This window comes from Pomacea canaliculata, linkage group LG5 (assembly GCF_003073045.1).
Source record: "Pomacea canaliculata isolate SZHN2017 linkage group LG5, ASM307304v1, whole genome shotgun sequence".
NCBI lineage: Eukaryota > Metazoa > Mollusca > Gastropoda > Architaenioglossa > Ampullariidae > Pomacea > Pomacea canaliculata.
Window position 1 is genome coordinate 31,457,436 of NC_037594.1, and position 62,164 is coordinate 31,519,599.

At 38.2% G+C, this 62,164-nt stretch overlaps 6 protein-coding genes and 2 long non-coding RNA genes across 21 annotated transcripts; 4 read left to right on the plus strand and 4 right to left on the minus strand.

Moving 5' to 3' along the window:
* Positions 1–9,475: 9,475 nt before the first annotated feature.
* LOC112564550 (vitamin D3 receptor A-like) lies at positions 9,476–16,144 on the minus strand. Of its 7 annotated transcripts, XM_025239432.1 has the most exons (6): positions 16,014–16,122; positions 15,757–15,790; positions 15,522–15,585; positions 15,133–15,339; positions 13,856–13,976; positions 9,476–12,412 (listed from the first exon to the last, which is right to left on the minus strand). In XM_025239432.1, the coding sequence occupies exon 6, from the start codon at positions 12,119–12,121 to the stop codon at positions 11,093–11,095; it is 1,029 nt and encodes a 342-aa protein (XP_025095217.1). In that variant the 5' UTR covers positions 12,122–12,412; positions 13,856–13,976; positions 15,133–15,339; positions 15,522–15,585; positions 15,757–15,790; positions 16,014–16,122; the 3' UTR covers positions 9,476–11,092. The 7 variants fall into 6 exon arrangements, with proteins under 7 accessions (XP_025095217.1, XP_025095219.1, XP_025095224.1 ...); XM_025239433.1 differs by lacking the exon at positions 15,522–15,585 and having other exon boundaries at positions 16,014–16,121; XM_025239434.1 differs by lacking the exons at positions 15,522–15,585; positions 16,014–16,122 and adding an exon at positions 16,127–16,144.
* On the plus strand, positions 16,046–22,162 carry LOC112564548 (nuclear hormone receptor family member nhr-8-like). Of its 3 annotated transcripts, none has more exons than XM_025239430.1 (4): positions 16,046–16,179; positions 16,882–17,095; positions 17,601–17,721; positions 19,492–22,162. In XM_025239430.1, the coding sequence occupies exons 2-4, from the start codon at positions 16,913–16,915 to the stop codon at positions 20,769–20,771; spliced, it is 1,584 nt and encodes a 527-aa protein (XP_025095215.1). In that variant the 5' UTR covers positions 16,046–16,179; positions 16,882–16,912; the 3' UTR covers positions 20,772–22,162. The 3 variants fall into 3 exon arrangements, with proteins under 3 accessions (XP_025095215.1, XP_025095214.1, XP_025095216.1); XM_025239429.1 differs by having other exon boundaries at positions 16,076–16,187; positions 19,492–22,161; XM_025239431.1 differs by lacking the exon at positions 16,046–16,179 and adding an exon at positions 16,259–16,424.
* Positions 22,163–23,072: 910 nt separating this feature from the next.
* Positions 23,073–29,831, plus strand: LOC112565029 (nuclear hormone receptor family member nhr-48-like). Of its 3 annotated transcripts, none has more exons than XM_025240254.1 (4): positions 23,073–23,169; positions 23,887–24,236; positions 24,862–24,982; positions 25,288–29,831. In XM_025240254.1, exons 2-4 carry the CDS (start codon positions 23,994–23,996, stop codon positions 25,740–25,742), a joined length of 819 nt encoding a protein of 272 aa, XP_025096039.1. In that variant the 5' UTR covers positions 23,073–23,169; positions 23,887–23,993; the 3' UTR covers positions 25,743–29,831. The 3 variants fall into 3 exon arrangements, with proteins under 3 accessions (XP_025096039.1, XP_025096042.1, XP_025096041.1); XM_025240257.1 differs by having other exon boundaries at positions 23,157–23,197; XM_025240256.1 differs by lacking the exon at positions 23,073–23,169 and adding an exon at positions 23,239–23,372.
* Positions 25,930–26,643, plus strand: LOC112564825 (nuclear hormone receptor HR96-like). The gene has a single exon (XM_025239896.1). The coding sequence runs from the start codon at positions 25,930–25,932 to the stop codon at positions 26,641–26,643; it is 714 nt and encodes a 237-aa protein (XP_025095681.1).
* A 1,964-nt stretch (positions 29,832–31,795) lies between the features above and the next one.
* LOC112564463 lies at positions 31,796–33,567 on the minus strand. Of its 4 annotated transcripts, none has more exons than XR_003099218.1 (4): positions 33,498–33,567; positions 32,465–32,629; positions 31,956–32,076; positions 31,796–31,817 (listed from the first exon to the last, which is right to left on the minus strand). It is a non-coding gene; the product is annotated as an uncharacterized LOC112564463 (long non-coding RNA). The 4 variants fall into 4 exon arrangements; XR_003099216.1 differs by having other exon boundaries at positions 32,465–32,668; positions 33,498–33,530; XR_003099217.1 differs by having other exon boundaries at positions 32,465–32,671; positions 33,498–33,527.
* Positions 33,132–45,517, plus strand: LOC112564462 (phosphoacetylglucosamine mutase-like). The gene is made up of 18 exons (XM_025239305.1): positions 33,132–33,396; positions 33,513–33,667; positions 35,370–35,440; positions 35,778–35,907; positions 36,213–36,308; positions 36,654–36,727; positions 36,867–36,994; positions 37,458–37,610; positions 38,007–38,049; positions 38,604–38,728; positions 39,063–39,176; positions 39,476–39,577; positions 40,075–40,130; positions 40,686–40,749; positions 41,679–41,801; positions 42,048–42,169; positions 42,486–42,537; positions 43,286–45,517. Exons 2-18 carry the CDS (start codon positions 33,570–33,572, stop codon positions 43,370–43,372), a joined length of 1,638 nt encoding a protein of 545 aa, XP_025095090.1. The 5' UTR covers positions 33,132–33,396; positions 33,513–33,569; the 3' UTR covers positions 43,373–45,517.
* A 1,487-nt stretch (positions 45,518–47,004) lies between these two features.
* Positions 47,005–53,246, minus strand: LOC112564494 (peroxidase-like protein 3). Its single transcript, XM_025239341.1, has 14 exons — positions 53,065–53,246; positions 52,590–52,778; positions 51,685–51,766; positions 51,337–51,446; positions 51,026–51,139; positions 50,628–50,720; positions 50,323–50,441; positions 49,827–49,984; positions 49,303–49,489; positions 48,787–48,929; positions 48,333–48,422; positions 47,922–48,091; positions 47,511–47,658; positions 47,005–47,358 (listed from the first exon to the last, which is right to left on the minus strand). Exons 2-14 carry the CDS (start codon positions 52,759–52,761, stop codon positions 47,286–47,288), a joined length of 1,659 nt encoding a protein of 552 aa, XP_025095126.1. The 5' UTR covers positions 52,762–52,778; positions 53,065–53,246; the 3' UTR covers positions 47,005–47,285.
* Positions 53,247–53,730: 484 nt separating this feature from the next.
* On the minus strand, positions 53,731–56,029 carry LOC112565175. The gene is made up of 4 exons (XR_003099359.1): positions 55,960–56,029; positions 54,812–54,930; positions 54,177–54,290; positions 53,731–53,967 (listed from the first exon to the last, which is right to left on the minus strand). It is a non-coding gene; the product is annotated as an uncharacterized LOC112565175 (long non-coding RNA).
* Between the last annotated feature and the right edge of the window lie 6,135 nt (positions 56,030–62,164).

Below are 62,164 nucleotides of genomic sequence, written 5' to 3' on the forward strand. Positions count from 1 at the left end.
GACAGATCAACAAAATTTGATTACAGAATAGTTTGGATGGTGAGAAAACACACTTGACGGAAACGTACACTGTGTCAACAACCCTCCCAAACAGGGGGGTCCGCAGACTCCAGTATTCCAGCCTTTTTCCCTCGTAATTATGCAGAAACAGGTGTAAAGAAGCAGCCTGGCAGGAGGGTGTGGGTGAGTGTGGGGTAGATGGGACCTGTGGTATCAGATTTTGAGATCCTTGTGTACACTAACCCAGTGTCCAGGAGGGAGAGGGACGTAGGGGCTCAGATGCTTCAGTCCGCAATCTTCACTTCTGCTGGTGGACAGATTGAATAATTGGAAAAGAATAGGCTGTCAGAATATGTTGGCTCTTGTTTGTGTGACTTTGAGTTTGTGTTAGTGGCAGTTGTTCATGTGTGTCAAAAGAATTTTTTTGTTTTGTTTTTGTTTGGGAGTGGTGGGAGAAGGGTTTCGTGTGCGCGTGCGATTGAATTCCAAGCTTCTGACTTTCCTGAGACTGACTCGATCCAACTTTTAACTGTCTAGATATTTCATGTTGTCTCGGTATCTCAGTATGTCTCAGCATTTATATCTAGGTGTTTATAACTAGAGTTGGTATATCAGTATCTCTAGCTATCTCAGTATATTCATTTCGTCCTGTCTTCATGTCTCCGTATCTGTAACTTGAAGCAGTCGACTTTAGACGATGATTCTCGCAACAACCTCTAAAACTTTTCTTACTTTACCGGCGCCATCTTCTGGCCAATATATTTTACAATTTCTTGCTCATGTGGGAGCTGAATGCCGAGAGCACCAAACCCAAAGGCACGAGTCGCTTGTACTCTCGGGGCGGCGGTGGTGTGTGGGACTAAGAAAATGTTTGTGGTGAGAGATTGATTCTGACGGCCAAAGCTCTTCTGGCTTATTACATCCTTCAGCCTACAGCATCAGAGGATCGATCCTCTGTACATTGTGGATTGTGACCATTTCGTCTGGGTTGATGGCATTTCCCTCACGTAAGGACCAGGGAGTTGGTGGGATCAGCAACAGCTTATTGTCTGCCCTTCTCTTCAGTGAAGGTCTGCTCACACCCGTCCACCCTTCACACTACTCGCGTATAATGCAGCTGAGTGAAGTGCCTTGGTGGACAGTACTTTAGCCATATTTTGTACTGGAGTTGGAGTGGTCCCAAGTCCTGTAAGTGACAAAATCATCTTTAACATACTCAAGTTAATTCAAAACCTAATCTACCAAGCTATGTCAAACACAAACTTTGGTTTAAAATTTCATTCTATTGTCCCCTAAGATTCCTAATACCAGCTCTGATCGAATATAACCAACACTTCTGTCCTCCTCTGCCATCTGATTGGCTGTATCAAAGCTGGTGCTAGACTTTCTGTGTCCAGGGAATAGGGGAGGGGACTGGCGTGACACGTGACTTTTGCATATTTGTGTTTTGCATATTTGTGTTAAGCCCTTGGGGAAAACATTATTCTACCTCGTTTTTTTGTAAAACCATCTTCGTGAAACGAATCGGCGCTGCTTTCACCTGTATAACAATCAGCCGGGACATTCAAGGATATTAAAAATTAAAGTGTTTGGTGCCCACCACGAGCTTGATGTCATAAGTGCTGTCATTTGGCAGAAATAAAAATAGAGAAATAGTCAGGCCGCCTGATTGTAAGCGCATTGCTCCTATTATTAAAAGTACCATAATAATTTATAAAATAAATTAAAAAAAGGTTTTTTAAAAACAGCTTTGGCATCTTTAAGGAATGTAAATATAAAATAAACAAATGCATTTTTCCAATGAAATGGAAACTAAATTTTTTTGTAGAATCTTCCTTGTTTTCTTTTGCAGAAATCCTGTCGGCAGGGATATGATGGCACGGAACTGACTTTTGGCTTTGCAACGAGGTTTAAAACCTTTGCCCGAGAAGTCTTGAAAGAAAGATGTCGACAATTTGCAGGAGGCGGAGAAACATCTCTCGTGTCTTGATGAGGAGGCGAGTGGAACACAAGGTGGGGCGCCAAAGACGCCAACCGGAGAGCTTTTGATACGAAAACGTGGAGCTGTCTTTGTTTTCTTTCTCCCCAACCCGTCTGATTCTTCTTGAATTGCCAGCATTTCCTTCCCTTCCCTCTTGTGCTCGGGAGTCAGGTCTTTTTTTTTTTCTCCTTTTTTGTGGCCTGAGTTTTCTCGGAGTAGAACTGGGTGAGACAAGAAGGCGGCCTGCAAAACCTAAAAACTCCTGGAGTCATGTCGTGCCAAACACGATCGTCGAGCCGCTTTGATGACAAAACGCACATTTTAGAACTTTCAGCAGCTTTGGGGAGGGGAAAAAAAAGGCTCCACACAAAAGAGGAGCAACCCGCCAATTTTCGCCAGAACCCTGGGATGGATTAAACTCCTGGCCTTTTTAAACACTGCTCTTTTCTCATTATACCTTCTTTCAAACAGCTTTCTAATTATCTTCGCTGAATTTTCTTTTCCTTGCGGGGTACCTCTCTATAATGGACTGCAAGGATCTCGGCAACTTTAGCAGACACCAGTCTGTCCTTAGGGTGTCTTCCGGAGCACGTCGTGCGGATCTGTGTGTGCGTGTGTGCGCGCGTGAGTGCGTGCGTGTACATGCGTGTAACGGTGTATAAGTATGTAACTGTCGAAATAACTATTGACTTTCATATTTGTAGGACTTGCCCATGATGATATTGTTATAAGGACGATTCACCTGTGTTACATGTCTGTGTGTGTGAACGAGAGAATACAAGTTCAGGGTTGATAACCGGGGGGCAGCGAGCTGTGAGTGATTTACTATGTCTAGGGCACGAAAACTGAAAGTTAAAGCCCAGTCCTCTACTTACAGTCTTATTTTTCCTGATATATCTGTGATCTATTAGTCTGGGGGGCAGGAGTTCGGGGGAGCTTCTACCCGGTGATCTCAGAAATCGAGAGCAACAACTACTAGCAATAGTGACTCCTCTGTTTATATATTGCTAACATGACATCTTTAGTAAGGTGTAATAATAATTACTCTACTGCCACACAAACATTTGGTAAAGTGTAAATACCACTGATCTAAGAATATGTCTAAGATGCCATTATCACTGTGCAAACAGCATGGTTAAAGTGTAGTTACCACTGCTCTTAAGGTTGTTCTTACTCAGACAAATGTCAAATATTTCACTATGTTTAGCAAAGCTGTGTACAGGAAACAGGTGCAATTACCACTCTAACAGCATCGCTAAGGGGCAATTGCTCCCTCCTACACAGCATGCTTAGTTAAGGGTAATTACCACTGCTCCAGCAGCATGACACCAGACCCGCAGCTTCTGTGCCAAGAACCGTTTTTGAAAGTCAAGAAACATTCACCCTCGGGCAATCACTCGCTTGCATTAATTTCATTCTCATTACATAATCCACGTATGGCAGCAGCAGCTCCCTCGCCACCAGGATGCCAACACGAGTCCAAGAACACATCCCTGATGCTCTTCCTATGGGTTCGCTCCCCTCAGGCTCAAACCGATTTGCTTTGGAAGGAGAAAGAACTCGTCTCCTGGAAACCTTTCACAGAGCGACTAGCGCATCTCCGTGATTCTGTCCACGTCCACAATGAATCAGCAAAGCTGACAGTTTTACAACTCACTTCCATCTTGTTTTAGTTCTCTCGTTCTTCAGTCCACTTATCCCTTTTCAAAAGAAAACAAGCAGAAGCCTCGAGAAGGAGTAGAATGTCAAACTATGAATCGTAACAGTTTTCATGTTTATCCCTTAAGAAACAATAGTGTTGAGACACAAAGTCCATGAGATTGTGAAAGAGAAAAAGCAGGAGAGGGTAGGGATGGAGCAAGCGAACGAGGAGGAGGGGCAGAGAGGAAGGAAGGCCCACTTGTCACCATGAAAATATTGTATATGGGTACCCAAAGGATTTTTCTGTGGAAGCACCGAGACTCGCGATGTTTTCTTCCAAGGAAAAATACCCCACATGTTTCTTATGTGCAATTAAGAAAGAAAAATGTGAGCAAGGAAATATGAAACACATTTGTTGCGTGTAAATGTCAAGTTTATCGTTTGTAAATGGCTATTTGTCGAATGTAAACCCATATGTTTGCCTCTTTGCGTAAACCAACTTTTGGGACAGTAAAGAAATATTCCAAAAACTGACAGAGTGAAGAACAACGATCGACACTTCCTGAAGACTGGCGAACGCCTCTGACGATGACATCTGCACGGTTATCATTATTTGTCTCTGGAAGACTGTGCAGACGACCTGGTGCCGGCGATAGCATTCCATACACTTGATAATAAACATTCCTGCCTTGTCTATGAGTATGACTAGCTCGTCAACTTGTTTGTCTTGCATTCATTCTAGACATCAGCGCCGAGACTACGGCCTACAGCTTTTACTTGAATGGGTGATAGAGAGAAGAATGTGTGTGTGTGACGGGTGGGCTGTAGAAGAACAACTTACGTGGTTACATAATCAAGCGGACAAAATCTTGTATGAAAATGAATGTTACAAAACAATTTAAAGAAAAAAAGTCAAATTCAATGAATGAAGAAAAAAGGAAGATCAGAGAGAGAGAGAGAGAGAGAGAAGAGAAAGATAAGAAGTAGGTATTTAAGCAACTAACTAAACAGCTAAACCAACATTGAAGAAGGAACAGACAGACTTATGAATAAACTAATGAAATGCTGATCTCAGAATGGACAGCAGGGCATCTTTAGAGCTCAATGTTCATGGTAAGTAAGCAAGATGCCTCTCCATCCTTTCATTTGGGATCTTCCAGCTACGCCAGCCCGAGACAAAGCATTTTATGAATCGTGTTGTAAGAAACATCAGATTACCGTTAAATCCTACATCACAGCTGCAGCAGCCAGCGCCATGTTGTAGACTCAGTTACAATGAACGTTCACAGTCACCCAACGCTGTCCTTTGGGCAAGCTAAGCTTGGTAAAGCTCGGCCACGCACGGCCGCGTGTTTGCTTTTCATCGACGTGAACATGAGATGGCAAGAAGGCCCGGAAAATGCAAGGAGCAGGCATTTTTTATTCTTCTTTTTACGACGCACATGCCTGGTCGATACATTTCATCAACATTATGCTCGACATTTTTTTTTTTTTTTTTTTGCCTCAGCTTGATCGTTATGGAAATGTTTGGGCTGGAGTATAAATTCTTACTATGTACTGTGAGATATTACGATGAGCCGGGAATCCAGGCCTCCGATTAAGGGGCGATGATTGGTTAGAGTAGCCATTGATCGTTCAGCAGAAAGAGAGAAAGAACGAGGGGAAGAATAAAAGATGAACCAAAGGGATTGTCCTTCCACATCAACCTAAATCTCAGCGGTACTCTTTTCTTTCTTTAATGTGGTGCCAAGGCATTCAGCTATTCTGGCGAATAGTTTTAAACTGATTACTCAGTGTACGCATGCCTATAAATGCAAACATAGGAAGTAATCTCCAACACCAAACAACATCCGCCCACCCGCCCGCTTCACCCTTCCACAGACTTGCGCATGCGCAGACACAGGCACATTGTCTGCGTCTTACGTCCAAGAGAGTTCCAGAAGTAGTTTCAGGCGGCACGTCAAGTCAGCTAGCGCCACCTGAGCTGAGTAGGCGCGACAATCAAAATGTTTGTGCATCTGCCGCAATAAATCATCCTTGGTTACAGTCCGCAACTGTTGTGTCATCACAAGGGCACGTGGGGACCTCCAGCGCTCCCCCACACCCTGTTATCCCACTTTTGTATTCGTCTAAAGGCTTCGTCTTCAACTTCCTTTTGAGACCAGCTTCACAGCTTGTTTGGAAAAACATCATCTTCGACTTACAGCTGCTTGTTATTGTTGAAAGATATTTGCTTAGGGTTGCTTGTCTTTCAAAGTAACTATATAACACCTGTCCTTCCTGTCAGTCTTCGGAGTCTTCTGATGTTGGAACACATGAGTCAGGTGTAAATCAGAGTGGTGATACAAGAACTTTATTGGTAAACAATGCGGACACCATCTCAATCGTAAAATAACGCCGCGTAATTATGTAAAAAAAATGTTCTTGCTTGGCCAGATATTTTTTTTAATTTAAACACATAAACTTATTTTCTTTAATATGGGTTCATAATGTAAGTCTGCGCTTACGACTTTCAGAAATGTCATTTATTTATTTTCGTTGTTACGAGCACATGGAGAGCCGAGGCAGGTGACAGACCCGCAACACACCTGTCGAGGACGATGGTGAGCAAGTCCTGCACAGGTCGACCAGTCTACTCCTTCATGTTTGTAAACAGGTTCTTTGTCTCGACCACCGCGGTGTCGACCACCCTCCAGGGTAGTGTGAAGGACAGGGTGTTGTGTTGGTTCACATGGCTAAGCCTGACCAGTTTAATGTTGGACTGTTGCGAATAGGGGTTCCTCCTATTCTATTTTCGTTTATTTTTGATAGCCTCCAGAGTGCGCCATACAACACAGACTTCTAGTCGCAAAGGTTTGCCTGTCGGTCGGTCGATAGTAGAGAGCAGTAAGTATACGTTGCCATATGTGGTGTTTTTATACAAAACATCATTTATGTCAGAGAAGTCACAAAGTTGAAGATGGGGTAATATTTCAGTTTCAGACTCAGTTTACTCATCATCTCTCTGCTGTCACACCCATTTTCTAACGGTTCACAACAAACTAGAACCGTCAAGGCAAATAAAAAGAAGAAACATCTCGTATAGGAACTCATCTATCACAAAGCATCCAGGCTCGATAAATGTGTGTCGGGGAGACTCAGACAAAGTCTTTTAACTTCGGATTCCTTTGTCTCTAAATTGAAGAACTTTATGGCTTCCTTTGAAGCGGTCGATGAGCTCCCCCTCTGTGAAACCCAGTGAGATCACTTTAGTTAACAAGATCATCAGAAAACAGGGAAGTTAGGAGGCGTTATCATGGACAAATAATTCTTTTGCTCACTCACTCCAGCCGCATTTATTTATATATACACACACGTACGCAAGAATACACAGATAACTCGAAAGATGTGTAAATATCAGGCACAAGTTGGACGAATAAATTCAATGTACGAAACATGTAGACGACATGAAAAACCAGATCTTGTCTGGGGCTTCGAACGGTGACCACTTCGATCGCAGCTTTCAATGCTGGCCTTCGGGACTTCCTCCTTCATGAAGACGCCGAGAAGTGGATGGTCTTTGTCCAATTTCTCTGCCAACCTATTCTTCACCGCCCCCATTTTTTTTTTTTTTTTTTTGGGGGGGGGTACTTAGCAACAGAGCTGTTGTACTTGTTTTTGTGATGATAATGCTGATGCTGATGCTGATTTATGGCACTTTCACCGCTTCTCCCTCTGCTTAAAAACAACTTCCTCCCCCTCCACGTGTAATTAATTTGCGGTCCTGTAAAACCCACGAACACCAAAACCTGAAGGTAAGCAGGCTGGTCCATCGTCTCCGTATTTCCACTTCCTTAGATGGTAAAGTAATATGTACACAAAACAAAGTGGCCCGATGAGCTGACTCGATCATTCTGTAACTGTGGTTACAGTATCGATACGCACTCTCTTGCACACCGAGAAACCTCTGCCATCTTCTCAGCGAGAACTTCATCTAGCTGGCCTTGACATTTGGTGAACTGTTCGCTTTTTTTTTTCAAGTCCCGGATACTGCGTGGAAGGTCAAGTGTCATCATTGCGTGTTTTTGCGTTTGAAGGCGGACTTTGAACCCGATCGAGGTCGGATTCCACGTTTTTGAAGGGAGGGAGCGGATTTTCATTTCTACATTGAAATCTTTTTTTTACTCTTGTGGCTTTATAGTACAATTATTTCAATTGCCATTAAACTATATTTTATAAAAGTTCCTTCCCATTATGTGCGAGTTTTATTGTTTTTAATCTGCCAGTAGACTCCTAATAGGTTCGTTCAGAACAATCGACCCCGGCAAGAAAAAAAATATCCCCAGTATGAAAGTGTGATCTAATATCTTCTAAAAAAAAACAAACAAAAACTCCTTTGCTGGTGGGAAATGTTATCTCCCCCGTATCCAGGTGGCGAAAGGATATTTGGATTTTAGTACCAATGGATTATTGGCTCTAACTGTCTAACAGAACGGACGGAAGTTTAACGAGGTGCAGGCACTCATGGGAAATATCAGCACTCGGCCAAAAATCAGATAATGCTGAAAAATTTAGCGAGACTTTTCGATAGAAGGGAGATCATGTACAGACTACCGTCTGTACGAACACATTAGTCAATGAAGGCAAAAGCCGAAGTACTTATAAGAGCGAATGGTTTTATAATAAATATTTGCGTGTATGCCTACACGCGCGTCTTCTATAGAAAGATGGCACGTGTTTTAGAATTTAAAAAAATTAAGCTGTAATATAATGCTGTGATATGCCCTAGTTGTTGGCACGGCATTAAACACAAAGCTGTAAAATAATAGCAGTAATAAATCACGCGACGAGACTACACTGATAGGTATCGGAGCAAGGGAGGTAGTCAAGTATTTCGGGTTTTACAAACTGTACTTTGTTCTTTCCCTTGTCTCAAGAGAGGAGTCAGGACAGACTCGCTAAGTTGGGTTGCCATACAAAACTAAAATTACGACCTTTTCTCATAACAATTCATCTGACCATCATTTTCCACACTTCTTGTCACAGCTGGCCTGTAGAGAAGCAATGTTCCTTGTGACCACTTAGTTCAATGATTTCATGAAGTTTTCATTGGGGAAAGTCATTTTCAGTTTTTAAAACATAATAAACATTGACCTTAATCTTCCATGAGTACCTGTCAAACATAGTTTAATAAATTACTTTATAATAAAACAGCCTTAGGGACATCACTGATTTTGGAGATTCTGTTGTCACGGAAAGATGCTTAGTTCGTGCAATACAAATGTCACTGGTTTAAGGTTGCATGGGACTGTGGCTGAAATTTTTCTATGCTCACCCACACACCTCTGTTTTTATTATTCTTTATAGAATTCCCCGTATTCATAATATAAACTGTTCTCATGAAAATTTCTCAGGCAGTCAGGTCACACTTTGCGTGGTGTCGGTAGGGGAGGGAAAAAATAGGTGTTTTACGCTGAGCCAGCAGCTAAGGCTTTATCACAAAAAAGCAGCCGGCTCTGTAAAAATATGCCACATGCAGAGAAAGAACAGTGTGCCAGAGACGAGTTCTAAGCCCAGGGCAGCCAATCCTTAATGTACTGGTGACAGGCAGGTCACATTTTGACAATTTTTTTCAAAAATGTCCCATCAAAAAGGTTGGATTATATTCAGAATTAGCCTATAACTTGTATAAGAAATTTATGCATTACTGAATTTGTGTTATGTCTCATGCTTCTTCAAGAAGAGCACTGAGGTATAACTTTCATAGATCTTTGCTCAAATATCTTGAATTGCCCTCTGGGACAAATAAAGTATTTTCTTATCTCTTATCTTTATTGTAATCACACAATCACTAAAGATTTTCTTTCTTCAAAGGAGTTTAGAACAGCAAGTTTATTTATTTATAGACCAATACTACTTAGAACCAGTCAACAATCATCACTCCTTATTAAAACAAACTTTGTTTTACCAAACCAATAGACTTAAGGTACAAAATGCAACATTGGTAAACAATCTGGTTATTGGAATTGGAAATGAAAAATAGTCTTTAAGTTCATCTAAGTAACTCCTACAGCATAACAATCAAGAATTATAATTTGCCATAAAATAAAAAATAAGCAACATTAGTTATAAGACAACTACTACACTATATGCTATAGGTAACAATATGTATCTTGTAGAAATGGTGAATGTTATCTAAAAACCAAATTTATATAAAAAATGTCACATTCTTTTCTTTTCTGGTATATAAAGAAAAACATTTTTATATATAATTATACATGGAATGTTATCACTGACCTAGTCCCTGAGAATTTAAAGTCAACATCCTCGCAGTGTAGGTTCAGTAAATTGTAAATTCTGAAACAATCAGTGTTCAAAGTGTTCCCTTTGTCTAGTACCTTCGTCCGAGAATCTGAAAACTAGGAAGGGCAGATCTCTTCTCCGAGTCTAGACAGTGAAAATTAAAACAATGAGGATGCTCCTTAACACCCGTTTCAGCTATGCTGCCTGTTGAAAATAGCATGGATTGGTATGGTTTTTATATTGATTTATGCTTTAGAAGATGGAAGACATGACTGATTGTAAATTCCTCTAGCTGGTTTGTTGGACAAAGATATACACTGAATGTAACAGAGTTGCAAAAGAACCTTATTTCAAAGTTTTGCATATGTAAAGTATATATTTACAGATTGTTTACACTATTAAACAGCCTGATAATATTTTTTACTAAGCTCATAAATACCACATATTTCTGTAACTTTTCCTTATAAATTTTCCTAACAACATTCCTGGAACCAGTCACCAGTCTCTTCATTCTATGATGCAGGAAAGGAACAGTACATTATAGCCCCAAAGTAAAAGAGAAAATGTAATATAAGCTAAACAAAAAGAAAATATCACAGTTACAAACATTTGGGAAAAAAAATGAAGAGCATCAAAGGACCTTAGGAGGTGTACTGATGCAACTGATGACAGAATTTTACGAGAAGCATTCCCATAAAGCAAAGAATTGACAGCAGTCTACAACACATACAATCCCTTTGAAGTACTTTAAACGTGCTTCTTCCTTCATCTTCTGCTACATCGTTTGTTACAGTCCTGTGGTTTTGGAAGCTTTTCTTCCTGCACTTTGTGACCGATGTATCCATTTCATCACAATATTTTTTTCTTTTATAGCCTCAGCATCTCCAGGCACAATGAAATGAACACACCTGAGTGTTGATCCTTGACTTAGATGTTGACCTTAAATGAAACAATACTTGACAATGCATAAATTACAGGTTGAGATTAAAACACAACTCCTTTTAATCCTAAGTCTGATTTAGTCTTGTCCATAAATATTAGACATGTATTCGTACATTTGCAAAAAAAAGACTTTATTAAGCCTGTTCTCTCTTTATTATTTTCGTGGTGCTCACACTATGCAATGTATACAAAACATGTAGAAACTGCCCATTTTGTCAGCTACTGTGAAGTTCACACAACTGTTTACTATTCTGAATAAAGCTCAGCCAACAGCTCCTGAGTAAAACGGAGACGAGGAGAATCAACCACGATATTTCGATACTCATTTTGAGCCATTATTAGTTCTCGAATTTCAACCAATTTTTTCATCAGCAGCTGCATATAGAAGTCACTATACTTGTATGAGAATTCTGATTCAAGATAGTGACGCAGTAGGATTACATACTTATCTTGGATTGAACTCACCAGCTGTCTATCCTTAATCTTGCCACAGCTAGGATCAAAGAGGATAATGCAACTCATTACTGCATATAGAATGGTATCATTCTTGATAATGGATTTTAATGATTGATTCAGTTCTATCATACTATCAAGGTATGCATGAAATGAAAATACATTCCTCATCATCTCTACCGTAATTTCTCCAATATTTGAAAGCCATGTCTGTCGCTCTTCAACATATATGTATGCATTACGCACAGTAGTCACTGCTTGACAGGTAGCCTTGAAAATAGTTACTTGTTCATCAGAGGCAAGTCTTCTGAAATCCTCCAATCGACGAACAAAATTTATTGTTTGTCGTACCTGCACCTCGTACTCATCAAGATAGTCATTGATAGTTAAGACGCTTATGTTTTTCTTGTTTTTATCACACTTCAAGCTTGACAGCACTGTTTCTTCATACACACTAGAAAGCAAGGTCAGAAGCATACGTTCCTCTTCAGACAGACGCCAATACATTTGTGGGTCTGATGGCAGTTGGTTGTGAGAAATCAGCTGATATCCCTCTGGCTTTCTTTGCGAGACAGGTGTAAGGGTTCGTTTGTGAGGTACTGGCTGAGTCTGACACTGCACGGATGTAACTGAAAGTCCTGGCTTATCAGGAAAAGCAGCATGACTAGTGGCTTCAGCTGGACTTGAATGAAATGTGCTTTGATTGGAGCTAGGGACTACCTCCACCATCACTGTCATACCACTGAGGTTATCATGAGCACTGAAAGTTCTAGTCATCTCCTTGTCAAGTTCATGAATAGCCATCTTTTCAAGCTGTGGCATCACTAAGGACTGCTGGCTGCCACAGGCTGCTTTGGAGTTAAAGTGTCTCACACGTATCCCCAGCTGGAGTTCCTCCAGAAGAACTTGTATTATAAGGACTAGAAGAAGATGAAAATGACTGCAAGTCACTATTATTGGGGCTGAGACATGCACTGTATTGAATACTAGAAGAATGGGCTTTACAAGGACTATTGCTTAGCACCACATTCTCTGTCTTATCATCCTGGTACCTTGCCTGCTTGGCTTTGTTTTCTTTGATTTTCTTCATCAGTTCCTTTTTCTGACACTCATCTGTTACAAAGAAAAATATTTCTTTTAAATTCTCTTTGATACTTAATAGAAGACCTGACTATTTGACGCTTATATGCTATAATTGCTCTTTAACCTGCCAGTGGGGTTTGCAGATCAAGCCGTTAGAGGAAACAGTACCCAGGTGCATCCACCTACGACTACTTTATAAGGCTCTGTAAAAAGAATTTAACATGCTTTTCATTATGCAACCTGCCCCTTATGCAGACAAGGGGAATTCAGGAAGGGCATTTTTATCAGGTTTTCTAAACTCATGAGGAAAATTGTCATTTCTTCAGAACTTTACCAGATGACCCAACCATCAGAAAAATAAGTATCAGAAGTTGGGCTCTTTAATACTTCACTGGCTTCCTCTCCAAGATGCTGATTCATAACTGCCAGTCCTTGTCTGACCCCTGCAAAACAAAAGAGAGAACCCAGGAAGGCTCCCGAACCCATCCATCCACTCACTGCATACCATGAGGTGAGCTAAGAGAGAAGAACATCTTGTGAATCCAGGTAAGGTCTGTCCTAGGGGCCAAGGACTTCCCAGCAGAACATGATGATAACCTGCTATTGGATACCACTGGTGAAAGAGGGACATGTACAGAGATGTGAACCTATTCTTAACCTGTCTTCTGTTAAGACAAAAAGTAGGCTACAGCTTCCACTCAAATGGTGAGGCCCTGCTCCAAAAGAAGAGAACCAAAGTAGTATAAGGTCTGAAACCCATTCCTACAGATGAAGAAAGTCCTTAATGTTCAGCTTGTGAAAGCTGACAAGTCATCCGCAATCCATCAGCAACCACAGACATCTCTGTCTCATGAGAAGATGTCTGGATTTTGTTGTCAAGGGAGGCTGATGCCATACAAGAAGCAGTTGAATAGTTACTGAAAGTGTCATACATCTCTGTGGTAAAGGTCCAGAGTGTAACAGACTGGGGAAAGGGAGGCAGTGGAAACCAAAAAACCTATGACAGTCAGCTGTTTTCACTGCAGCAATGACAAGTGAGTGCTTTAACCACTAAACTATCAAGTGCTCCAAGGCTGGGGAATTATTTTCACAAAGCCTTATACAGAAGCTAAGAGTGTATACACCTGGGTACCACTGAGCTCCCAGTAGCCAAGGCTAGCTCAACTGACAAGGGCAATTATTTGTTTGGTTAATAATCACAGCCATGCTTCTTCATGCATGCGCGTTTATGCAAGTGTATTTGTGTGTCTATATTTTTGTACACATTCATGTATTTGTATTTATGAACCTGAATGTACGTACTCGTCACCTTATTACACAAAATAAGAACATAATTGCTGTCCAGTAAAACTCCTCAGCATTCAGCTGCTTCATCATGCATTCAGCCAGTGTTATCTGTCAAGAATTATTAGTTCTGTGGCACAATCCTGGAACCTGATAAGTCATTATTTATCTTGCAGAATAATAACTTACCAAAGATAAGCTCAGCCTTCATGCCCATATCAAAACACTTTTTTAATCGGCATGCGGCACAGTTTTTGCGTGTAGTTTTAGAGATGATGCACTTTCCTTCAAAAAGACACCTTGTCAATTCCTGAATACCCAAAAAAAAAGATAACATTAAAATACCAAAATAACAATTACAAAAAAGTATAAATTAAGAAAAAACGTATTTTCAAAAGCTTATGCTGCTGTCATCCTTTCTAAACCTAAACAGAAAGGTAAAGGTCCCATTCTATTGACCATAAAGGAAGTGAGCTTGTGGTGGTTCAATGTGCTTGGAAGACCTCTGGCTAACTCTGTCCTAATAATAATTTAAGTTTAACCTTCCCTAAAAGATTCAATACTTATAACTGCTGGATCTCTAAACTGATCTTTGAACCAGCAACATTTTTAAGATTCCTCACTGTGATTTTTATTGTTAACTTTTGATCTACCATTTGACTTAAGCTTATCTAATTTAATAATTGACATAAAAGTCAAAACAGTGAAATGTGTTGTTGCATTTATTGCACACTTGTTGTCCCCATGATAACTTGTTGAGGTTGACAGGTTATGTTCCACAACAGAGTCATTATGTTTTGAGTGAAGGGGGAGATAAAGACTATAGTGATGCCACCCACCAAATGACTATCTTGCTCACTCACTGGCTTCCCCTCTTTTTGTTCCTCTCACTCTTTCTAATAGGATACCCAAATTAAATTTACTCTGCATAGTAGGGATAGGTCAAACTTTTCTTTGTGTAGTAGATATCCTTTCATTTGGGGCCACCCTAAAATTTAATACAGGGTAATATCAAAGTGAACATATTTCAGAACAAAGTATGCCAGCCAGATGTAGCCTATGGCATTACTGCAGATGAAAGGAGGAATGGAAAGTGTTGATTTGCATCTGTATCACCCAAGAGTCTCTCCATCTCTCTCTCACACACACACACACATATTCTATTTATAAATTAAGTATATAACCTCTTGTGTTAAAAGCCAAACTTCTCCTGACCCACAGGAAAGAATAGTTTAAATTAGGGCAGGGAGTTGATAGGATTTATTGAGCAAAAGAAAACAATTAGCAAAGCATGAATATCAGAGTAGTTATCGCCGCATGTGTTATTCACCTCCTTCACTTGAATCGAACTAAATGACCATCATTTTCATCACTGGAACTGTTGTTGACAAAACATGCTATTGATAATAATGTATTATTCTTATTATTGAGATAAATTGTAGTAAAGTGCAAGCAATAGTACTCACTGACTTCTTTAAAGCATTGCGTCGAAAGAAAGCCTTGCAAGACTCACAGGACAATACATTAAAGTGATGAGCAAGTGCTTTGTCTTCACATATCTTGCACACCTTTTCTCCAGGTACGCGAAAACGCTTACGAACATCTTTAGCACCTGGTAAGCCTGATTGTTTTGGGTTTTCGTGCACTTTGAGGGATGTCATGTCTATTTGCTCCTGCCAAAAGTTATCATCAAATAACATTGTGAACTTATTTCGACAAAAGTTTCACATTTTGTTCCTTTTTGGCACAAATTGCTTTGATAATGAAAGTTGAACAAATTAAACAAAAATTATGACAGATTTATCTACAATCATAGATTAAAGTGAGTTGATGGCTCCAATCTGATAATACGTACTGCGATATTTCACTCGAGGAAAGAATCAAATATCCATCACTTACTTCTTACGCCTTTCCAGTTTCTATACGTGATCAAAGAAGGAAACAACACAAATGCTTCAGTAATATCCCTTGGAAAGAGGAATAATTTGTTGACTATTATCGAGAAGTGAGAGTCATTGGCACATGTGTCTGACTCACTGCAAATACAAGTATCGGCGTTTCGAAACATAAACAAATAAAGAGTTGCTCACCTTTACCTAGGGCAGCCAACTGAGAAGGAATGACCTGAAATTTATTAACAGGAGAAGGCTTTGATAAAATAAAGATGGCTGGAAAAATATCATAAACAGAAGCTGTGATGAAACATCCTAATGATATAATCCCACATAATCAGATCGTCAACAACTCTAATATGGGACAAAACTTCAACAACTCAAACTGAAAATGTGACAAAGTCGAACAGTTTGCACATAATGGGTAAAACATAACTGAAAATGCTTAGAACAACCATAAAGAGATAGCATGTCAGGGAATATGTGGAAGTAAATCTGTGTCTGTTTAAAGTGCTCCATTTTAGTAAAACTTAAAACAGAAGGAAACAGTTTCTAGAGTCGAACCCACCATTCTAAGGGGAAATCACTCTCTGCGACTAAGTGCCAGGCAGAAGACAGAAAGTACGTTTGTAAGTTTTACTAAATATCATTATGCTTGAAAATTACTTTAAATGTAACTTGGAAACTACTTCAGACTACAATCGTGTTGTAGAAAATACATCGTAATGTGTGTTTATCATGAAATGAAGTTAGTGATTTATTGCAGCTTCAGCTTTAAAATTTCAATTACGCATGAGGTGGAAGTGACATGTAGAACATAACACGTTCTGTATGTCGTCTGCACAATATCGGCAGGAAATACAATGGTAGAGTGTTATTTCTGTTTTCGAGCCTACAGAAAAAATCGTTATTCATATAGGTTTTGTATAAATGCTGTCCAAACTAGTAATCTGGTCATCATTCGTCTGGTGAGAGCGTAGGCACCATAACGAGGGAGAACTTCTGGGGAAATCCGTTCTCCTGCAAATACAATGCGTGTGGAGAGACAGGGTTGTGGAAATAACAGATGGCATGATAACGAGCTAATAATTGAAACCACATTTAGTACATTTTTGTAACAGTAAATTAGTAAACATCACGACTTTGTCAATTAACACAGTTTTCCCTCATTTTAATTTTCAATCATTGGAACAAAAGAGTAAAAGAAAATTCATAATGATTAAAGGGAATAGGTGTCAATAGCTTTGTTACATTCTTACAACCCTAAGACATGCAAAAAGAATGTGTTTTTTTTTCTAAATCACTATTTGATTCCATTAACAGGTTGCAAAGTATGAGAAGGTGAAGAAGCAACATGAGTACCACAAGCGATGACCTATCATCAAACGAAAAGCAGCACCTGGTCCGTAAACGCAGGCGCTTAAAAGGAGAAAAGCTGTGCCAGATCTGTGGTGACAAAGCTTTGGCTCACCACTTTGGTATCTTGGCGTGTGAAACATGTAAAGCTTTCTTTCGAAGAAATGCACTTAAACCTCTGGTAATTGCTTTGACACATTTTTAGTGGCATGTGCAGCTCATAAAATCACCACATGAGCTATATTAGTAATCATTTATATTAGAATTTGTTACATTTGCCTTTGTCTTTATTTATTATTATATTTTTGCTTGAGGTTTTAGATTTCTCTAGGCTTACTGTTACTGTACAGCCATAATTATCGGTAGTACTTTACAAATAACATTTGAAGAGGAAGTCATTGTAACATTGGTGCAACATACATACCTAGATGAAGTCACCATGAAGTTTAATAACTGGAAAATTTATTTTCCTATTCAAAAAAAAGAAAAAAAAAAAAAAAAAATCGAGCTACCTCCCCTTAAGGGTGTATGTTGGGTGTTACAGTCCTTACACATGCAAAGTATAATTGTTACATTTGCTACATGTGGATATATGTTGACATCATCATTGACCATTGTCATTATTATTCCTCAGTTATGATTTCTATTTTTAATGTTAATATTTTTCCCTAACCCCAAATTTTCAGGAGACCAGAAAATGCCTTTTTCAAAACAATTGCATCATCGACAAGAAAACCAGACGGTTCTGCCCAGCTTGCCGCCTCAAGAAGTGCTTTGATGTAGGAATGCAGCCTGATCTTATACTTGGTAATTTGACTCTGTTCCTATTTCTTGCATGATGTTTTTTTGCATCATAGATAAATGTTTTGCAATAATATTTTTATTAAAACTTTTGGCTACTTAACTTGCTTATTTAAAACTATATTTTTAAAATTAAGTCTGGATTGGATATAATTATCTGCATGTCATATACAAATGTTGGTGCACAGAAAGAAAGAGAGAGTAAGAGAGGTCTAGATACAGTGAAACTGGATATAAATAAAAATTGTGTGTGAATGACAGATCTGAAAATAACTATACATAGCTAAACTTGAATATATTATAAGGAAAAAGCTGTGATAGATTTTAGTATGTGCAGAATCTCTTTTGAGGAAAAAATAAAAGTTTTTTTCTGCTTCAGTTTAAAAAAATATTTTGCCAGGCTTACTTTCTTTATGGTGAGCTGCCAGAAGCAGTGTTTAATATTTCATGAAAAATTTAACATCAATTACTTTCTCTATAAACCCAGCATATTTAATAATAATAATAATAACGAGGAGGAGGAGCATTTGTATAGCTCCTTTCCAAAACTTTGCTGAGAGCACTTTACATAAATCATACATAGACTAGATCATCAGCAATCTTGCACCCATGTTTTCATATAACAGAGTCGTGCACTTCTGCAACACACACTTACTCATACACAATTAATTTACAGGCACATGTTATGCACACTCATGGTTAGGACAGGGTCACAGTGCAGTCGTCGTTCTGTAAAGATGCTTCTAAAGTTTGGACTTTAAGGTGGTAAAAGAATCAGTGCCGAATGCTGATGGGTAATATGTTCCTAGTTGATGAAGATTGTTAGGAGAAAGATCTCTGTCCATATATCTTTGTCTTAGTGAGATTCTTTTGGACAAGTAGCAGTTCAGTCTTGTCGTCATTCAGTTGCAGTCTGATTTGGAGCATCCAGGATATTTTTGTCAGCTATGCATTCCTTGGCCATATCAGTAGTTCAGAGAGTTCAGTAGTTGGAACTGACTGATAAAGCTGAGTATCATCAACACAACCCATATGGAACATGGCATAGCATTACATAACATCAGACATAGGAGAGGTGTGTAGCACAAAAAGTAGTGGCCCCAATACAGATCTCTGAGGGACACCCTATATCTCAGGACAGAAGCATCTGAATAAACACCATTCACATGCAGTCTGGGTTCGGTCCATGAGATAGGATCGAAAGCAGGACGAAGCAACATCATGTATGCCAGAAGTATTGTAATTTTCCCATATTCCAACATGATATCACATATTTGCCTGTGGTCCTGTGAAATGTCAATATTCAAAGGTTTGTATCTTGCATATGGAAAGTGGGGTGATGGAGGGAATTGGTGTTTTACGCTGAGCCAACAACTAAAGCTATATCACAGCAAGGCAGCCAGCCCTGTAAACAGATGCCACCTGCAGAGAAAAAACAGTGTGCCCGAGATGAGAGCTAAACCCAGGACAGCCAGCCTCACTGTATTAGTGACAGGCACTAACCATTGTGCAACTGGGCCGCCCTTGCAAATGGGAAGGGCTTCATGCTGGGCTGGTCTTATAGCACAGAGAAATTCTGGTGCAGACATCATCATTCCTTTTTTAAAAAATTTAATAACATATTTTGAAGACCTTTAGTTTATAAAATATAGGAGAGATGAGAAAAAAAGCAAAAGATAAAATAATAAACATAAATCATTGTGAAGAGAGGTTTGTTAATAAAAAAGGTTAATGACCACAGAAAGTTTTATAATATAGACAACTCATGCTTTACAGATGATGACGAACGGCAACAGCGACAGAAGAAAATGAGGGAGAACCGAATGCAGCGCAAGCAGTTGAATGAAGGCGACACAGACAAAAGTAATGCCTCATGGAATGGAGTTTCTACATCAAGTCACACCGATGCCCAGAGCCATGATGATGTGCAGCTTCAGGGTCTGGTGTGTCCAGCTGAGCATATGCTTGCACTTAATAGTCCACAATCTGCTGAACAGTCTTCTTCCTCCATCTACACTACTCAGGGACCACAGTCTGCTAGCCTGCACCTGCCATACCATCATTCTGATTCAGCCACTGATGTCAGCAGCTGGAGTGTTGAGTTAAACACAGAAACTGATTTCTCTGATGCAGCACATTTCGCTAACATTCATTCACCTCCCAGTGCAGGCACTTCAGACAGTGTGTCTACAGCTTCTTTTCCTGTGCATGGAATTTTTGTGGGTTCATCTGGCAGCCAGCTTTCAACCACATCTCCTCAGGCTCCCACAGCCTCAAGCTATATGCCTCAGCCCCCTGCTGAATTCCACCATGTTCCCCGTGACCAGCTTCCATCTGACCCCTATATGTACTGGCGCTTGTCAGAGGAAGAGCGCTGTCTGCTTACCAAACTTTCAACTGCTTATCAAGATACTGTTCTCTCCATCCTTCAAAGCAACCCACCAAAGGACTACATCATTCCAGAATCTCTCTCAAAGGACTGCTACCTGCAGGAGTGTGAAGCACAAACTCGCAATGCTATTAGGTTTGTCAAGCAGATGGAGGATTTCCAACAGCTGAACATCGATAACCAAATAGCACTTTTGAAAGCATCAACTGGCCAGGTAATTGGTCTGAGAAACAGCGCTCTCTATATTGCTGAAAAAGACGCTTGGCTGACATCCTTCGGTTACATGACTTCAGAAAATGCAGCACGTATTTTTCCAGACAGCCCTCACTTTCAGAAGGGAAAGCATTTTTGCAAAGCAGTGAAAGCAATTGTGAAAAATGACATCACAATGTATGCATTACTACATTGCTTAATCCTCTTTGACCCCAGTGACGATCGAGTCCTAGACAGACAGCTTGTCAACTCTATTCGTGACAAGTATGTGATACTTCTTAGACATTACCTAGAGTCTTTGTACTCTTATCGCTACAGTGATAAATACCTTATGGCTCTTCAAGCAAATCTTGCTTTTTATAGAGAAGTAGCACAAGATAAGAGGCACCTTGTAAAGAAATTATTTCCTGGAATATCTAATCAGCTGCTGTTGGAAGTATATGACCTCAACTAAATGTGAGCAGTGTGTGTGGCACTTAGACATTTTATTACTTTATCAAAGTAGCTGGAAATATGAAAGAAAATGTTAGAAGGGCAGATAAGTTACACTATGCTACTGCTAAAGTTAGTGTAATTAGTGAAAATGTGTTTAGATGATTGCCTTATTGATTCCCTGTTGGATGAGAATGAGTACCAGGTTGCATGTTTAAGGTGTGATCAACATCCTGATCACATGATTTTATATGATTAAATGCATTGCTGTAGTTAAAGATAATAAAGATCTTACGGTGGCTGAAATTTGTGGTAAGATGACATCTAATACATGCACCTCATAAATTTAGTATGTATAAAATGTTACTAAAATAATATATTGTTTTAAGATAATAAATCTATAAATTATGTTACAAACTCACTTAAAGTTTATAAAGCATTGGCATTAATTATCCACATGTATAAATGGAATAGTAGTAGTAGTATAAATGGTTGAATGTTATATGAACTCGAAGGAGTCTCTATTGTGTACTTACTTGTATTGGTAGAAAATATATTAATCTAGTATATTATTAGAAATTTCTTCTGCTCCTAGTTTTGGTTACTGCAGTGTGAATTACTGAACTCATCATCCTTTCCTTTGAACTGTCTTCTGTTGTGAATAAATTCTTTTTAATTTGTAAATTGACTTTATTAATAAACAAATGTTAATACAAATATCATTGTGTGAATACATTACATTTCTTAGAAGTGGTCAGAAATTTAAGTTTTTGTTAAAATTGGAGAGAATGTGCTCCTTCACAAGAAGTCATTGTGACTATATGATATTACCGTGTTTCCATGAAGAATGGATATGTAATTATGTTTGTTAGCTGACCGTATAAATTCTTTGGTCTTGATTATGCGTATGCACCATGAGATGGGATACTAATTTGCATTAATGTTATTGTTCCTTTGCAACGGTTAGTGGTTTTGAGGTGTGTATACCTGTGTGTTCATGGGTGTGTGTAAAACTAAGGTTTTGGGGTTTCGCTGTCTATTGGGTCATATACACTACCAACAGGTCAAAATATATGAAAATAGTTGTTTTGACCATTAAATAGGAATTAGCATTATATAGTGTACATATATACTTTCCAATTCATGTGGATATGCACAGTTCTGATAATTACATATTTTTTTGCACAAGACCTGGAAATAAGATTTTTGGAAAGTTGTTTTAATGAGGTTAGATAGGAAACATGAGCCAAGCTGTTTTCCAATGTTCCATACAAGCCCTTACCCCTATAAAAGCGAACAAGATTGCGAATGCATGACCAATCTGTATTATCAGATCAAGCAAGGATCCTCTGTTTTGGTGTCTGTATGTTCACTTACTACTTGTGAAAGAGTTGGGATTAAATACATATATTTAGTCATTAATTTTATATTAGGAACTGTTATTTATATTTAATATTACATTAAAACAATGTTATTGAAGAGAGTTTTGTAATCTTTACAGCTAAATTTCTTCATTATTATTATGTACCTTTCCTCACCTGGCCATGAGCCCAATGTGCATTAATAATGGTTTATCAAAATATTAGCATTGATAATAAAATTTAGAGCATAAACATATGCAGAACATAGGGAAGGGAGGAAATGAAAGTGACAAGACACTGCCAGCCAAATATGAAGGTCAGCCTTCCAAGTCATCAGCATTCTGTCACCAGACAAATTAAGAGCAAAAGCCACATAGGCATGCATCTTATTTCACATGCGACACAACAGAAGTGTACACATTTATTAAAAGATGGGTTGTATAATTATATTTTGAAGAATGGGTCGTCTGCTTTGTAAACCCGCCTTGGTATTTTCACGTAGACGCAAGAAAAGCGGTAGGTAGGTGTTGCCGACCTTTGAGCCTAAAAAGGGTTACAAACCTTCATGCACTCTTATAAGTTTACATTCGAAGTAAACTATGCAGTCCATATATGGGATAAACGAGGGCTTTAGTTCTTCAAGTGAATAAATTGAGCCTTTGTGAGGGTTTCAAGTTTTATATCCATTCTGTCTGGATGGAGGTATCGGAGGTCCACAAAATGTTTTTTTAATGTACGTGTATGTCAACATTGTCCGTGCTAATCATGGACGTGGTGCTAATGGTTCGTTTATTTGCTAGAAAAGTGCTCGCACCTTGCGGCGATATCGCACCAAGGGAGTGGGGAAGAAACCGGAGAAAACCCCCGACGTCCAGCCCTGTGGACAGGTGTCACATACATAGAGTGTCGGAGACGAGATCTGAACCCTGGGCCGCTGACAAGCGATGTTTTCGCCACTACGTACATACTGAGCGCCCCGTAGTGCGACCCACTGACCTACTAAGTGCAGGCGAACTGCTGCTGCGTGGCGCAATAACTCGAAGCATGGCTTCATAAACTGTAAGTAGGAGTGTTATACGAGCTGACGGTAAGCAGGGAGTGGTGGAATGATGCAAAAGAACATACTATTTCTCATTCAACAAAGTATTTGGGACTATTTTTTTAAATCCGATTTAAAGAGGTCACATTGTGTGATCAGGGTATCGGTCCTTGACCAAAGAGGAACTTTTGCTTTCACTGCTTTAGCTGATTGTCGTTGTTTAGTAAGTAAACATTTACATCGAACCAGCAAGCTGCTATTGTTGTCATATCGTAGTAAAACACTAACTTTTTAAATCCCTTAGAAACAATTCGAATCAATTATTATTAACTTAGCACCTAAAATACAGTGCATTTTACATCATTTTAGTTGTGGACTTGTATCCATCAACATTTGTTACCATAAATGGGTAAATCGATAGGACAGGAAAAGATGACTCAGTATGTTAGCTGAATAAATGCATATTGGTAATTAAATTTTAGACATCATTGAAAAATATCCCATGTTCAAAGCTAAACATGCTGTAGTCAAGAGCCATAACCATGAGATGATAGAAAATGGACTTCATTCTTTATTTGTCTCATTTATGTATCTGTGTTGGTAAATGTATTTGAAAAAAGTCTGTACTTATAGTTGTGTAATGCAGTTCAATTTTTTTTAGGATCTCATTTAACTGCTACTGATTGGTTTTTAAATTAAATCATAAAAATTCATTGATGTATCTTTCTTACTTCTAGGCACCCACAAGGCTTGATTGGTCTTAAAAAATCCCTACCAAAAATAGTGCAGTTCTTTGAGCAATTGCTGGCTCAGATATATCAGCTGCTGTTTGCAGTTGGTAAGAATGGCTTCTGAGGGTGATGAACAGAAGGTATTAGAAAAGCACTCAGAAAACCAGTTGTTAGTGGAAAATGCAGATGAACTGTCTCCAGCAAAGGTCATTTCGTGCTCTCCTCGAAAGCGTCAGCGAGTCCAAGGGAAAAAGATATGTCAAGTGTGTGGGGACAAGGCTTTGGCTCATCATTTTGGAGCACTTGCATGTGAAACTTGCAAGGCTTTCTTTCGGAGAAATGCTGTCAAACCACAGGTATTATGTTCAGAAGAATTGTTTTGAGCCTTACGATCTAGGTGAAGGTAGAGATGGAAACAAATTCTGTTATGCTTTGAGCTTTGATTGAATTTCCTTCCTTATTGTAGCTGTGCTACCTTTTAACCAGTCCATCTGTAGACATGAATTAGCATACAGCTAAAGAGATGCAGCAGGAAGGTTATAAAGGAAGGTCTACACATAGTCTTTTGGGGCACATAGGCACAAATATGCATTCTGTATTTTGAAGATAGACTAATACAAAATAATTAAAATACATGTTCTTTATTTATGTTGTATTTAATTTAAAGAGTAATACATTTTCTATGCGTCCTCTGTGTGTCTGTTCTCCTTATCATAGTCTGCTTTGCTGTGAAAGGAAAAAGTTCATTATAGCATTTGTATGTTTTAACACTGCACCTGAATGTGACTCGTCATGTAAACTTTTGTTACTGCACATTAACACAGAGCTATGCAGTAAATCACTAGTATCCAGAATTAAGGGGCAATAATAATTATTATTACTTTTTGTTTGCTTTTTAATGATTTAATGTTATTAGTAGTCTATATATATATACATCACAAAGAAGGTCTCAAAGTGTTGCATTTTGTTTTTATTAAATAGGAAACAAGGAAGTGTGTTTTCCAGGGAAACTGCTGTGTAGACAAAAACACAAGACGATTCTGTCCAGCGTGTCGACTGCAGAAATGTTATCATGTTGGAATGCGCCCTGAACTTATTCTGAGTATGACTGCTGTTCATACTTGTTTTCCTACTCTTTCTCGTAACATACTAGGTCCTGCATGCTAACGCAATAGCACGGGAAATCTCCAGTGTCTAATTAGTTAATATTGTCCTTTTCTGGGATAAATATGTTTCATGATACAGAGGTTATATGTTCAAATATATATGTATATAGTCTATTCAAAAGAATTATTACTTAAAGTTTAATGCTGTGTAAATATTTATGTAGTAGGTGGTGTATCTCATCATTGAAGTCAGATATAAATGCAACGAAGTGGTTTATATTAATTCATTTGTTATTTTCAGGAGAAGAAGAAAAGCAAGCACGCTCGAAGAAAGCTAAGAATAGCATTGATGACGGAAAAAATGTGCAAAACAAAGCACAGGTGATAAATGATCTTTCTTCCCAAAACATTGATTCAACATCTGGTCAGACCATAACCACCAGTCCTGAGCATTCCTTCTGGCCTGCCAGTCCTGTTAAGCAGACAGTTCTGCTGAAAAGTAATCCTCCTGGAGATTGCCACCAAGAAAGGCCATATTTTAACAGTACTGGCAGATCATCCACTCATTCTCAACATCTGCGATTTGAAACACCAGCAGATGGGAGACACTGGGTGCAGGAACCTAGTTCAGAGGGTACTGTGAATGTGCAGACCTTTGAGACTGGTCATTCAGTTGGCTTTAACACAAGTCTAGCCAGTGCTCCGCCGATGAGTGATGCAAGCACCCATGGTAATATCCGCAGTCCTCTTTTCTAGGAAAACCTCAGCCTACTGTTTCTGCGTTTTGTCATCTCACATTCATGCCTTACATCAACATGTCATTGGCGAATCCCAGCTCTCAAAGCCAACTCTGTCCTCACTTCCAGCCTCCACATCATTTCCTCTGCCCAATCATTCTGATTTTCAGCACATTGCAAGGGATCAGATCCCTTCCGATCCATTCATGTTCTGGCGTTTGACTGAGGAAGAGCGCTCTTTACTAGCCCATCTGTCATCTGTCTACCAAGATATAGTTTTGTCCATTCTGCAAATGAACCCACCAAAGGAGCCAGTGCCTCTCCATTTGATGACAAAAGAGTTGTGCATAGAAGAACATGAAGGACTGATACGAAGTGTTATCAGTTTTGTGAAATATTTGCAGGACTTTCGGCAGCTAAGCATTGATGATCAGATAGCTTTAGTAAAAGCTTCTAATGACCCGGTGTTGTCTTTAAGGGCTTGTGCCCTGTATATTTCAGAAAAGGAGGCATGGCTGTGCAATTATGGGTATTTAACCCAAGAGCATCAGCGTCATATATACCCAGACAATCCATTTATTGATCAGTTTTTGCAGTTCTGCACAACTGTCAAAAAGATTGTGAAAAATGACACAACGCTTTATGCTTTGCTTCACTGTGTTATTTTATTTGACCCTAATGATGAGCGCATTACTGATCGCCAGTCTGTGAACATGATCCGTGGAAAGTTCCTTACGCTTTTGCGGCATTACTTAGAATCAGTGTACTCCTATTGCCATAGTGATAGATATATGTTGGTGCTACAAGAACTTCTCCTTTATTTAAGGGACCTGTGTCATGAATCTCGGTATCTGATGAAGAAAATTTTTCCCAAGATCTCAAATGAACTGCTGGTGGAGCTGTATGATCTAGATCAATAAATTATTTGACCTTTAAGGGTGAGAGGATGAAGTGTCAACATGTATATTGTTGTAATTTTTAATAAGTTCCCTGTACAGTGTCTGGGAAATGCAGAGTTAAGAGTTAGCAATAAGAGTTAATGTGGAGCAACCAACGCTCATGTTGCTGTCTACTTGAGTAGCCTTTTTGCCATGTAAAAGATGGATTTTTTTCCACTTTGCTTAGAAATGCTGATAGTCATCTGCCGGGCCTCCACCGCTCAGCAGTTTTGTCATCTGTACACAGATTCAGTGCAGTTTAGGAGATGGTTTTACATAAAGAAAATAGTAAAGGTAGTCCCATGATCTTATAGTAGTTGGAGATTGAAGCATTGAAGACCCCACTTATTTTGGGCACAGTTTTTTTGTAGCATCTCTCCTCCCTCACTGCCCTACTTTTCCCAACTCTCTAAGGAATTAGGTACTCATTTGAGAGGGAAGCATGTGGAGTAACATGGACATCAAACTGGCATGTGTCTGCACCATCAGGTTTTGAAAGGCAGTTGCTTTAACCATAATGTTTAAAGCGGGTGAGGAAAAAAGTTTATTGTGCTAGACTTTCACTGTGATTGATATCTTCCAAATTTTGTTTTTCAACATTATCTAATTTTATATGGCCTGTAAATAGCAGTGATATTTATAAGTATTACCTCAGTAATGAATTTTAAAATGTCAAGATCAATGCAAAGGAATAACTGTAGGTGAAAGCCTAGTTAAAATTTATGCTACCATTTTACCAAAACATTTTTCACCTTGCTGAACCATGTACATAGATTTCATAAGATGTTTTATATATTTTTGTATTAGTCTATCTTTATACCCTACATTATGCTGGATGTATAATTGGTACAAATGGCATTATTCTATTATGAAGCCCATGTTTGATATTTGTTTTACTTTTAATTAATGGTTTAGGTTAAGCTCATAATATCATTGTTTTATTTGTTGTTTATTTTTAGTTTATTATTTTTCAAGGGGATATGGTGAAATCTAGTTTTCACTTATCTCCTCTTTGTTTATATAAATCTAAAATTGGGATGGCTCGTCGCCATATAGAAGTATTTTAGCTAGGAAATTTGAACAGATGCCAGATGCTGGTATAAGAAACCAGCATATTAGTAATTGGTGAGCCAGTGAGGTTAAGTGACTTGATTTTTTCAAAGACTTGTGTTGATCATGTAGTAAATCATTGGTAGATATGATCTATGATCATGTTTATAATAGTTCATTGATATAAGCAGCAAATCATTTATCATTATAGATATCATCTAGCCACCTGCTGCTATGATATAGTGTGCTTGTATAAAGTGTAATTTGCTGGTGCTGTCATATACCATGTCAAGGTTTGAATGAATGAATCCGTTACAGAATTGTTGGGTCCATTGACATAAAAATAACTACAAATACACTTAAGCAAATAGAAAATCACATTTCTTTAACTTTGTTTCAAATATGCACATCGTTGTAATTTCAGTTTTGGGTCCTCCAAAGTGTACAGACATATATATAATGTGATATCCATCAGCACACACTGGCAGTTATTTTGAAAATCTTTTCTAGTGCATGATAAAATTAACCAGGATTTGATATTGGATAGTGCCTGTTGTTTAAATGCTCCCTTGCAGAAAAAGTGTGCAACTTTTTATCATACATGTTTAATCTTAAAATAATGTTTGATGCTAATATTTACATTGCATTTAGGTTTTTTGAAATGATGTGAAAATTGTTTTATGGTAAAAAAATCCTACAGCAGCCAAAAACAAATCCAGAGATAATTCTGACTATTTTCAGGCTACAATAGCTGGTGTCTAAATGATAGCAATTTCTGCCATCAAAAACAATTGTAAAGTTCTAGCCTTTTGTTTATCTACATGCTATCCAAGTGTCAGGCAAATGAAATATGCAAAATATAATTTTCTTTAAAAAATTATTACTGAGCACAGGTTTTTCCTCCTTATGCATCATAGTAGCAAGTTTGCTGTTTTATGTGATCGAAGTAAATGTATGTACCTCAAGGAACCAATAGATTTTTTTTTTCTTTACTTTTTCTTTACTTTTTCTCTACTATACACAATGTGATTACACTTTAACAATGATGAGGCCAGTACGTGTATTTTAAAACTCCAATTATTTGACGTAAGTAAAATATTGCTTATTTCAGCTTTAAAAACATTCATTTTTATTAATGCATTTTAAGTTATTATTTGAATTTAAACAATAAGTTTTTCCATGCTCAAAGTATGTGTACTTCAACCATGTACAGATAAGGATAGCTAACTCACACCTCTCTCTCACACAAACAGGCATAATGCTATGCAGGAAGCACCAGCCATGGTGTTTATACCATGCTGTGTATAGGTGTATGTTTATCAATGAGTAACCTACATAAAGGTAAATACACTTTGTTTGCAACAGAAATTTAAAAAAAAACAATTTCTGATAAAAGAAGATATACATATTTATTTTCAGAATTCGATTGGTGATTGGCATATCAGTCACACCACATACACAAGCAACACAGAATGTGCCTGTAACTTCATGCCAGTTCTGGAACTTGTTAGATGCAACCATAGTCAGCTATCCATTTTATACAAATTCATGACTTCAACAATCAACAAATGATCTCATTGTTAATCATTATATTCCTTAGTACTGGCTAATAAGAAATTGATTAATAAACTGAATAATTGCAAATATCTTTTGTGAGCCAGTACTGAATCATTTACTTAATCATATCATGAAAGAATTCACATTGAGTCGAAATGATTTCAGATGTACATATTTTACAAAAAATCTGTTAAAGATACGAGTTCTTTACTGCACAACCACTATATGCAACTGTTAACACAACTGTTCAAAACTTTCTTTTATTGTTACACAACATGCTTTACTGGTTTTCAGACCTGTCCTCGTGTTTCTCTGTGCATATTAAATGCAATGTATATTCAAAACACTTGATTACACTGTTTTCTATCCAGATTTATTAATGGTCACTCAGACTGTATTCTGACTTAAGACCAGAATGCTGTAAAAATTATAAATCCTTTTTGAAAGAAAACATGCACACACGGTCCCGCTGCTCAGTAGCACTGATCTGACTGATAGTAAAAAAAAAAAAAACCAACCAACCTATTGTATATAGAAGCATTTACACTTCAAATACAGAAGACAATAAATAAAAAAGCATATGTTATGTATCATGATTATGCGGGCCTTGCATTGGTTAGCATCGAGCAGTCTTTCGATTGTCGCCTTCGGTTTACGGTTTACTTACAATAGGTCAGCGCTACTGAGCTGGACTGTGCCGCTGTCATTCACTGCGTCCTGCGGGACCTGTGCCTGTTGAGCTTGACCTCAATACCACAGTTTGCTCAGTTGAACAGGCTTGCAGAGGGTGATTATGAAGGGGTAGCTACCATGCAGTCTCACAATATCTAAAATGCAGTCTTCCAACATCAAGATGCCATTAACGATCTCTGTAATACGTTTTTTGGGGGAATATACACATGTAAGATTATATGTTTCAGTTTTAAGAAATGCCTTTGAAATATGCACTGCAATCATACATACTGTCATACTCAATTTTTAGCTCTTGCACGTGGTCCTGCCTAGTTTGGCTATTTCTGTTGCCACAGTAGTAATCATGAAGCGGATGTCTACCATGCTGCTACCATCTTCATAAATGGTAGCTCCCAAGTACTTAAAACTGCTATATGTTTTGCTGCACCATCGGTGTTAACCATGCCTGCTTATTAGTAGTGATCTTCATCCTGCATGCACCTGCACTGTCCCTTAGTCTATTTTTAACGTTTTGAAATTTACGGCATCTGTCTGTCACCAATGTCAACTACTTAGTACAAGGTTACACAGCTACCTCCTACTAATGAAAATGAAGTGTGGTTGTCAGGCTCTCTTGCATGTTTTCCAAGATGCTAAACAGCACAGGCATTGGGTGCATCCTTGACTAAAAGAAGTCTCCCACTTGGCTGCTAAGTAGTAAGTTTGTGTTTATCACTGAAAATGACACTTATCAGTTCGTTTCTAATCCATCAAATTATCTATCATCTCTGCTATCAGTGGAGAGGGGATGGGAATAATAATTTTCAAGTGAGATTTCTCTGAGAGACTCAAGATACGTTGCTCCTGCAGCTGGTCCAGAAGTGCTGTCAAGTAATAGTCACTGTACTCATAAGAATAAATCGATTCGAGATAATGCTTCAGTAGCAACAGATATTTATCACGGAATGAATTCACCAGATATCGTGTTACAATCCGATCATCTTTGGGATCAAACATTAGGATGCAGTGAAGAAGGCTCCACAATGTGTTATCATTTTTCACAATGTGTTTTAATGTATGACACAGCTGACAAGACTGTTTTATTAGATGAAAAGGGTAGTTTGGAAATAATGTTAACATTTGCTGGACATTCAGAAGCCCAGATGTTGTCACCCATGCATTTTTTTCCACAATGTACAAAGCTGCACTTCGAATGCCAAGAGTACCGCTAGCTGATGATTTCACTATAGCAATCTGGTCTTCAGTGGACAGCTTAACAAAGTCCTCTACCTTCTTGGCAAATTTTATTACACTGAGAAGGCTGGCTATCAATATCATGTAAGAAATCTTTGTAAGATAACTCCTTAACGTCAGCAACTTTTTGAGCAAGTGCTTCCTTTACAACAGCTAAGACAGTCTCCTGATAGAGGGAGGAAAGATGACCCAGCAGACTACGATCCTCAGGAGACAACTGCCAGTACAAGCTGGGGTCAGAAGGAAGCTGCTCATGAGGTGGATGCTGAAAGTTCACGGGCTTGATGGTCAAAATGAGTCCTGACACATCAGTGGAGCATGATGCTTCAAAGCTTACAGATGGTGAGCCAGCAGAATCTGAAGCAGATGTCTGTGAAATGGAAACATTTGGTATTTCTGGACTACAACGAACCTCCAGAAGATTTTTTGTTGCCGCATCTTTACTGATACTTGTTTTATATTGAAAGCATTGTTTATCACTTAAAGCATCTGATCTATGTGCACTTGGAATTGCAATATAACTTTTCTGAATACCATCAAAAGTGTTCAGAAGGTGGCTTTTCTTCTTTTTTCATCCGATTTTCATTCACTTTTCTTTTTCAGTTCCTCTCGTTCTTCTCTACCTGTTGACATGATGACAATAAGGATGATAATATAGTCAGCTGTTTAGCAACTCAAAAAGAAAACTGTCATAATATAGATCTAATATGGTGATTTACTGTAATGCAGGTAATTTAAGCAGATGTTTAATTATGTCTTACTCAAGATGAGTTGTGGATTCATGCCCACAGCAATACATTTCTTGAGCCGACACGCCAGGCAGAAGCTTCGTGTTTGTTTGTTGATCATGCAGTTGCCTTGGAATAAGCATGCCTTGGTACCCTAGTATGAATAAAGCAAAGTAATTATATAAACTGTAACTGTAAACTAATAGCTTCCCACATTGATAATATAGCGTACAATTTAAGTTAACTTGATTTGGAAAACAATATCTGGAATAATTAATTTGTTTAAGCCCTGTAAGTACAAAATACATCTGCGTTTGTCTACCTTTATTTGTGCTGCATTTTATTTTCAAATATCTTTCAAAGAAAAAAGCTAAGTTTTTCATGACAGTAAGATCTGTTAATAATCTCAAAATCTCTTTATTGCAGCAAAATGAACTCATCTTAACCTATTCTCTAAAAGATGAATACATATAGGATTCATTTAATGTACTCACACGGATCCAGGCAACAAAACCAACACCTTAGTAACCTTAGTAACTAACCTTTACTCTGACAGCATTTCGGCGGAAGAAACCTTTGCAGGACTCACATGCCAGGGCACCAAAATGATGGGCATTAGCCTGTCTGCACACACACTGCATACTTTCGTGCCCTGTAGTCTGCAACGCTTCCGGACTGGATGATCTTCACTCATTCTTCTGAGAACACTTTCATGATAATCACAACAGCTGCATATGGCTCAAGATCTACTTTAACATAGACAAATAAAACACCCTGAATATATACAAATGCATTATAATGACTGTAAGACAGAAATGATTTATGCAGTCATTTATCTGGAAAAGGTCAGTGATTACTATTCACATAACACAATATGATCGTGAGTTTTTGGACCCAGTTAAAGTTTTTTTCAGGGTTTAAATCCCATCCCACCCACCTTTCATGAACATACTTGAGTATAAAAAGTACGCACTAATGTTCAAAGTTATAATATTTACCCGACTCCTGGTGTCAAGAAATTACTTTATTAGTGTCATGTTTTTAAGCATGCAAATCAGTAACATTTGATAACCAATAATAAATATATGCCTTAATATTTTGGTCATTTAACTGTCATATTCATTTTCACGAGTTTCAGCCTTAGCTCATTATCCTGCTAAAGTATTGTTTTTATATACATGGTTTAAGTGTATCCTCTTCCCTCGATTTTTCGTGCAATAAAGCTCACGTACACACCCCTAACGGACGTCCGCATACAGGTGCACAAATGCATTTACTTCATACCCAGTCAATTGTACTACAGTTCAAAGTTCAGACCTAAGTAGATAAAAGTGAGTGAGTTGTTATCTGTACACTAAGTTCACTGCGGATTACTTCCTACTTCTTGGGCTTTGGCTGCCTTTAGTTTAAAAACTTTTAGTTGAATAGTTTTTACTTTACGCAATTCCGTTGGATATAGTTTATTTTCACAAAGGTAAGTATTATTTTTCATGCCGTGCACGAATTGTCTGCTAGTTATACAATATAATCGTGGACAATCGTAGCAAAGCTGTAAAACACACTGATGAGGGTTACCTTGGGTGCGTATAGCGGGTGACCTTTGACCAGTCGACAGGCGACTAGAGTGCTGTCCCATAGGTGCTCAACATGGATGCCATCAAAAGAGCGGCTGCTATAGCGCAAGACAAGCATCCACGCGTGAAGGACCAGATCATCACTTATGGTACTGCAGGTTTTCGGACCCGGTAAGTATGTTGGCTAACTTGATTTCTTTAAAAGTCCGTCCGCAAATCTTTGGTCACCCGTCTCATCGCTCCTACAAACTCCTCTAGACACAACTTTCCCCAAATCCCACCGCAACACCGTCCTCTGTTTACTTAGGAACGAATGTTTTAAAATGTGACATACCATGATTGCAGGTCAGTATCAAAAGATACTGTTTCTAATATCTGAATACGATAAGCACTTTATTTCATTTTTTTGGGGAGGGATTTAGTTGACCAGCTATCGAATGAGTACCTTCACGACTCCTTAGACTTAACGTTAAAGATTAAGACAGCGCGATATCGAGGGAGAGGACATAAAAACCGCCCTCTTAAAAAACTGTGGTTTCTCGCACTGCTTTTACATTTTAAGAAACTAGGATCCAATTACTTTATCGTACCAAGGGTTTAAAGAAAGTTGATAAATTAGCCTCTGTTTCTGTAAAACGCTATATGGGGCTATATATGAATCTATATGTGTATCTATATGTGCATACAAGCGAGTTAATGCAGTGCATATAGTTTACTCTCACATTAAGACAACAGTAACAAAACTATGAGCCCTCACTGACAAGACCTGTCACACACACTCTCTCTCTTTCAAACACACACACACACAGGCAAAGATGGGAGGGACAAGAAGAAGATTTAAGTCGCCTTGGGTCAGAGCCATGTTGTCAGGATGTCAATGTTTATTTTGCTGATGCCAAACTGGACTTTCTTTCTTTCTCTTTTTTGCTGTCTCTCCTGCCTCATTTATTTGTCCTTCGATCAATTTTGGCTGTGTTTGTGCATGCTTAGACATTTAGACTTGGGAATGTTTGTCTTAATGAAACAGTGAAAAGGGTGCAACCATTCAAGTACTCTCTCTCCCTCTATATATATTTATAGTTTTGTTGTTTGTTTATTTCGTATATAAAGAAGTATTTCTGTAGAAGTGAGGGTGTCTGTTACATGTGAATATGAGTGCATGGTTGTTGGTGATTCAGTTTACTTTTGTATATCATTTTTGTAAAGTGCTTTGAGCAAATCGTTTAAAAAAAACCGCTTTATAAGTGTTTGTTATTACTCATTTTACTTGAAAAAAAATCTCACCATTGATATTATTTTTATAATATGAATTAATGCCATAATCTCTTGAGGTTTGAGGATAAGGACAAAGCCAGCAGTAAGGGAACCACATTCTGACTGGCAATATGCAAGATAATATTAAGATGAACACTCCCTCCCCTCAAAGTACACAAAAAATTAGTTAATCTTTAACACCTGTTATACAGTATAATTCTTTGTGATATAATCTATTAGTAAAACTGTGGCTGTGATTAAGAGAGCCATATAATAAACATATGTGTATATAACATTATAATCTTTCCCTTATAAGCAACTGTTTTTCCTCAAGCTAGTTTCATTCCAACTTTTGTGTTGCATAAAATGTATATATCAGATTATTCATGATTCAATATTTTTTCTGTTTAAATGTGTTTAGTTATTAGATTTTAGAAATATCTGTTCTTAGTGCTGAATCATCAAATGCGTTATATTGCAGTTCTTTACTGAAATTCGTGCTATTAAAAAAAACAAAAAACAACTGTATTGGTGTGATGAGACTTTGTCTCATACTATTAGTATTAATAGGATTTAGTCATTATTTTAACCTGTTTTTTGTTGTTTTTTTTTGTCACAGAGCTGATGATCTCGACCATGTCATGTACAGAATGGGACTACTAGCAGTTCTGGCTTCTCAGTCAAGAAAAGGTGAGTAGCAAGAATTGATGGTGTTGTGGAAGAAGGAAATTATTTTTAAATTCTTCAGAGTTGAAACTGACTTATGTGTGCAGATTTTTGCTTATCTAATCCTTTCTTTGCTTACGTACTACACTCTTAACTACTAACACAAATTCTAAGACTGTATTTAAGACAGCTCTCTCATAGTGTGAACAAAACTTGTGTATTTACAGAGAAAAAAAGAAGCAGGTAATGACAAACAAGTCAGATACAAGTCACGTTATACTACCTCAGTATTTTGTGTCCCCTCTCTTTAGTAGTAGTCTATAATGCACCAATAACTAAGCACTTACATGTTTGTCAACAGCAACCATTGGTGTCATGATCACTGCATCACACAACCCAGAAGAAGATAATGGTGTCAAGCTAATTGACAAACTGGGCGAAATGATGCCTTTGGAATGGGAAAATTATGCAACTCAGCTAGTTAATACGAGGTTGGTTTACTGTGGTTAGCATATATATATATAGTTTACTTGTGTGCACATGTGCACCAATGTTTCCAAATATTTCCTTTCTTTATAATTATATATTCAGTCTTATAAATATTGAGTATGAGCATCCGCTAACTTCAGTAATTTAATATAAATCGGCCATAAGTATAGATAAATTGAGTATATGCTAACTTTATTATATATAAAACGAAATTGAAAAGGATCTCCTTGTAAAGCTAGGGGTTTGTGGAAGTATTGAAAAGTTTATTTTATTAGTGATTGATTGATTAATTTTGAACTATCCACAGTGACAAGGGTATTCCAGCTGTAATCAAGAGCATCGTTGAAGCAGAAAAGATTGATCTTAATGTGAAAGCAAAAGTTTTCATTGCAAGAGACACCAGGTTGTTATTAAACTAATAATTTAAGACAAAAGATTTTCTTAGAATGTTTAAATGATTAAAATGTCATATTATATCATAAGAAAAAGGTATGTATTTGAGAGAGAGAGTCAGGGGTGTGTTCACATGAATATGTTTGTGCACATGCACGTGTGTGTGTGTATTTGTGCATGCACATACATGTGTGCATGGTTTTTGTGTGTGCAAAATGTAAATATATACTTTTGATTGCATATTTATTTAAGATTATGCACATTTAGAAGTTTAATATAACAGAACTAAGCTGGTTAAAGTATATTATTTTGAACCTGTTGCTATTAAACTGTCTGTCTTTTATGTTACTTGCAGACCAAGCAGCCTTTCTTTGTCACAAGCTGTTCTTCAAGGTGTTCAAGCACTGGATGGTCATCCATTTGACTTTGGTGAGGTTAAAATTGAAATGTTTCATCCTTCTCTTTCTCTTCATTCACATTCATATTTTGCATGCACAATGAATATGTATTTAAAGTGATTACAGATTACTTGGCATCAAAATATATGCTTTGGTTTCTCTGTGTTTAGGCCTGTTGACGACTCCACAACTGCACTACATGGTTTGCTGTGAAAATACAAACAAAAATTATGGAGAACCTACAGAAGACGGTTACTTCGGAAAACTTGCTGCTGCATTTCTGAAGCTTCAGACTGAGGTAGCATTTTGAAAAATCAATCTTTAAAAAGCCTTTGTCTTTGATATAGTAATAATGTGAAAACATTCAGTATCATATCATTACAGGTAGTTTCTAGATTTGTTTTCCAATTTGTTTTTTGCCTAACGTGTGTCTATATTTACTTTGTGTATGAGTGGCTATTTCTGTTGTGGAAGTGAGCTTGTCTGTTATGTGTGAATATGTGTACATGGTTGTTTGTGATTCAGCTTCTTTCTGTGCGTCATTTGTGTAAAGTGCTATATAAATACTTATTATCATCATCATCATCATCATCATCATCATCATCATTAGTGCTAAATTGATGTTAACGATTTTACATTTTTATGGAATAAAATGATTGGAATAATTCATAATTTAATTTTTAATACATTTTCAAGAGCATTATTCCATATATATTTTAATTTCTTCTGCAAAAGACCTGACAAAATTCACTTTTATTAAGAGTGGCGTCAAAAGGGCATACTCTCCAAAAGTGAATGTGGATGCAGCTAATGGAGTTGGAGCATCCAAAGCCAGACAGCTTCAAAACATGCTGGGCAGTCTTTTGCAGCTGAATATCTCCAATGATGGGACCCAAGGAAAGCTAAACTATCGTGTGAGAAAATGTACTTCTTTTCGAATGATTATGTTTAAAGGCATTTCAGATATGAGATTATCCGTGGGAAATGATATTAGGTGATTAAAAAATTCCCCATATAACTAGCAAATGGCAGACAGGTTCTTCTCACTGGTTGTTTCTATAAGTTTATTACTTTTTTCATTGTTTCATGTATGTGAGAGTCTTGTGTGTGCTGTTTGCTCTTTTGGTAAGACTGGCCTGCTGCCCGTTCTGATATATTATTGAGCTCATCAGTGTGGAGGGAAATATACTGTAATATTTTTTCTAGCTTGATGTGCCGATTTATTTTTTGGTGGCTAGAATAAATGAATACCTAAGGATATTTTTAAAATAAGCCATCTATTCATGGTTTTTTTTTTCATGTACTTTAAGTGTGGAGCAGACTATGTGAAAGTTCAGCAGTGTGCACCAGATGGTAAGATCGCCATACATTTTTATTATGATGATGATTTTATATATATATATGATATGACTTTATAGTCCAAGAGAGTTTATTTTAATGCCTATAACCCTACAGAAGAGAGGCAGAATTTTGATGTACATATGGACATGCATATTTAGATGTCCATAGTTACAAGTTTAGTAAACATATAATATACTGTTACTGAAAATAAGCAGAGAAACAAGAAAGAAGTAATGTTTCTACAAATTTTAACTTGTGATAATTTTTGCCATGTTAGTAAAAGTAAATATAATAATATTTTGAGGGGTTAAAGAGAGAACAGTACAGTGGATACCTAAAGGCTAGATGATGTGCGTGTATCTGGCATCACAGCATTCGAAACAAGCTTCCGTTTTTGTCCACATCAGGAACTGCACCATTATATTTTACGAATGCTTAACAGCTGCAAGAAGTACCTTTCCCTTGTGTTGATTGATTTCTTTAATTAAAAGTAACAGTTTCTCTGATCCTGGCATTCACACCTCCAGAGAATGCTGGGTAAGATACTGAGTATTTTTGCAATATAGGTCTGGCAATTGAGAATGGAATGCGCTATGCTTCTTTTGATGGAGATGCAGACAGGGTTGTTTATTTCTATTTGGATAACGACAACAAGTTCCATCTGCTGGACGGAGATAAGATTGCAACCCTGGTTAGTACTTTGTTAGATGTTAGAGATGATGTACATTATTGGTACTAGGCTACAGGAATAGACATAAATATATTAGATTAGCACTGATATGATCACAGTCCTCCTTACAAGTCACCAGCTTTTAATTTTTTTTGGAGACAGTATATTTTCTTGTCAAGTAATAATTTTCTATTCAAAATTGAAAGGTGTATGAAAAGTGATCAAATTATTAACATATTAAAACCATATTGTGAGTGAGCATTGTAAGATACAGTGACTTTGGTATAAAAGTAGAAATATTGAGTTTAATGGCATCTGCTTTTGAGTTATCAACTTGTATGACTTTTTACTTCAGGTTGCTGCTTATCTTCAAGAACTAGTCACTGGTAGTGGTCTTAATCTGAACCTGGGGCTTGTACAGACTGCCTATGCTAATGGCAGCTCAACTAACTTCCTTACACAAAAAATGGTTAGTTGTGTGAGGTTCTTGTTTACTATTTTCTGCAGATTAGTATGCAATGAAGTATTTTCAGTCCATGAAAAGTAGACCAATGTCTCTTGCTCTAGAGAAGATGACTATTGATCAGTATACTTCTTTACTTTTGCCAGAAGACTGATTTTTTCCCCCACACAACATTGAAGTATAACAAGTACATCTGGTATCTTTTGTACAATATTTATTTTATTTTCATGAGGAGCTTTGTTTGTAAAATAGAAAAATACAAACAAATCTTTCACCATTTGACACTTTTACATTTTGTCACACAGAAAGTTCCAGTTGCATGTGTTCCCACTGGTGTAAAATATTTACATCACAAAGCTCAGGAATTTGATATAGGCGTCTACTTTGAAGCCAATGGCCATGGAACAGTAAGATCTCTTAATATTCAGTATTGTAAAATATATTTATATCACTTGCATACCATTTTAGAACAGTAGATAAACATGTCTGAACATTGCACAGTGTCTATTGTGTTTGGCCATATATACTGTCTAGCAAAACAAACAACATAAGACTGAGGGGGGAAAACTTATGAGATAAGACTCTTTATCCCTGCTTTTGTCCATCTGTCATTCACACACATGCACTCACATATGTGTTTGTTCAGCATTCACATTTGTTTTCAACTATATTAATACTTTTTGAAACTATGGAAACTATATATTATAGGGGAAGTGAGACATTTCAGGATAATAATAACCAGTTAAAAGTCTAGATATGAAAGTGTTTATGTCCACTCAGTACTCCTGGTCATTCTTTTTATTATTTTATTTTTTTCATACAAAGTACCACAGGCATACAAAAGAAATGATGAAATTTTAGTTTCATTTAGAAAATGAGGAGATATCTTTTGGTTTATCTGCAGGTACTGTTTAGCAAACAAGCAGAGGAATCTATTGCTAAAAGATGTCAAGACACTAGGTAATGTGTGTTGATTGGCTAGGCCTACGAAGTAGAAATATCCACTAAAGTGTTTAGTTTTGTTCTAGTACCTTCCGTGATCTTTGTCTCAATGGAGAGAGATATGAGGATCTATCCTCCCTACTCCATTATAGCATGACCATGCAATTTAGAAACTAAAATCATATCTTCCTTGAATACAGAATGCTTAGTCCAAGGCAAATATATACACATTAAGCAAAGTGACTTGTTGATCTGTGTAGGATGATCAAAAAGTAGGATGATCTGGTGATATGTGGTGTGGACTTATTTCTGTAATTACTGAGTTTTCGTTATTGTTCATTCAAGAAACATATAATATAAGAATCGACTTCATAAATAAATAACTGAATTGTAATAGTTTGTCAAGGCTACCTACTTTTGGAATATCTGTGACTTGCATAAAAGAATTCAAATTAGACTACAGGTGCATTTTATCTCTTATTTTCATGTTTCACCCTTTTTCTTACAACTTTATATTACAGTAGCAGATGGAAGAGATTTCTGTTCTCTGATAATAATATTGTTGCTTTCCAGCCTTTCACCAGATCAACAGAAGAATGTAGCCAGGCTAGCAAACACTAAGGATTTGATCAATCAGGTAATGTTTCTTTGTTTACACATGTACTCAAGGCTTTTAGCTTACTTCATAATTAGTCTTTCTATTTAGAATACTTCCATCAATGAAAGGTCAAGTGATTAAATGGACACCATGAAAAAATTTTCTTGTGGAGGCAAGGGGGGGGGAGGTGTTTTATGCCAAGCCAGCAGCAAAGGCTATATCATGGCAAGGCAGTCAGCCCTGTAAACAGATGCCACTTGCAGAGAAAGAACAACATGCTGTAGACCAGAGCTGAACCCAGGACAGCCAGCCTTCACTATATTGGTGACAGATGTTAATTGTTACACCACCAGACCGCCCTCTCATGGAGACAAACTGTCGAGTTTGCATAGTCTGCACGCGCTGAAAATGCATGAAATACTGAAGTGCGGGCAGAATTGGACCATTCCTTGGACTCATAAAAAAATATCTCTGGTTCATTTTTACATAGCTTTTCCTACAGTGGTACTTCCCAAGAACAGCTATGTAAAAAGGAAAACATATTTAAAGGCAGTTCTTGTTTAAAATAGGTGAACTACAGACCTCTTCATAAAGCAATTTTTATGTAATGAAAATATCCCCCTACCGATGCATTCACAAAGGCATACCTTTGCACAAGTCATAAAATGTGTTAAATGAAGACATATTAAATACAGTGCTATGTCTGCAGTCACACAGAAACTAACTTAGAGATGCTTTCCACAACTTCTTAAACTGTGGTATTGCACTTATTATATAGCTTCTATAGGGAGTTTTGACTTTTTATAAAACTGCAAATTATTTTAGAATTTTTATGCAAAGTCAACTTTATATAAATTTGTAAGACGTGTGAACTGTCTATGTTTGATCTATCGCTTCTGTTCTTTTTCTCTTCATCATTTTGGAACTTTTTTATGTTCTTTGCTTGAATTAGCTTCTGTAAATTGCAGACTGTTGGTGATGCCATATCAGACCTGTTGTTGGTAGAGACTATATTGGCTTACAGAGGCTGGAGTGCTGTGGACTGGGATAACATGTATACAGATCTTCCTAATAGGCAACTCAAAATTAAGGTCAGCTGTTGTATCTTGCAGTCATGGTTGTCTTTTTAAACATGATGTTAGTTTTTCTTTTTTTCATAGATGATGTTTTTTCACTCTTCTTCCAAACATTTAAAAGCAGAGTGATTTGTTAGGATTTTACATTTGTTGCAAGACATTAAATTGAGACGAGAAATAGACCTGTGATGAATGGCAGAGAGAGGAGTCAAAGGATGCAGCAAACTTGCAAGCAGTGTAAGCAACTTCTTGTATTAACAGGTCAAGGACAGAACAGTTGTGCAGACAACAGATGCAGAGAGGAGAGTTACATCCCCTCCTGGGCTGCAGGAAGAAATTGACCGCCTTGTGTCACAGTACAAAAACGGCCGCTCATTTGTCAGGTGTGGTGATCCATGTCGTGATTACTTATTCTAATTAGTCATGAATCAAGTTAATAACAAACGATACAGAAGCATTCTTACTGACATCAGTATTTAAAAATATCTGAATGGAGGAAGTGTTCATTAAGACATTTTACTAGAAATGATACTTTGAAGGTTTATACTTCATTTATCATTTGTATATAAATAATCAGCTGCTGCATGTTAAGTATGAGGTTTAAAAGCAAAAGGGTAAAACTGTTCATGTATTTGTGTGGATTCATGTGTGCACTTAAAGTATGTATAAATTTGTGGATATTCTCCCTTTTTTGCACAGACCATCAGGAACAGAAGATGTGGTTCGAGTTTATGCAGAAGCTGAGACCCAGGTATGGTACTAATAAATTGTGAAGTGAAATAAACAGTTTCTTCCTAATTCAGATCATTTTCTACTGACCTTTTCCATGTTACCACTCTTCATGTAAAGTTGTAACCTGAGAAGTGATTCTATCATTTAACGGACCTTATACATGACAGGGTGTTTACAGGTTTAAAAAATATTTTAACACTTTACACACACACATATATATATATAGATTTATGAGGTATGTTTTACTTCTGCCTGGACTTGGCAATAAAGCGAACCCCTAAAATTTTTTCAAAGCATTTTTCTCTTATTCTTCAGCTGTTTTTAAACTTTTACAACATAGTCGCCTCTAATTGTAACACATTTTTTCCCCTATGGATTCACTTTTGAAAACAGCGCAAAAACACCAATTTTGGCATCAATGTCAGCTGTTCTTTTACTCTAGCAATGAGTTCCTCTCGAGTTTTGAAGTTCACTCCATGTGAACAACCAAAAGCTCCATAGGGCAAGGTGTGGTAAGTAGGGAAAAGGCTTCAAAACATTGACACCCAATTGTGCAAGAAACTCTAATGTGACATTGGTATCAACTTGCTCCTCTCCTTCCTCAGAAAACTAGCAGGGGAAAAATAATGCAAAACATGTGGAAACACCCTGAAGAATTGTCTTCAAGTACTGAATGCTGGTCCGGGTGAAAGTGAAACATATCTCGTATACACAGACATGTATATACATGCATACATAAAGCATAAAAATCTTGTTATGTTCTTCAGGAATATGCTGATCGCCTGGCATGTGAAGTTGGGCAAGTTGTTTATGACAAGGCTGGAGGAGTTGGCAACAAACCATCTGTTTCTTGATGTGATGCTAGTGATTTGCCTTGTTCACTACCAGCAATCTATCATATTTCAGTAAACTGACAATCAGAATTATTTTGCATTGCTTTGAAGGACTTTACCACAAAACTTTGTTGAAATATGCATGAATACCTGATTTTACTATATTCCCTAAAATAATAATGTTTACTTTTGCAACCCAGTACTCATCCAAATTCAGAATTTTTCTCATAAGGTGTTTACCATTTCAGTTTCAGTTATTCAGCTGAAGCACAAATAAACCTATGTGGTAAGACAGGAAATATGTAGACAGTAGGAAAAAGAAAAGATACTTAGATTTGTTGTTAATACTAAAAATTGTAAAGCAATTCCAAGGGTTGTGTATAGATATGCCATGGAACAAAGAGGATTAAATTTGTAAAGCTTTATAAAACTTCTAAGGTCTTGTGAAACTTAAGTAGCGAAGATGAAAAACTTTATCTAACTTTATTTATGTTTTCATAGTAATATAAGAGAATTAAAATAAAAAACCTTATTTTAAGCATGAGTTAATTCAAAGAATTTAGACATAAAAAAGTATAAATGTTATACTGTTGATTCATTTATTTCTTGTTTACATGTTCTTTTTCTGCTTTTTGGAAATCATTTCAGTGGCTTCGAAGGTGATGGTACTATTAACTGCAGATTAGTAACTGCTCAATATATCATGTATTTGCAACTATTATGTTCAATATTGAAAGGGATTTTCACTGGCTTCACCTACAGTCTGTATTTTGTGGACTTTTTTTCTGTCAGCTTTTACTGTTTATTATATTTTTGTTGATGGGATGTATTTTAAAGCATCAAGAATGATGTGAGTGTAGACTCATAAATGTAACCAAATAATGAAAGAAGTACACATTTATTCATCACAATATCAGATTTCACAAGTCTGAACCTAGTTCATGGTATTCTATGCAATCATGTCACACAAAATTTATGGAAATGTTTTGTTTCAATTTGGAAAATTGGCTCTGTGATAATATAATTAATTTAGACTGTTGACGATGTGAGAAATACAAGTGTGATAGAATTTGGTTCAGTTACCAACAGGCTTCTATAAAACAGATATGCACACTTCCCATCATACAATAAAGATACAAGCAGAGCAGAATAACTGTCTTAGCATATGTTTTGTTTTCATTATGAGCTCATTTTGTAGCATAATGATTGGCGTACTAGCAGGCTCTGTATATTTTTAAACCATCTTTTACTTTGAATGGTGCAGAAATTTTGAAATCTGTTTATTTTTTGAAGAGACCATTTTTCAGGGCAATTTGTGTGCCTAATTATTATTATGGTATAGAGCACAAGAACATGAAGGATTGATCCCTGTTACACTGCCATTATGGGGCAGGAAATGTCCGTTTCTTTGCTTATAACATGTGTTAATCTAGCAAATAATTCAAGCCTTTTCTTTTTTGCAGACTGTAAGTAGTTTACGTTCATGCATAGATTGTAACTATTTTCTTTTGCTTTTGATGATGTTATAATGCAGTGAATTCTGATACAATACCCATTGTTCAGATTTTATGTCAAATTAGAGTGGAAATGCCAGTTTAAGGAGAGTATAATCAAGCATCCTTACTCTGTTTATTCTGTCAATCTGCACATAGTGATAGGCTAAAGTTGTGTGCAACTGTTCAGTCTGGCTGTTCAGTTAGTGTATATGAGAAAGAGAGACGAAAGTAAAGGGTGCCTTATAAGTGTCATTAGTGGTCTTGAATGATCAGTCATGTAACACATAACTGGAAGATTTTGGAAGGTCTGGCTATTCATTGGCTTTCTCAAAGATATTGCTGTATAGGAGACACTACCAAATGAACCTCATTTTACAAAGTTCTTTTGGTTTTCTAAAGCAGTGGGCTCTGAATTTCAAATGAAATTTTACATTAATCCATTTAAATTGATATATTTTTGTATGATTTTTTCTTACATATTTAATTGTTATCACTGTCCTTTCATAATCAGCAGCATTCCATATTTTGTGGAAAATCCTGATGATGGGGATTATTGTTGGTGTTGCTGCAGCTTTTACATCTTATAGGGGATATTTTGTTTGGTCGCTTGGGTGGTTGGTTGTTGCCATGGTGATGGATATGCATTAAAAGAGACTGTGATTCAGGAGCATTTTAACTTCTTGGCGTTTTTTCTTTAAGTGCACAATACTTCATCTTCATTCATGGCTATTAATTTTTTTTTTTTGGATTAACATGCCGTTTAGTTCTATACTTGACCTAGTTCACACTGTTTCCTCGAAGTGTTAGCTTTCAATACTCGTTTTGAAACCTTTTAATCAACACTTCGTTTGGTTTTAGTCTTGCACTATCTTTCATTCTTTGAGTTGTAACTTTTACTCCTTTATTTATCTTTTGAAAAACGTGTTCAACGCCAGAAGAACTGCCCCTTGTTTCAAAGGCTCACGTATTGTTGCTGGAACATTTCTAACTGCACCATCTGTCTCTCTTTACATATATATGTCTCGCTCAGATCGTGGAAAAGCATTCGGTAGTTTTTAGAGGTCACGATTTTGCACATACGCTTTGTACATTACACATATAGTTCATGTTGTTGACCTCCATGCACTCAAAAGTCTGAAGAAGTGCCATATGCTAATTGCATGTTGGCCAGAATTCTGCCAGGTGTATGATTTTACACGACACATATACCTGCCTGACCCATTCATTTTCTCTTCCTCTCCACCTTCCCTCCGTCTCCAGACGTGCTTGTTATGTGATATCCATCCGCCTGAAGACTTGTAGCCTAGCAACATCTCAGGTGTGTGTGTGTGTAGAAAGAAAACAGGCGAGGTTTTAGTTTTGTCAGCAGTCGATTGCAAATGTCTGTGGAAATTCCCTGTTGTGTGACACTGATTGGAAGTAAAATGATAAAGAGACTTGACAGTTAATACGCTGCCTCGGCTGAAGGATCGAACCTACCTTGTAACGGTTCTGTTTTCCTCCCGTTAATCATCTTGCCTATTGGCTGTTCTTTATGGAAACGAAGGACTATATATAGTACTTTTGGTTCTCCATCTCTAAAATAATGTGATTACATGTATCACAACCTCACAGCTCCGGTTTGCAGCCGCGCAACCTACATGGACGTGTAAACAGAATGTGTTTGTGTGCGCGCGCGTTTATGTGACGTTGAAGGCATAGAATAAACATAAATGAAATGTGTGTCCGAATTCACCGACGCCTGGCCTCGCTTGCTTAATCCCACCAAGTGACAAAAAATTAAATTGAATGAAATAAAACAAAGACATGGCACAACACTTGAATTCTCAGACAATGCATCTACACGAGAGGTATAAATATTATTTATGATTAGGATCATGTCATGCTGCAGTAAACTTGCTCAGAAGCCATTGGACGAAGACGTCATTGAAAATCTCCTTGGGAAAAAGAAAATAAAACTATCCTTCTTCAGGCCAGTTAGACTCTTAAATTGGTACTAATTAGTAATTTAGTGGACTGTAAACCTTGACAGAGATCTGTCAAATTTCGAGCTGTGATATTGCTTCTGAAGTATTTAATTGTGATTCCCTATGAATAAAGCAATCTGCTCACTTCTCACACACTTCCGTTTAAATTTTGCACATGTATAGCAGATAGGCAAAAATGTATTAAAAAGATCTCATGACTAAAAATAAATGAACAACACTGTCAGAGGTAGAAAGGTTTGTTGATAAAGTTGTCCAGTAAATTTACTCAATATACATTTATATATTCTTTCAGAGCTCCAATAGACCACAATAAAACCATCGCCATAGCTCGTCTGGACAGACGGTGAGGCTGGACACGAACAGCGAAAACAGCTTTGAATGTCTGGGCAACACAAGCCCCGCCAGTCGCCCAAAGCACAAAGCTGACGTGTCACTGCCTGTAGCGCACCTTTACTGCGCAGCTGGATCGTACCACTTCCGGAGATCAATATCCGGCAGGTCTTCGCACGGCACGTAGCGGTTCCTGTAAACATGACATCGATCACCTTGGGGAAAGTGTTGATGGAGAAATGGTTACATTTCCTATCTCATCCTGTTTCGCTCACCGACACAAACACACGCGAACGCACACACGGGAAACACGTGAGTGAATAAAGAAAACTGAGTGGCACTCACTGTGTGACGTAGACACCGTTAGGAAGCTGAACACCCCGGGGCAAGAACGTCCCCGCCGTCAAGAAAACATTGACAGAAGCTGTTTTGATGGAGGAGCCATAGCACATGGCCTTGCTCAGGGTCATCTTCCTTATCTCTGCAAGCTGGTCTGGTGGTCATTCATTCCAAGAAAAAAATGCAGTATTGTGTTAAAACTCCTTAAAAATTCCACTTTCACTATTTCTTGCGCCATCTTGATTAATTTTGTAAAATAAACAAGATTAAACGTGTTAACATCGACATGTCACTCCTGACACTGTTGTCCAGTCAAAAGCAATCTACTACCTATAAAATGTCCCTTTAAATTCCACTCTCTCACTTTAAATCATAATCTCTGAAATAACTCAGGAAACCTTGATGATGGTACATTACCTGCAGTGAAGGCCCCGGGGCCGTCTGTGGACTCGTACCAGAAGCGGTCTCCAAATTTGGCGACGTGGAACTGTCTGGCAATGATGCAGGCGAAGGTAGGGCCCACAACTCCACCAGGTAGCGCTTTTTCGCTCAAACCCCCCGGAAACAGGTCGATGTCGTCGACGTCGCTGTAACAGACAGGGGAATATGATTGATGAAACACGATACGAGCTGATGATAACCGTCAGCCCTATGCTCGGAGATGAGGGAGGGAGGGAGGAAAGAAAGGATGTAGAAAAGAGGGAAGGAGGGAGAGAGCAGGTGGGGTAGCGGGAGACAGTTGTTTACTGTTTACTTCGATACGCGTATCGCCGCAAACGTGCGACTGTCATCATCTCAAAGATAACAGTATTGCAATGTGCAACTTACTCGTAAACTCTGCTGAACATTTCTGCCCTCTCTGGGTCTTGCTGGTACATATCTTCAAAATTCTTATACACAGGTAGTTTGCAGAAGCCCCTTCAACATTGACAAATAAAGATAAATGAATAATTTGCACACGTATATATCTATAAATCAAAGAAAGATAATGAAAGAAAGAAGCGAGAGAAATCAGAACTTCGGAAAATGCTCTGTTTCATAGTTTAAAATTATTTTGAACATTTTCGGTTTGCAAACTGAAATGCTACACCAAAGCAACTTCTTTTTCTTGCAATTAATCTTCTATGGATATTAAGGAAGTGCTATCTCTGTCTTTGTTATAACCTTACCCGCATTGGACGTCATCACTATTTTTAGTGCTTAGTATGGACATGACGTCACATCCTGTTCAAAATCGTGCAACCTTCGTCAACGCCCTGAAAGATTATAAAGTCTTGTATACCTGTAGGCATTATAGCCTGGCAACCCGTGGTCACGTGACCGCTGTATGTTGAGTGATGCTAGGTCAAGGCTGACGTTCTTGTCCTGAAACAGGTGGTCCACCAGGTCGGAGCCCATGAAGCGATCGGGATGGAACATCGGATCCTGTGAGGGATGGTAAAGAAGAAAATCAGCAAATGCGTAGGATATGGAAATGAAGCTGCTGAAAGGGATATCTTAGCTGATGTATGTATCACATCGAATATGTGAGCAAAACGTTTACATGATGGTCATCCAAAACCGAAAATGACATTTATAATATATTCGATAATATATGGTAAAAAAGGTTTTTAAATGACGATGCAGTCTGCTGCTGCGGCTTAGAGCTAGTCCAAGTAAATTATAAAGATTAAGCAGTTTCAAACTACAAAAATCCGCTCACAGCTGATCCTAGGCTATCCCGTGACCCAGTTTTCACATACAATTCATCGAGTGCCAAAAGGTCGAGAGGAGGCAGGCATGCGCAGAGGATACGTACGCTCATGAGACCGTTGCACATGTTGTGGATGCTGGTCTCACGTCGGTTCAGCACGAACTTGGGTCTGTTGAACAAGGTGAACAGCCTCACTTGCACCTCGCCCATGGAGAAGAAACTGGGGATGAGCGTGTGACCGAAGCGGAATGCTGCTGTGGCGAACTCGTTGGCGACCGTCGGGTTCAGTTTACTGGACACATAAGACATACGATGATATGCAAATGGTGGTAGTGCTGGAGGGGAGGGACTGGCTTTCATTATTCAACATCTTAAAAGTAATTAGAATAAGCTTTTTTAAATTGATTTATCACCTTTAGAGTTTTGTGAGAGACCAATACTCGCAAAATCCAGATTCGTACACCAGCAATGTCTTAATTACGGCAAAACCGTATACTACTAACAACAACAACAACAACAACAACAACAACACAGTTGGAATGTCCAGTAATAAAGCGTCTTGAAATGCGTAGATAATGAGGGATAGCACGTGGTACTTGTCATGAGCGTGTGACTCAGGCTTCACTCACCTGTTGTAATACCAGTAGGACGGACCGTATGACCCCGCGCTGATGACGTTGAGTGAGTACTGCCGCATGACGCTGGGACCCAGAATCAACGGCAGCCAATCGTGAAACGTCATGTGCTGCATGACTCCGCCCACTATTCGCCTCGTCTCCTGGAAGGTCTGGCATCGGAAGTCAGCAAAGATAGCAGGAGTCTTGCTTCTGAGTATTATTCACAATTTCTTATTCCATTTATTTATCTATCGTCATAACATTTTTCATAATTTTTATTTTTTATGGATTAATGTTTGCAAACAATATAATTTATGAAGTTAACGGATATGCAATCTAAAATAAATGCGAACGAACTTTTGTGTATCCAAAACTTATAAAAAAAAGATCTTTCGACATCAAACCGTGCAAAATTGTAATCAGTGCGACCATCAGCTGAAGAGGAAGATAATAACACCTGTAACATCAAAGTATTCTGTGACTAGCGAGTTCAAACACATTCTCTCACCGTTTCATCGCTCCAGCGAGGGTTAATGTTCGAGATCGCCAGGGCCACTCTGTTGTGAAACCGATGAAACACAGTGTGCATCACCGTCAGTGCGGGATGTTCATTGACTCGACCCTCACCTGCAAGACAGAGCATGGAAGTGAAACTAAAGGTACGAAACTCGATGCCCGTGTATATATATATTAACTAGGCATTGTTCACGTTGTGTTTTTGCCGGAACATCTTAACAATGGAAAATTTAAAAAACCTTGCTCGTTATGGAAATAAAGCAGCATCAACAAGTGAACCCACACGATGATACCTACCTGCCAAAAAACAGTAGTCTCCAGGATTTTCTTTGAGGCACTCGGAATCTTTGTCTTCTGGCAAAAGTTCATCTTCTGTCACACGCATGAGTCCTGAGAAGGCCAAGATATCATTGAAAAATTCCGTTATCCAAAAAGTGGACTTATGAAGGATGGGTGGAAAAAAAACATCAATTTTCTGTTTCCCATATTTTGTAGGTAATTTTAGATGTTTGTGAAAAATTACTATTTGCGCCACAAAATTAACCGTATAGCTCGCATTCATACTTGCTGAAGTTCTGCTTTTAAATAGTCCTTTTTAATCCAACTTATTTAATTATTGCTTAAATATATTTGTCCCAGAATATTAAATAAAAATATTTATAAATTGGCAAGGTGCAAGGGCTAAATAGCATTACCACGATGATACACCCTCAGCTCTTGAGAGCTCTTCATGGTTGAGCTGTACACTTGAGACGAGTCCATCCAGGCGGTGATCATGTTCATCTGCTGACGCACTTCCTTTGGAGCGTCTGTGACGACGAGACAAATAATAAAGTAGATGTTTATTTCCTCCAGACTGGCAAATATCCATGTCATCAACGTCAGATAAAACCTATTATATGTTATCTGTAGAATAAATATATTATGCTCTTTTCAATTATGTTATTTCAAAACAATATGCGAAGTAATTTCCATGTTTGTCTAAAAATGTTTCAAATAAGTTAACCTGGGTCGCAGTCTCTTGCCCTCTTGGCGGGCATGGATCTTGCGAAGTTCATACACGAGGAGGAAAAGAAACGGTCTCCAGGGGGAATGTAGATCGGATGGCACGAGCCACTAAATATAATAATAAAAAAATTAGAACATTCGTAATTACTGGGGACAAGCATGGTATGGACTTAGTTTATAAACACACACACATGCAAGCGCGAAAAAAAAATGTGTGAAGTACTATATAATAACAACCTGAAATCTATGCATTAAAAAAAATATTAGAGTACGTGTGTGTGTGTGAATGAAGTTAAGGTAAGAGACTAAAGTGAAAATTGAGCAAATATCAGAGGAGGGAACTAACCCATTGAAGACACCTCTGTCAATCTGATAGTTGGCGGACAGGTGGACTTGCTCGCAACATTTCACATTACTTCCGTCGGGTGCTGCAGACAGGTAGACAGATACGCTTAATGCAATAGATTTCTGGGTATGGTGATGAGTTTTAACCCACTTACAGGTAAGTCGACTTCTACTGTAAACTTGTGTGTCTGCAATTGTCGGCCTGAGTAACCTGTGAGTAAGTTACAGCCTCAACATGAATTTCACAGCATAGGTCGTCAGAATCATTTAACGGTGAGTTGCAACCGACACCAATAATGATTACATTCGGAAGAAAACCTCCTCCTCACTCTTTCTCTTTCACACACACACAGACACTCACATTAACATCCAAATGTCAGCAGACGACACTATAAGAGAGACATTATCCCAGAAACTCTAGGATCTGTCATAATCTCCTGTATTCCCTAGTTTATTCATTCGCTCAGAAAGCCCGCACAAAAACTACTCAAAAGTTATTTATTAAATAACACTCGTCTTACACATACTTGATCCTCGGTTACACCCACGGCAGACACATAAATTCCTCGGCGATCGGAATAATGAAACTAGAGACCCTCTCATTTAAAGGGTCATGCTGACCTGTCATATGAGTTTAAGATTTATAGAATGAGAATGTTATTCGTTTCAGAAAAAAAGAATTGTTTTACATCTTGTTTGAACATCATAACGAGTCCTTGTTGACCATAAGACACCGTGTCTCAGATTCACTTGAGTGGACACGCATCAGAGAATTCTTTTTAAAAATATTTTTCTTCCTACAGTCGGCATGTTTACCTCTATCCCTCTCATCAACCACTTCCTTTATCAAATTTATTTTTTGCTTTGTTTCTATTATATTTACTGTCATATCAGCATTAAAGGTACCTCTCAGTGCTGGGGTTGCGGTTAAATCATGGTCAACAAACTGTCCCCACACCTGTAGGATGTTGGTCAGCTCCGGCAGGTTGTGTCCGCTCGTGAGTGTCGGCTCGTGCACGGTGCGGCTGACGAGGCGGGGGCTGGGCAGGAGACGGCGAGGGTCGGACTTGCTGGTCATCCGAGGAACATCATAACCTGCGGAATACATTATAATAAACATTATAATATTACACATAACTTACTGCTCCGACTCTAGCAACATCAGTAAATACAGAGAACTAATTCACAAGAAACACAATGTTTTTCGGCCACATTGCCCTCAGCTGTGTCGTTATTTTTGCTTCCATTTTTTTCCAATATATATTGAAATATATAAAATTGGCGGCCCTTGGGATTTGGCGGCCCTGTGCAGGTGAACACTTTGCACATGCCTAAAGCCACCCCTGTAATCAAGAAGACAAAGAGAAGAAGAACTGTTTACCGTCAAAGTACTCAGCAGGTAGAAGCCTCAAGAAGGGTTGATTAATTGCGCCCCACTTTGGATTGTAGATGTTGTTACAGGACCCGTCTATAGTTCTGTAGGAGCTTTTAAGTCACACTCCAGCGGCTTTTCATGAGCACACATGGCATGGTCGCTCGGCGGGGGACAGCCGTCGACCAGCGTGTCCATTGTACGGAATACCAATGGGCATCTTGGTAAGGTCCGCCATTCCCCACAAAGTTGGGACCACCAAAGATATTTTCGACGATGGCCCCCAGGTCTATAAAAATGTGTAAACTATCGCTATAAATATATTTTAAATGATGGAACTCAACAATACATCGCTACAGTGATGTCCCCAGACAGCAAAGCTTTGGTTAGAAGTGAATGGCTAAATATTTCTTCCCCGATATTGCCAACGATCATACTGTACAGTCTGGATACATTGTATTGTAACAAGCTGTTCTCTGTAGGAAAACTCATGATCCACTGTAACAACACAGTGCTGTAATACATTTATTATCTGACTGGACACCATCTTCTGCATCTATTACCATGTATAAACCTCTGCAGGATAGCAGCCTTGTCAAACTATGAACAAGACAACATCTTTGTACTGCTACCTAAAGGTAATGAGTAACAAGAAGTATTGTTTCTTACATTACTTGACGTTTGTGGATCTGATGAGAAGAATAGTAGCTAGAGGAGCAGCTGCCGAGTGTTCTACCTCCTGATAACTATCCTGGTCATGAAGCTCGTAGAAGGCTTGAGGAAGAAGTGGAGCCGGGACTTCGACAGTACGAGGGATGACAGTAAAGTTAAAGATGGACACTCCTCTTATTCCTAGAGCGGTAGACCTCATGGCCATCCTCTCCAACACATAGCTGCCGTCCACCTCATAGCCTGTATGACAGGTTTTAATGTCATGTGAGTGACAGAAAAGGTGGAATAAATCATGCCAATTTAAATTACCTTTTCTTTAAGCTATTGAAAATTGTGCAGCGCACTCCTTTGCGTCTGAAAGTGAATTCAGTCTCCATTGTTTTCCCGGGAAATTCGTTCAATCGTTCAAGAAAGGTCTGAGATAAAATCTTAGTAAAACCTGTTTTTACCAAACTCGTCATAAATTGGACGAATGTTGGAGTACTGTGCGCTTCCTCTCTTGAAGACAAGCAGGAGGAGGACCTGGAGCAGCCCACGTATGACGAGCCTCGGTGCAGTCATGGCTGTGAACACAGTATGAACACCTGGAGGTATGCTTAGTGGTCCTAGACTCTCCCCTACTATCGCCTCTTCTATAAAGTATTCTCTATCTTCTTACCTTTACCCCTCCTTTCAGCTGCAGTTCTTTATTCTAGTATACGAAGAAGAGAGGAAACCCAAAAATCATAACAATGTGTCAGGTCATCAGTTATTACAGCTGAGGTCAACCTTATGCCCTGGTCTTTTGTCATGCGAAACCTAGACATCTATCTGGAACCTTCATAACACTAAACAAGTAGCTGTACCTACAAAATTCAGTAAAAAGAAAAAAAAACAATGAAGCTTCATACCAGGCAATTAGAATTTGTGATTCACACATTTTATGAAAAGAAAGAAGGCGAGAGCAAACGATAGAAACAAAGAAAACGAAAGTACAAATAAGGCATAAGTTCACACATTGTCTCTTAATGTGTGTGCGTGTGTGTGTGTGCGTCAGTGCTGGGAGCTAACGAGGCGACCACAGGGTTATGCACAGTTCTATTACCTTTGCAAACGGAACTCTCAAAAGGTAAAATCAAGGGAGGTCGTGTATGGGAGCCAAACCTCTACCACCGTCTGATGTCTGGGGCACCGGCAGGAAGAAGGACGACTCGTGGACCGGAGCTGTAACCGAGTGCGTACATTCTAGAACAATAACTGATGAGTTCGTGACCTGACAGGTACATAAACGGTATTATTTACATTAATAAATAAAGTATTGTCTGCAGAGGAGGAACACTTTAAGTGTTTTAGCAAAGCTGAAATGTAAAAAAAATTGTATAATTTTTTTTCTCAAAGCAGTTGTAAATCTTTACATTTATCTCCACTCCCCCTCTTTTCCATAAACCCTACCAATAATAATAATACCCATCATTATCCTCCTCCTCATCATCATCATCATCCTCATCAGTATACGTTTCTATTAATTTCAATCTGGACGTTGTTGGTAGTTATCTTTCACAAGAAGTGGAAGTCATTGGTTTGAATCCCACTTTAGGCACACACAAGTTCATCTCCATGTGCGAATCGTTCTTGCATGGCTGACCTAGCTCAGTGTCGTGTAGGTTTAGCTGCTGAGTCGGCGTAAAATAAGAGCAAGCACATTTTCCTATATTTCCTCGCCGTTGAATTTTTTTTCTGTCTTTCTGTCCAATAGTCAGTCCTTTGACCTTTCGAACAATTAACAGCACAAACAACATCCTTGCCTATCATTATACTTGAAAAATGGGATTTAGTTCTCAAAACACACCTCTAAATAAATAAATAATGAAGTAATATCATTGTCCGAAGGTCAAAGGGGAAAAGTGATAAATTCTAAAAGAGACACGAGAGGCAAATAAATCCTGACGTGTATATCCGTGTGTAGTCTGTCTCTCACAGTTTGTTCATGTAGAGAGTTCCTGCAGATGTCCAGCTGTAAAAATTATCACATATCTCCGTTCGTAAAGTATTCACGGCTCTTCCTTTGAGTTTGGGGAAAGCACTTTTCACACTAGGTACACTTGGATATTAGGGGCAGTCATATATCTAAATAATAATTCCATTTAGATAAATATTTGCAAGATAAAAATCAAAATATTGTATTTGTCATCAAACATTTAAGCTTTATGAAGACTAATAATAAAGCTGTCACTGCCAGTGACTGTCCGTTACCTTGGTGGTTCTGGTGGCGAGAAGTCGACTTCAGGTCCTTGTCCCCAACATCAGTAAGTAAAATGTCGGTGAATGGCTCCCTCCAGGACATGACGAATGCTAAATAAATGGCAACGCAAGATTGGAATTTGCATCGTTGATAATACAAACTGAGGAAAGAGCAGGAAAAATTTAGTTTCAGGAGAGGGGAGCTTTACAGTCAAAATGTCTGTCGCTGTGTCAGACAACATTTCTGATGGGCACAAACTTCACGAAGACAGTAAAAACAAGCAAGTGTACGGCAAGTCTCTATGCACACTTCTACAATACAAAATTTATATACACACGTATACAATATAGAATCTCTATACACGTCTATATAAGGGGAAGTTTATTTAAACTCTTCTACCGAAAAAACGCAATCCTGTTATTTTTGTTTTTGACTGAAGACTAAGATGGTTATTGTATATTCATCACTAAAACTCTATATTGCTCTATACTTTTGGTTCTAAAACTAGAAAAAAACAAGAGAGAAAGAAGAGGTTGGATTTAGATAATGGAGGGAAAAAAACTATTTAAGAAGGGAGAAGATAGAGTTGTCTGTTGTAATAGGAAATATACAAAATATGCAAAATGTCTTCATATACAAAATAAGTATAGAAGGCAGTAAATCCTATGTAAACACGTAAGCGAGCGCACTTGAAAAAGAAGAGAGAGAGAGAAAGAAAACTTATATTTTAAAGAAAGCTGAAGCATAGTACTGGAACACGACATCGTGAACATCTTGAACTCGGATCCCAAGATCTGGGTTTCGTAAGGTTCAGACTTTTTTTGTCCAAAGCTCGAAACAGTGCAGATGAAAGGGTGGCAGAGAAGGGGGTGGGTGTGAGGTGAGCAGCAGACGGCAGATGTTTCGTCTTCTCACGCCTCTTGTGCCGGCATTTACCGGTGTCGGACAAATTGTAAGCCAAGACATTTGCACTTCGCACGCTTCAGTCAATAGAGTTTGGGATGATAATGAATGGATCGTGCTCTCCGCCTCCCAGCCTCCCGACACCCCTTCTATATGGCCACGGATTTGGACTCAGAAAGGTCAAAGGTTACCGAGGAAAGCTGGTACGTGACGGGTCGTCTTGAAACACGTGCACCAAACGTTAATTTTGCTTCATTATCTCATGAAGGACCAGCGTAGCCAGTAATTCACAAATAAAAATGAATCGCATGCAATAGTTTATATAGTTTACAGCTCTGGGATATGTTAGAAACAGACTAACAAATCATTTTTTCCTATTCTTCTGTTTAAACCTGGATGAAGGGTGGTGATGTACTTTCGTTCAACTGTGACATTACCAGAAATAGTCGCGCCACCCATTGTTGTTCTTTGCCATCAGGGCGAGAAGCAGGGTACCTGCCCACATTCAGGAGACTTCACCTGACATCTGCACTCAGTCGTGCCCCAGTAAGCGGACCTACAATCACATCTTGTATGGTGCTCTGAACTTGATATAAGTGTAGATTTAATACTACTCGATAACAGCTTTTTTTAAAGATGATGCCCATGTCATTATCTCGCTGACGTATCTACCTCTCTCTAGAAAGACCCCAGTATCCACTCTACAGTTGCCTCACGGAGAAAAAGAACAGCGGGCCGAGACGAGATTTGAACCTTGGGCGCCCAGTCCGTGTCGTCTTTATATTAGTGACAAAACACCTCAGCGTTGCGCACTAGGATGGCATGGGAAGCAGACACACTACATTTGTGTGCAAAATAAAACCTTATAGAAATTTGTTGATAGTGAACTTACTTATCTTCTGCTCCTTAGGACACTTCGAGAGTGCTTAAATTATTTTCTCAGATATGTAGAACTTCGTGGTTTCTTCCTGATGGCTTCAACAAACATTCCACTAAACACCGCCCTCGTTCTAGACTATCGCAGGTAATGATATTTTACACATTGATAAACTTCTCGGCAAGTCTTTGGTAACCTAAACATTTAGAATCGGATATAATATCGGATTTACGTGCTAAGAAAGCAGTCACCCGATCTCCATCTGTGTATTTGTCTGTCTCTCTCTCTATCACATTGTTGGAGAGGTCGTCATTCTAGACTAAACTGGTTGTTAGCCGCAGTGGACGAATCCTCGCAAACAGTTGAAATGTGAACGACCTCTTATCTCCGTCACCATTATGTCAGTCTGAAAAGTATTTGTTTGTTTGCTCCATTTTTATCTGAAGACAGTATATGGGATTGTTCTTTAGAAAAGTTAAGAGGATGAAAATGAGAATGCTTTATAGGAAGATCAGCGGAGCATATAGGTGTAATATAATAGGAGAGAGAAAAAAGTAGAAGACGAAGAAATAGGAGAAGAATGAAAATGAAAAGAAATGAAACATTTAGTAGAGATCAGAAAATCAAAGCCATGTTCCCAAGCCCAATAAAGAAATCTCTTGAAATGTAAAGGGTTCCTGACAACTTAAGGCTGGTATATACAGTTGTTAATCCCGAGTTTCTCCCGTTATAGGAACAACTAGCAAAACACATCTACATTTATATTTCTATATATATATAAAGATGTAAGATTGCACCACTTGCATTTTCCTTGTATTACAATTAGCTCTATTTGTGTTTTTCTTCCCAAGTAATAATTTCCCACGGGTTGAGAAAGATGATCATTTGTCATTTATGATCAAAATAAGCTAAATGATTTAATGTCAACAAAAACTACTTACAAAATCCGTTGTTACCCTTTGTACAACACGCGCACATGCAATTGGGAAAAGGATTGGAGGAATTTTAAAAATCGTGAATGGGAGAGAGCGAAGAAAAAAGAATTTTCCGAACAGCACGAAAAATTAGACTGACGGTGAATTTCTTTGTGGAGTCTTGTTGCTGCAAAACAATCAAAACCCACCCACGCCACCCGACACTCCTGTGAGTGAAACTACTCCTATCCTCTTCGCCACTAAATATTCTGCGATAAAGTTGTGGGCGATTTATAATATAATCGCTAGTTTACTGACCATTTTAAAGCTCCTTAATAAAATCGCTTTAGAGGCTTTCTCTGCCCAACAGCCAAGTGTCGAAACGCAAAATTATCAAAGGACATGACTCAAATAATTAAACTTAATATTAATAAATAATTTTTAATCAAATGTAAAATAATTAGCAAGGAACATGTCAAATATCTAATAGACAAATATCAACGAGTGCCAGAAAAGTATCAAAATATTAAATTACTAAAAAAAAAGAAGGAAAAAACCCAACAAAACAGAATTCTTCCTATAGACATTTTCCCCCACAAGTATTTAAAAATTGGCTTCGTCATTGTTTTCAAAGCAAAGGGTATGTGACTAATGTTGTTTGCAACTGTTTGACTAATGTGCTTACTAGGTCTTGGCATTGTTTGCTGGTGTCCCCGGGACCAATAGCCGCTTGCCTGCGTGGGGAAGCACCGCCTGATATTGTACACGCCGACAATCACACCTGTCATCTAATGAGCTTTATGAGGTAGTGGGGGCGTCGCAACAAATGAACTAATGAGCCGCCGATGTTTGCTCGCAAATGCCGCATGGATACTCCAGGCAGACTCCCTTAAGTGCTGGCTGGGGCCGGCGTCACGACGGAGGCGTAGGGCCGTCCACTACCCGCCGTCCTCTCGTCGTAGCGGTAAGAAGGCTTCATGCGACCCTCGCCAGGTGCTGAAAATAGAAACAGTCTGACGCGGCTCCCTTCCTGTGACACGATCTCTCTTCGTGACGCTAATCCCAGGCGACAGTATCACGAAGCGGAAAGTTATCCACTCCGTTCTCGTATTTCCACGTCAAGAAGAGACTTTTATGAGATTTTCAAAGAGTCGTTTGTGAATGTTAAGCGGTGATAATTCCTTCAGGTCCGCATGATTCACGGAAAGGGTAAAAGGTCAAACGGTTGCACTTGTTGACCGTTCGGTGGGGAGGGGAGTGGAAAAGGAGGTGAAAGGGATGATGAAGAACGTTTTCTCCACGTGTTGATATCAGCCAGCACGTGCAATTTCCATATGTAGTGTGTGGGACGTTCCTATGGAGCTGGGGACTATAAATACTTTGCACAGACAATCAGGTCCATACTCTGCCCATCATACACTTTAGCTAGTACCTTTTAGAGGTTAGAGCAGGATTTTATAGCTGAACGGAAGTGAAGTAAGAATGCTAACATAGTAAAGTACGTAGACTGAACGACTGAACTTATAAGACTACAATTATAACAAGGGCTCTGTCTTAAAAAGTCTCTCTGTCACTTTTGCAGTCAGGGTGCTCTCACTTCATTTTACTGACTTTAGTTCTCAGAGACAAAGACTAAGAAATTTGGTGACACCTGAAAATATTAATCATATTTCTTTGCAACAGTTTGACTAAACAAGTGTCCAGTAACGGTAATTATTTGTCTGCAAATGTCTCATAACTTACTACGATAAGAACATACCCAAGCTTCCTGGAGTTTCACAAACCATTGGTCTTGCTCGCGGCTCAACGACATCTTTGAAGTCTTTGAATTATCTCATCAAAAACTATGTCGACACACGTTTTCACCAGTTTATTAACCGTGGTTTTGGCGCTGGGATGCCTTGTGAGTGTGACACACAGCAGACCATGGATCCATTCCGTCGAGAGTCCAGACGACGATGCTGCTTTGTTGACTTGTTTTGCTCCGTCGCCTGCAACAGATGGGGGGCCAACCCTTACTCCAAACGGACAAGTGACCAGACGTCGTCACATCCAGTCATCTTCAACGATCTCCTGTGGGCAGCAGAGTATCTCGACGAGATGAACAAGAGACTGCAGGAGGTTCAAGAGTGAGTAAAATAAATCCTTTGTTTTATATATTTTATTTTATTTTTACTTTTCGCGATAAAACATGATGATGACCGAATCAGCGCTTTCAATACAAATTGTATGATGTCTGGTTGTTTGTCGAACATTAACATAATTCGGCTTTGTACAAACCATAATCCCTATTGTGTCGGGCTACTCTATCTACAGAGTCTCTAGGCAACATTGCATTAATAATACATTTTATTTACATATTTTTTTACTTGTTATTCTTTATGTCAATAGAGATTAATAATGTAAAATATTTAAGGATATCTGTGAGTACAAAGTAATGTCTGTATTAATGCTTGGAGTGCGAATATTTGTTAGTGTAGGGTCTGCCTTGCTTGTAACTCGTTGTTTAACAAAGAGAAAAGTAGAGAAGAAGGTTTAAGAAAACGAAAGATAAAGGCAATGGCAAATCTGACAGTAAAGAAATTACAATGATTACTTTAAAAAACATATTTGTAAAATTTGATTGAGCTCAGTTTTTTTTTTTCGTTATTAAGACACGAGCATCTGTGATGAAGGAAGACTGCACGAGAATAATGGGTCCCAGAAAACCTTTCTGTCAGTAATCATTCCCAGAACCATCACCAACTGAACTACGAGAGATTTTGTTCTAATCTTTATGGCTAGTATTTTACAATTCATTTCTTAATTGTTTCATTTTCTATTTCTTTCAGTCTTTCCCTGTGTCAGAGTCAGATTAGGAAATAAGTCTAAAATCGAAGGAATAAAAATAACAATTATAAAGCAAATTTCTATAAATCATATCTCTACGGAAGAAGAGACTCGATGCCCTTTACACATAAAAGCGAAAAATATGCAAACGAAATTCCGTTAACACTTCTAGGTGGTCCGTGACATCCAACTCTTCACAAATAACAGAGACTAGAAAAAGTATATCATCTTACACCTGTTTACAGGTTGAACAATAGCAATCTCAAAATAAATATGATCGTTACACCAGATATACCTACCAAGTCTTTACTTTCTTCTAAAATACTGACGATTACAATGATGACAGCGATGACAACGATGACAACGACAACAAAGATGATTATGACGACGACGACGGGGAAGTCGAACGACTATAAAAAATTACGTGTTTAAACTATTGTCATATTCAATCAGAGAATTGACATATCTTTTCAGAATTGCTGAAGAACTCCAGGACAAAAGTGTGATATAGAAGAGAGGGACTTAGTGATGTTTGTTCAGAGTTGAGGTATAGTAGCAGGGAGGCAGATCCAAGGCCAGGGAGCAACAAATGAGATGAGAGACATGATGGAGCTGTGAAACTTCACGGTGTTACGAACATTTGTGACTGTGAATGATTGCATGCGTACACGTGTGAATGTATCTGGAATGACC

Bases quoted from the DNA above. Each gene is read 5' to 3' on its own strand.
- LOC112564550 (XM_025239434.1), bottom strand. From the start codon at position 12,121: ATGCCACAGCTTGAAAAGATGGCTATTCATGAACTTGACAAGGAGATG.
- LOC112564548 (XM_025239430.1), top strand. From the start codon at position 16,913: ATGAGTACCACAAGCGATGACCTATCATCAAACGAAAAGCAGCACCTG. The intron at 17,096-17,600 runs GTAATTGCTTTG...CCAAATTTTCAG, and splicing joins GAAATGCACTTAAACCTCTG to GAGACCAGAAAATGCCTTTT. The intron at 17,722-19,491 runs GTAATTTGACTC...CATGCTTTACAG, and splicing joins GCAGCCTGATCTTATACTTG to ATGATGACGAACGGCAACAG.
- LOC112565029 (XM_025240254.1), top strand. From the start codon at position 23,994: ATGGCTTCTGAGGGTGATGAACAGAAGGTATTAGAAAAGCACTCAGAA. The intron at 24,237-24,861 runs GTATTATGTTCA...TTTATTAAATAG, and splicing joins GAAATGCTGTCAAACCACAG to GAAACAAGGAAGTGTGTTTT. The intron at 24,983-25,287 runs GTATGACTGCTG...TGTTATTTTCAG, and splicing joins GCGCCCTGAACTTATTCTGA to GAGAAGAAGAAAAGCAAGCA.
- LOC112564825 (XM_025239896.1), top strand. From the start codon at position 25,930: ATGTTCTGGCGTTTGACTGAGGAAGAGCGCTCTTTACTAGCCCATCTG.
- LOC112564462 (XM_025239305.1), top strand. From the start codon at position 33,570: ATGGATGCCATCAAAAGAGCGGCTGCTATAGCGCAAGACAAGCATCCA. The intron at 35,908-36,212 runs GTTGGTTTACTG...AACTATCCACAG, and splicing joins ACTCAGCTAGTTAATACGAG to TGACAAGGGTATTCCAGCTG. The intron at 41,802-42,047 runs GTCAGCTGTTGT...TTGTATTAACAG, and splicing joins ATAGGCAACTCAAAATTAAG to GTCAAGGACAGAACAGTTGT.
- LOC112564494 (XM_025239341.1), bottom strand. From the start codon at position 52,761: ATGACCAGCAAGTCCGACCCTCGCCGTCTCCTGCCCAGCCCCCGCCTC. The intron at 51,767-52,589 runs GTACCTTTAATG...ACCTGTCTGCAG, and splicing joins CGCAACCCCAGCACTGAGAG to CACCCGACGGAAGTAATGTG. The intron at 50,721-51,025 runs GTAATGCTATTT...TGGCCTTCTCAG, and splicing joins GCTGAGGGTGTATCATCGTG to GACTCATGCGTGTGACAGAA.